The 72,089-nt window shown below is 41.5% G+C and overlaps 3 protein-coding genes across 5 annotated transcripts in view; 2 read left to right on the forward strand and 1 right to left on the reverse strand.

The window, feature by feature from the left end:
- Positions 1-3,445: 3,445 nt before the first annotated feature.
- Positions 3,446-37,152, forward strand: kirrel3l (kirre like nephrin family adhesion molecule 3, like). Of its 3 annotated transcripts, none has more exons than XM_067601845.1 (15): positions 3,446-4,109; positions 24,246-24,398; positions 25,041-25,190; positions 27,268-27,425; positions 30,098-30,248; positions 30,496-30,601; positions 30,939-31,087; positions 31,200-31,327; positions 32,483-32,609; positions 32,804-32,904; positions 33,622-33,820; positions 35,427-35,546; positions 35,670-35,779; positions 35,942-36,031; positions 36,158-37,152. In XM_067601845.1, the coding sequence occupies exons 1-15, from the start codon at positions 4,070-4,072 to the stop codon at positions 36,647-36,649; spliced, it is 2,274 nt and encodes a 757-aa protein (XP_067457946.1). In that variant the 5' UTR covers positions 3,446-4,069; the 3' UTR covers positions 36,650-37,152. The 3 variants fall into 3 exon arrangements, with proteins under 3 accessions (XP_067457946.1, XP_067457945.1, XP_067457947.1); XM_067601844.1 differs by having other exon boundaries at positions 3,447-4,109; positions 24,243-24,398; XM_067601846.1 differs by having other exon boundaries at positions 3,447-4,109; positions 24,243-24,398; positions 35,427-35,534.
- Positions 37,153-38,867: 1,715 nt separating this feature from the next.
- st14 (ST14 transmembrane serine protease matriptase) lies at positions 38,868-63,478 on the reverse strand. The gene is made up of 19 exons (XM_067601872.1): positions 63,238-63,478; positions 55,635-55,782; positions 54,828-54,988; positions 53,511-53,581; positions 52,854-53,026; positions 52,101-52,136; positions 51,371-51,599; positions 49,825-49,964; positions 49,563-49,666; positions 49,023-49,132; positions 48,238-48,368; positions 47,674-47,778; positions 46,729-46,836; positions 46,250-46,363; positions 45,600-45,719; positions 44,933-45,113; positions 41,643-41,911; positions 40,938-41,074; positions 38,868-40,800 (listed from the first exon to the last, which is right to left on the reverse strand). The coding sequence occupies exons 1-19, from the start codon at positions 63,262-63,264 to the stop codon at positions 40,639-40,641; spliced, it is 2,526 nt and encodes an 841-aa protein (XP_067457973.1). The 5' UTR covers positions 63,265-63,478; the 3' UTR covers positions 38,868-40,638.
- Positions 63,479-65,593: 2,115 nt separating this feature from the next.
- Positions 65,594-72,089, forward strand: part of aplp1 (amyloid beta (A4) precursor-like protein 1) — a 39,535-nt gene continuing 33,039 nt past the window's right edge. Inside the window, exon 1 of the mRNA XM_067601956.1 lies at positions 65,594-65,873. Coding sequence (XP_067458057.1) covers positions 65,808-65,873 — 66 coding nt within the window. The 5' untranslated portion in view covers positions 65,594-65,807. The remainder of the gene's footprint in view (positions 65,874-72,089) is intronic.

Consider the following 72,089-nt stretch of genomic DNA (forward strand, 5'->3'; position numbering starts at 1 on the left):
GCCAGAGTCATATTCTGATATTAGGGCAGAGGACATGGATTTGATATGAGCCTGGAAATAGTTCTATAGACTGCAGAGTGAGCCCCGAGTCCTTGTTGAGCTTTAATGGTCCTCCTCCTGCTCGTCAATCACACATAAAGAAAATGCTTAATTGCAGATTTCTAACCAGTGCAGCAGACTGACGTCATATTATTGGAATGGGAGAGAGGAGACAGGTTTTGAATTGCTTGCGAGTTGGGCAGATGGATACCACTGCCTAGCAAAGGTATATGTCCTTATGAGTTATGAGCTTGTAGCGGCATTTAGAGTTATGGTTGACACAGATCAGCTCAACATTCAATATCACAATTACAGTAAAAGCTGGTGTAATGTTTCTCATATGGATAGCAGCATAAACCTTAGACCCCTAGAGGAACCCAGACACTGCAAAATGGACATACACAACAGTATATAGAGCAGGATGTTAATATTCATCAATCTAGCAGGCTGTAATTCATATCCCAAGACTAAGCTTATTAATTATGATACAGATTCAATTAGGGGAAAATGATTAGTGTTTGTTTCCACAACAAAAGAGGATTATTTCATATGCTTCCTGTATGTAAATGTTATATCATGTATGTACAATGTGTATTTTCATTCAAAACAACATAGAGTTTTCCCATAACATTAGGTAGTTTTGAAACTAAACAAAAGTCACATTCCTCAACTTCTGGCCCATGTTATACATAAGTTTACTTTTGAGAGAAAAATGTCTTCTTTTCTCGTGGTGGATAATGAGGTTGATTTTATTCAGTTTAATATTCATTCAAACTAAACACATGGTTTGTGTCAGTATGAATACATTTCCCTCCACTTGAATGTTAGATCTGCTTTCCAGCCATACAAAAGAGAACGCAAGCAATTGTAATTTTAAGACCCAGCATGCCACTCACCACGACAGACATCTCTTTTTTAATTGACCCCAGGTCAAATAGGGACTGGGATAATATTTTGTTAAATTATTCTCATTTCCCTGTGAATCACATTTCCATATATCTCCACTTCATGCCTTATTTATTACCTCCTTACAATTACCATGCAAACGACGTCTTAACTGTCACCCCTTTCTCCCTCTGAACAGTTTAGTAAATATCAAACCATATTTATTATTAATAAACCCACAACTGAAAACCCCCTTTTTATTTATAAATTATTCAAACACTCAAAAGCTTGGGGAGTATGGGCGCCCTCCATTTGATGCCATGGAGGCCAGCATAATTAAGACTATTGGCTGAAACTGATGCAAGTGCGTGTATCATCTGTTTTGCTCTCATCTATCTATCCATCTGTGCGAGCCATAGGAGATCATACATTTCAATCACAGCATCATGCCCGGTGACAGACTTTGCACAATAGATGTTGATTTTATTATCACAGCACAACTGGTGGAGGCACCCTGCTGTTTTACTGCTCACCCAAGCCCCTGCCTTCAGTCATTGATGGTTTCACACATGCACACTCAGGTCTGCAAACACACACACACACACACTAAAAGAAAACAGTTTCTTTTGATTACCCTCTATCTCTTACATTCAAGAACCTACACATAACCTAGATCACACTCTGACATATGTAAAAAATAAACAACAAACAGGAATGTATTCCTGCATGCACACACACACACACACATGCAGACACACTCATTTACCCATGTGCTCACTCACACTAACCTGGGTTGGCTTCCCAGCTGTGCAAGCTGTTTCTTCCATCAACATGTGTTTACTGGCAGGGGACCCTTATGTTTGCATTACAGGGAGGCAATAAACAGGAAGGCCAGCCCTGGGGTTTGAAAACTACTGTTTGGGGGGAACCCTCATGAGGAGTAAGTCCTAATCATTGTGTTGTTCAGCCTTTTAATTAAAGGCAGCGCGAAATGTCAAAAAGAAAGACCCTTGTTTTTGAAGATGATGTTTTCTGGAATCCACACATGCTGTAGTCCTCAGTGTCCAAATCTACGCACTTAAAAGAATTTTTCACAGTCTTATGGAGCACTAACCACCTGGTTGAGTTAACAGGGCGCATGTGTGCATATCTTTGTGTGGTTGTGTGTGTGTGTGAAGGGGGGGAGGGGGGAGGGCTGTTAACATTAAATTAAGTTGTTGCTTGGTACAATATACAAGTGAAAGACTGATTAACCAGATGACTGCAAGGCCTATTATTTTGGTTAATCAATAGATCCTTGAATAACTAATGAACAACATCAAAGAACAAGCCTTTAAACAGCCACAGGCAAGTGATAGACTGCACTGTTTTCATCTCTTTATAAAAGTCTTAGCTTTTGTTGAAAGATAATGATTTTGTTCTCTTTGGTTCATTTTAGCACCCACTGTAAAAAAAAAAAAAAAAAAAAAAAAGTGTGTTTTCAGTCTTACTTCAAAGGAAATAATTTGCAATAATTCTAAATAAACCTATATGAACTTGCACTGCATACATTGCAGAGATATTTCAGTTTAAAAACTGCATTAAAAATACATTGTTAGGTCAAATAACATTAGTTATTTAAAACTGGATGAACAAAAGACAATATGGTCATCAATAGATGTCCAGTGATGTTGACAGTGTTACTATTTTGATCTAGTTATTGATTATTTATTTTTTAACAACCTTTGAGTCAAGTGATTGTTACACCATTTGGCAAAACATCTGCAGCTGATTATGCACTAATGCAACTGCCTACACATAATTCACCTTAATTAATTTGTGAAATCTGTGGACTAATGGAGGGCAGGGATTGAACCGGATACGAATTTCAATAGTTAATTTTCTCTTGAATCAGAAATTGACCCATGATTCACCAAAGAAGAAGAGTGTTCTGTATCTTCATTCAGGAGAAGTTTTTGTAGCGTTACAGAGAAATCAATGCTGCTAAGTCTGTTAATAATATAATTTCTTAAATCTCAGGACGATCAGGTTAGTGCCTGATTTCGAAAACATCACTTCAACTTATATATAAGTCACAACATGGATTCATGACTAAATCATGAAGCTGTGATGATATGGTGAAATTAAGACACATGGAAGTTAAGGTTTTATCTTGAGCTTTTCGCAAAGATGGTGGTGTGTCACCTGTCACTATACTGTACTATTCATATAAGACATTATAGGTAATTCCTCTAAAAACAATCTTTGGATTCCAACAGTGGGCTACATTTTCCTGTACAAAACATAAACCGCATTGACTGCACATTTCATTCTACAGATGAATATAATTCAAGTCTGGGCTACTCCACCCAAAAATGCTTGGTAGGGCACACATTTAACTCGGAATAAGTGTTTTACCCTCCCCGTGACGCCCGCTAAGCCAATAGCGGGCCCCTGGGGGCGGGGGCCGCTGGGCCCCCCCTGGCAGGCATCTGAGGCAGAGGGGCTCCTCCGACTCAGCTCTTGCCAGATTTGGTGTACCCCCCACCAGATGACTGTCAATGCGCATTTCCCATTGGCAAGAGCGAGTGAGAAGTAAACAGAGGAGACCGACAGGGGAAGAGTGTGTGTATGAGAGAGAGAGGGAGAGATAGAGAGAGAGAGAGAAGGAGTGAGTGTGTTACAGTGAGAGCAGAGTAAGACACTCTCGCGGAGGGGGCGCAAGGCAACTTTACCGGGGTTTATCACTGCGCACTGTCGAGGAGGAGAGATCGCTTTCGAGCGCAGCATGCACAGGCAGATTAAAAAGTGGACTGTGGATCAACATACAGACTGAAACGCCTGATTCACTAATGGACTGTTAGGGAGCACAGTGAGAGGTAAAAGCTGTGCCAGCGTGACACGGAGCGGACACTGGGAAAAAAAGAAGAAGCTGATGCAGTGGAGAAAGTTACCAACTATGGAGATGCATTGTTGACTGAGACTTTACGAAGTGTCCGGACCATTCAGAGTCATTTATTTAAAGTGGATGATATTATAGACGAATCCCAGTACGCTTGTCTGTCCGGTGATATTCCGGTGCCGCGGTGGACCTTAACCAGCTCAGTCGCATAGACGGAACGAGTAATCCTTCCACGCAACACAATCAGCGGCCAGAACAACTAAAATGTCTGCGCTATACCTTATCTTTTGCCTTATGGTCACAGGTAAGACATGCTTTTGTTTGGTATTATTTGGCATGTAGGTCTTTAGTGATGGAGAGGATGGACCGCGCTGCGTCAAGTCATCCAGCGCGCTGGTGTAGGGGCTTCTGATATGCTGCAGTGCTACAATTCAAGGCTGTTAATTGCCAGTAAATGTTTAATTAGTTTTGAAAGAGTGATCACATCAGGAGGTTTCCCTGTCTGAAAGCCGACCTGGAGCACCGGTGAATAATGGCACTGCGTAACTCGGGCTTGCAGTGATTGTCTCTGTTCTTGTTCAGATTTCGTGTGAGTGAGGGAGACGTTCTTATGATGAGCATTAGGTTACTGATGCAGGGCGCACGGACGGAAAGTTTATTAGTTGATTTTGAAACCCGGGGGACTCGGACTGCAATGTGTGTGTGTGCACGCTGTGTGAGCGTATGGTCGAGGCTGTGTCCATCCACAATAACATCTCTAGTGTTTGAAAATGAGAATGAAATCTAAGCAGGTGGAGATAATAGAGCTGAGAAATGTGGCAGCGCCGTGCAGAGCACCGCATCTCTTTTTTCCCCCGAAGTTAGTCAATGGTCCCCAGATTGATTTCCATTAAACAATAAAACAGGAAAAAGCGAGAGGTTAAGCTTGATGAAATGACGTGGGAATTGGGGTTTTTCTACTCTCTACTGTTATGGTCGGGTCAAAAGTTTTTCTCTTTGAGTCGTAATCTAACATATTCGTGGTCGCTGTGCACAGTGCGTGAACAGATAAAGGGGTGCGTATACTGCGTGGGCTATCATGGGTGAGCACAGTCTGGCGGGTATATGCGTTTGTGATGGAGCAAGGCAGATAGATAGAGGGATAGAGAAAGAGAGAGTGAATGTGTGTGAGTGAGAAAAAAAAAGAGAGAGAGCATTTGTTTTTTTCCAGACAGGCAGAGACATAACGCACCTGTCTCCCCCCCACACACACCCTCACCTCCTGCTGCTTTTTGTTTGCTGAATAGAGTTGCCCTGTTGTTTTTGACTCATTATGACAAAATGCTTATACTCAAACTACCCAGTATCAATGTAAACCAGATTAGAAGCGTGTTTTAAGAAAAAAAAGTGACACAAATTAGCTTTTCGAAAAACAAATTCATTTGTGTTTAAATTGATGCTTGTCTGCCTTAGAGAGATATTATATCCACATTTATGTAGAAGCTGTGCATCATATCGAACTAATTATGAAAGTCATCCAAAAATAGAATTAATAGAGACAGAGAAAAAAAAACATCTATGTTTCTTCAGTATAAATATAATCATCGAGAACAGGCAGACTCTCTGAGCAGCTGGTATAATTTACTCTAATAATTTAGTGCTGCAAAGGTCCTGATGCAAAAAAAAAAAAAGCTTTCAGCAATTAACACTGAGAAACTGTTGACTTATCAGCGTTTTTCAGAGTCGTTGATAAACTAGTGTAATTGTATTCACTTTGAGAAAAAATAATGAAATTTAAATGTAAGAGAATGCACAACATCCCCACACTGACATAGATCTTCTTTGGGAGGGAAGAAAGATAGAATAATTAAATATTCTTTTATATCCTTTTAGCTCTTTGCCTCGACCAGAAGCAATGCTTGACTAAAGCTTCCAGCCTGAATCACATGCGGTTTGATAAATGCTTTCAAGATCACCAATGGCAAAGCATGCTTAATAGCCATTTGTTGTGAGTACATCTTTACCTTTCAGCCCCCATTCCACATGGTTTTGTCATTATTCAGAGCTCGGGGGAGGGATATGACACCAGTTAGACCTCCGCTCTCTGACAGACTAGCAACAGCTGGATGAGAAGGGGAGGTAGCCAGACAGTGGCATATTTTCCCTAACCCCCCCAACACCAATACACATTCACACACAAATCCCCTCTCTCCTTCACTCACTCACTCTCCCTCTCTCCCTCACACACACACACACACACACACACACACGCACACACACGCACGCACAAATAATGAAAATGGTAACAGCTGCCCTAATTAGAACCTAAGAGACCCTAGACCTCATTTATTGTGCCAGTCTTACACAGAGTCACCGATGCTCAAAATTGGTTACACTCAAATGTATTTGTGGTATCAAAATTTAACCACAGCACATGACTTTACTTTGAAATTTGTGCATGGCATATATAGCATGCATTTTTGCATGTATGTAGTCTTGCACAACACTGATAATTTACTTTCTCGGAAAGTCCCCTTGGCTCCCAGGGGAATTGGATTCCACACTGCATCAGTATTCTGAGTAATCTTCAGTGAGCTCTTCTTTGGAACCTTTTTGCTTTGGGTCGCTTGCGTCTCATCGGGCCAAGTTCAAAGGCTGTGAGCTGAGATTACAAGTTTCTCTCCCTTCCTCTTAAGTCGTGTCGCCACTCATGTCTCACTATAGTGTAACGCTGTGGAAATTTTCCACCTTGCTCCTTCTCACAACTCTTTTTTTTCCTGGTTGCAGAATGTGTGACTATGGGACATGGGGACATGATAGCATATCTGCTTAATGGGCCAGAGGTTGCTGGCAGGCTTTCAACATAGATAGAAAGCCTGTTCACACGCATACACACATGCCTCATACATGCGCATATATACCAAAATAAGAACAGAAATCTAGCCCAGGAAGCGATAAGCCTTGGCCAAGCCTTCTGCTCCCCACCTCATCATCCCTTCCCTTCCCCATTACCAGAGATTTGTCTTTTCCTCATGCAGCGCAGTTATGTTTCTGGACGCTGTGGCAGTGTGGCCCCAGAGGTTGGTTTTAGGGAAGTGTGCATATTTCATGAGCTGCCATTCTGCAGCTCTTTGAATTCTTGTGGAGGGGGTCATTCTTGAATTCTTGTAGAGGGAGGGCAATCTTGTTGCAGGGATAAGACTCATGTCACCAGAGTCCTGATGATTAAGCTCACAAGCATCGGGAAAACACTGAGCATCGTTAACCTGTTACTCATGTCACTCTCACTCTGTCACACAAACAAACCCATGCTCTCTCATCTCTCCTCTTATTTATCCATTTTCTCTCCCTCTCTCAATTTCATTCCATTTGAATGCCTCTGTGATACAAAGAGATTGAGGATAAAGTAAGTAAGTGGTAGAAAGTTTGGAGACAAGAATCTCAGCCAGCTGGTGAGGAGTGTACGAGGTGCACAATAGTGCAGACACAGCAGAATCTGAACACAGCTGACTCTTGAACAGAAGTGTCTTGCATTATTTAGGAGACATAGTCATAGCAAAGATATAGATGAATTTTGGCCTACTTTGATTTCCTGTCTATGTGAGGTCTGTGTAATGGTTTTGCTGATGGTGTGAACATTGGATTTAAATTTTCTAGATTCACTTGTGGCTACAAATTAAATGTAAAGATCTATACATTTGATGTAGCTATAGCTATATTTTAATCTATATCCAAGAGCCCCCAGATATGTGTTTTTATTCTCCCAAGAACTCTAACCTGAAAATGTTTGAATGTTGAAAGCTTCTAAATGTTCACTTTCATAAATCATTTGCTCATTCAGGCACACACGCAAACAGACAGTAATGAATGATCAAGATCTTAAACAATGGCCTGCTGTTTCTTCTCATCCTGAAGACATGTCATGCACACATGCCATTGTCTTACTGCCCTTCTTCATAAACAGATATCCTCCCACCCCCTCTTCCCGCACACACGCTTGCTACGTGTATGGAAGGAGAAACTGGAAGGAGAAAGGAAACAATGGGGCTTCATAATGTTGCCTGTCTCTAATCAGCTTTGCCATGCGGGTAAACACAGATAAAGAACTTGGCAGTATGTCCTGAGGCTTTGTTATCTGCTGTTAGCAACTTAACTGGATATGTACGCTGGTATGGCTCAGCACAGGAAGCCAAAGTAGCCAGGTAGCAAACTGTTGATGGCACTTGACCTCTTCCAGTTTTATTTTTACTTCTGCCTGCCCATCCTCTTTTTGTCTACGCTTTCTCCTTGTGTGCACATCCTCACCTTGTCTTCCTCTGGGGCAGTCGGAGGATCCGGGGAGGAAATGACAGGGAATAGGACAATAGAGGGGCCGTGTCAGCTTCCTGCCTTTGCCTGGAGTCTTCTTCCCCAGCTACGGCACCTCAGGCTGTATCATCAGCATACAGACTGGTGGGGACAGCGCAAACTTGTTTACTCTTTTATTCTTCTTTGCAAACATGGTAATGGAAAGAATAGAGAGAGGGAGAAACCGGGATTAATTCTGTGTATGTCATTAAAACAGCCCCCCAAGGGAAACAGTCACGTTTATACAGTAGCAGCTATTTTAAGAAAGACTTGGATTGCATTTATCTCCCCCTAAAACCGCAAGTGTCACTTCCTTCTTGAGAGATGTATCACCATTTCCCAAGTCCCTAAGCCCAGACACCAACATACAACAGAAAAATCGCAGACATACTAGACCACACATTCATTTCTATTTTCCAATCAATTCCTGCCCTGCAAGACAAGAATTTCATATCTCCTGCCGAGACACAGAAACCAACAGCAAATTGAAATTTATCTTCTGCGTAGCAGCAATATCTGTTCCTGTGTTATCTTCACCAGCCGTGTTCCTTAACCTTGTATTAAAGATAGCTCTGTTGGAGAAGGATTCTGGCAGCTGAGAAGGGGCTCGGGAAACAGAAAAGTTCAGTTAGGAATACTACCAGACAACATTTATTTAACCATAGATTCTGATTTAGTTTACTCATCCTGTATTAAATTTTGATTGTCACTGTGTGGCACTTACTTAATAGAAGATCTGAAATATTTAGCAGGGTGTTCTGGGCTTATGGCATATGCAGAAATGACTCATGATGAGCTCACAGAAGCAACACCCTTAATGCGCACTCACAGAGGTCAAGGGCACACACTGGGGCAGAGGATGATAAGCTGAGATGAGTGTTTGGCATCTTCAGGGCTGTTTGCCCTTTCTGGAGCGGTTAGTCAAAGTCCAACTGTCTAATTAATGATGCTCCAGCTCTCAGGACATGTCATCTCCTTAACCAACCAGAGGTAAAAACACATTGAAGGAAACAAGAGATTGCTTGCCTGCTGCTCACTTTATTAGTGATGGAAACAGTACATACCCTTGAGGGACTAAATACTCCAGCCCCCCTACTTCTTCTTCTTCTTTTTTTCTATCCTTCCTATCAGTTCAAACTGCCTGGAAAAGCCAGGGCTAATATTGTGTTAGTGACTCAACAATTAACCAAAATAGTGGCTTGGCTGCGGCTCAGTCTCTTCTTCCTCTGCACAATGAAAAACTGCTCTTGTGTTGTTGTAGGAGGCTGTGTGAGAGGTTGGAGAAAGTGTAGCAATGTCTTTTATTTCACATTTTTCCTACGGGGAATTTTGGACAGGGCTGAGAAACCCGCCTTGGGAGGTCTGTGATTGGAGGAAGCCAATTTGCTATCAACTGAGGGATGTCAATCAAAGCTTATTGATCGAGCTTATAACTGCATCTCCCTCAATGGCAAAACATGTTAATGTTATTGAGCTGCATGGAGACTTGAGGAACGGTGAAGCATGTGGGTGATGTAGGTGGGTGGTGGTTGAACCGGTAGGAGGGTAAGGTGTGTCTCTCTCCTGCTGTCTGTTTGGCCAAAGAAAGCCAATACAGAGATGGCAATGGGCTCAGCATGAGAACAAGGGGGTGGGAGAGGGAGAGAAAGAAAGAAAGGAAGAAAGGGAAGGCAGAGGGGTCAAAGGGATTTACTGCCAGGAGCATAGCATTTCAGGTAATGGATATGCTTGTATTGGTGTAAACCAAACCTGCTGTTTTTCTTCCAGCATGGCAGAGGTGAAAAAACAACAAAGGTGTAACTGACTGCAAGTCTGAGGGGGATTAATAGAAAGTTGATATTGCAACACCTCGGGCTAAACTAGGTCTCAGGTGTACACATGGACATGCAGAAAGCAGTTGTGTGCACGCATGCGTGTATGTGTCAGTGTGGATGCATGCATGAGGTTGATTGAGGGAAGGTGCATTGTGGGAGGCATTTTTGCCTCTGCCACATTCCTGTGAAGCTGCAGCAAGGAGGGCAAGAACACATGGCTAAGTGCTTCCCAAGCTGGCTGAGGTGAACCTAACACCCCTCCTGGAGGAGGCAGTCCAACCATTGTTCCAGCACATTGCACCCGTCTGACTGAGGCATCCTAGTGCTGTGCTTGATCCCAGGGGGCTGGAAAGAGAACGAGGCAGAGGAGGAGAGGGACTGATTGTTCCCTGCTCAGACTATCCACAGATGGGGCTACAGCACAGGATGCTGGCTGTTTGCTTTAGAAAGTCCCAGGCGTTTGCTTTGCAGCCGTGGTGTATAGAATGCTCAGGGGGATACAGGAGAAGAGAGTGCCAGTGGAGACAACAGCAGGGGAAGGGTAAGAGAGAGTAGAGCAGAGAGGGGAAAGAGAAAGAAAGGGGTAGAAAAAGGACCTTGCCTGTGATGTCAGTGTGAATATAGTGTCAGTGCCAAGAAGGGAAGACAGATGATACAGCCATACAATGATAGGGTAGTTGGGCGAGAGAGTGCTCAAGTCCTCCCCTGTTTCCAAACAGAGACATATAGAGCTGGAGATAATGGAGAAGGGAGGGAGAGTAAAAAGAGTAAGCGAGGAAGGGAAAAGGGAAGGGATGAGATGCAGGGAACTCAGGCTGCATCCATCATGTGGTTTGGTGCAGAAGCCATTTGTACCTATTGTTCTCCATAATTTGTTTTCTCAGAGCCTGCAACAGGAGGGGTAAAGGGGAGAGACAAAGCTACGGCAGCCATTTATTTTTGTGCTAATTACATAAGTGAGACAGCATAATTAGACGTATAGCTAAATAGACAATAGGCTGAGAGAGAGATGCACAGAGGGAGATAGACAGGGAGGTGTAGATGAATTCAAATAGATAAGAGGGATGGCCCGCTCCATTTCACATTCAAAAGTGCGAGGGAACATGTTAAAAGGAGTAAAGGGGATGGAAAAGGATAAATGGAAAGGAAAAGGGAGAGTAAAGAAGATGGGGCGATGGAAGGGATAAAAGAGGGAATGAGAGAAAAGCCCTCTTCACAGACTGCACTTTGAGGTGCAGCCCAACGCTGCCGGAATAGTCACCTCATTTAATACACCTGCTCAGCAGGAGGGGAAAGAGAGATATAAGGAGATGTCATAAAGAAAAAGAGAGAAAGGGCAAAGAAGAGGAGAGGAAAAGGGAGACAGAGCTCATTTCTGCTTCTTCACATCAAAGGCAGAGAGTGGCTACAGAAAGCTGTTTGTTGTGGCTTGTTTGGGAGGGTCTCTGTTTGTGTGAGGTCATGGGCTGACCCGGCCTGCTATTTTGTTCAGGTGGTATTACATTTCAGCACAGCCACATGGCAAACCCTCGAAGGAATCACAGGCTACAAGCTCAGGACGTTTTTTTCTCTGGCAATATTCAGAGGTGTTGAGGCCGCAGGAGGGCTGACGAGGAGATGTAGGTTGTCTGGTGAAGGAAAAAACAGAAGTTTGTTAAAACCAAAAAGTGTAATATCTTTTCAACCAAGTGAAAAGGACCCTGTTCTTAGCTTGTCGATGCTGTGCTGCTGAATGTTCTGCGTGTGCTAATGCAGTTGTGCATCTGCTCAGGTTCATGTGTAGGCGATGTGTGGGTGTGTTGAGCTTGTCACTAGTCTTTCAGGACTGTGATACAGGGAAAGATAAATAGGCCCTTAATGAAGCCACTCAATCACTAGCCAGTTAAAACAGCTGACCAAAGATTGAGGGGCAGTCAGGCCTGATTGGAGACCCATTGAAGCCGGTCAGGGGAAGCTCTTGAGCCGTCACACTTTAGATTAGCCATTCACTGCACTATAGACCTCGGCCTAACTACCCTTCTTTCTCTAAACAGCCCTCTGACACAGTAGCTCAAGTCAACTCCCTGATTGTGCTGGGGAGTTCTTTAAAAGCCAATTTAAACTCAGTCCTTTGTTTAACTCCCCTGGAACTCAAGCTGGGACATATTGTATTGGTTGTGTGTGTGTGTGTGTTTAGGGTTTGTGTGAGCTTTCTTTGAGTGTGTGAGGTTTTGTTAAAAGAACTGGGTGTATCTCGGAACTGGCACAGACTAGTTATTTTGGGTGAAAGAGAGTGTGCATGAGAGAAATCAATGGCTCAATTCAACCTATTACAGCCATGACTGTTGCTGTAATGGTGTGGAAATGGACAGTGGTCATGTGGATCTCTTTTATACCTTCAGGCTTGGATCACAACTGAAGCTACGATTCATTTCTACCCAGCTTTGATTAAAAAAAAAAGAGAAGCACTCTGAGGATTTCAAAGACTCTCACATGATGATGACGAGAAAAGAGATCCTTCTGTTTTGTGAAACAGATGAAACCTCCATTCTGCCAGGTTTGCCAAAGGACAAACATAACACTGAGCTGCAATTTTCCTCGACAAATAATGACTCCTCTAGTCCTCTCTCCTTCCAGCCTTTGCCTCTTTGATCCCAGGTAATGTGTTAACAAGCAACGGGTTCATGGAATACCCATAACATTAGTATGTGTATTTGCGTTGAGGTGTGAGAGTGTGTGTGTGGTTTTATGTGTGTGTGTTTTCACACCAATTAATGAATTGCTTTATATGCCTGCTGAGGTGACGATGGCCTGTCTCTAGCGGGGCGTTGGTTTTTTTCCCTTCTGTGTCAGCCTCAACCCATGATGGCCGGGGCCCTCTCTCACACTAACACATTAATGAGACCAGTCTAATTAGTGCTTGTGGTTCTATACAGGGGACTCAGGACCATTGTGAGAGGGCCTAATCAGGGGACCACTCAAAGATAGAGGACCCACTGCACCAGTGAGAAAGTTCACACATATAGAGAGACCTGCTTGGACTCACACTCAAATTAGTGCACTGGTTAATTGGGATAAGAGAACAAAAAAAAAAAAGAAGTAGAAAGAAAAGAACTGGTCGTATTTTCAGATTTGTGGCCACTGAGGTTCAGGCTCCTCGCTCTTTCCCGTTTAGCTCCCTCACTCCCTCCAGTAGTGCTTCTCCCGGGGGCGATGCAGAAAAATGATTTTGCTCTCCTTCATCCCTCTCCCTCACTCCAGATAATTCAATCTGTTCAATATCAAATAATCTCTCCCAATTTTTCAGCCTATTCTAACCTTATCGCTCAAACAGCTACCTCTGGGGGATGAGTCTTGTTCCACCCTGTTAAAAAAAGAGGGGGAGAAAGAAAGGGAGAGGTAGCCCTAGAAAGAGGGATGGCAAATAGCTCTCTGAGGAGTGCTTTTAAAAGCCTCTGTTTGCCATTCTCATGGGCCATATGTGAAACAGCGGGCAAATAGATTGCAAGAGAGAAGAATAGTAAAGGATAGAGAGATACAGAAGGAGATAAAGACGATCTACAAGAAAGGAGGGGAGTGTAGGTGATGTGAGTTGTGGTACTTGAGGTCTGGGGCTCTAACTTGTGTCCCACAGCACTTAACATGCCCCTAGCCATCTCTCCTGGCAGTTAATTAGAATCCAATAAGGTTGCCGCCTGTTGGTCATTGTTCCTCCAGTGTGTTTACCCTTTCCAAAGGCTCCATTCGCTGCTTAATCTGCCGAGAAGCTGAATGTCAATAGGTCAGGCCAAGACTCCAGAGCCTTGAGAGAGAGGGAGAGACAGAGCGAAGGGGAAAGGAGAGAGGATCAGGGGGGATGAAGGAAAGGGGTCATTTCTCTCTCTCCTCTCAATATTTTTCTCTGCCGTTCCATTCTCGTTGTTGTTCCCCCCCCCCCCCTCCCTCTTGCTTCTCCTCTCCTCTTCTTTTCTTCTCACTTCTAATCCGTCCTCTTGATTGTTCTAAGCTGCTTTCAGCCAGCCCCTGGGAGGGTGAGGGGTTTTGGAGTCTGTTTTAATTAAGATTTAAAAGACGACTCCCTCAAGAAGGGAGATTTAAGAGCAGGATGGACGTAGCAGAGTAAATGAGTGAAGGTAGGACAGATTGTTGAGAGGGCTCAACAAATATCAGAAATCAGTAAAAAGGAGAAAGTTAAAAGACTATTATTTAACACACATGCAGGCACACATTGCATACACCCACACATTCACACAAACACAGCCAGACTCTGAGGCATTCGAGTGGCTAAGCCAAATGGGATTTTTTTTTCATTTGTAATCAAGCGGCACAATCTATATAGATTGATCTCAACTTCCTGTGATTCATACCATATCCTGCGAGGGTGATATGGGATCAGTGGTAGCCACCAGGCAAGCTGAGGGAGTTATCGCCACACTCTGTCTAATGATCGATCATCTCGCCAGATGGGTTTAAGAGCCTGTAACGCTCCACTTGTTTATCAGAGCCCCAAACCTGAGGCCTCTCAGTAGATGTGACCTGCAAAGAAAGTCTTGCTTTGCAGACAGAGAACGCATGAAAGAGAGAAAAGACCTAAGAGACATGTTTAAAGTTAAAAGTTTGCTTGTCTTTGTAGTGAGGCTAGACAATGCGGGTAGAAAGTGAACTCATTTCCTTGTTTGGGTGGCAATGTCACCGTAGTGGACACTCTGGTAGACACTTAATTAACAGGCTTATCGCACCAGGACAAAAGGCGATTTCTGTGAAGAAGTCTGGCCATCGAAGATATAGGCACCGTTACCATCTAGTGTTTCTTTACTTCTACCGTACAAACATAGCGTGTGACACAGATAAAATGCGTGTCCATCTGTGTGTGTCGCCGCAGCCTGACAAAAGGCGTGTGCTCTGTGTTTGGTAAAACAGTCACATAGCACACATCTGCCCCTACTGAAAACCGTACATTCTTCATCCAAAGTAAACCCCAAAGAAAACGCTCCCCAAAACAGAGCGCACAATGAAGTGTTTAAGTTCATCAACCCACAGACTTTGGTGCAGCCGGCAAGGTGTTAAAGGCCATGCGAGGGTCAAGAGCCCCACCCACGGCATTCTCTGGCATGATACATCCCAACACACAGCCACCATATGTCCAGGGTTTCACAGTCAATGAGCCAACCCACCCAGCGTGACAAAGACCTATTCACACCCAGTTGACTCTGAGGAAATCTGCAATGCCATGGTATGATTAGGACAGAATGCAGCAGTAGTCCAGCCAGTGGCCATTTGAGAAAAACAATAGGCGAGAAGGTACGGAGAAGTAAAAAGGGGTATGAGGGAAAGGCGTCCATAGACAAAGAACTTCACAAACTACTTTGAACGGGTAAACGTAAGCACGATCTTGCCATCAGCTTGCTGCAGCTCCGTCACTTGCCTCCATCAAAGCCCCCTGAGACTCTCCCAGCACACTCTGCCTCCGTCACTCACAACTCTGTTAATAAGGCCAGCAGTAAACGCCAGGAAAGATATGCAGGGATGAAAGATACTTCCCTCATGTTCTCGCTTTGAGGATGTGTTTCCGGGTGTCAGGGGGGAGGTGGGGAAAATGCAGCTTTATAGAGTAATGCCGCATTTTAATAGAAACAATAAACCCATCCGCTTATAAAATAATATTTTGCGTCCCATTTCCTGTTGTGGAGTAGCTCTAGGGACTTTTTGGCAGACATTAAAAAGCCCCCCACCTCTATTAAGCTAAAGGTATAGAGGGAGCCCATGCCAGAGAATAAAGTGTGTGGAGTTCCTGGGGGAGGGATATATCACACATATATTCTTTCACTGCAGCGATTAATATCCGGGAAAAAAAGGTCAAACTTGACTTGAAACGGTCCAGTATATCACAGTTAAATTCGGAGCCTACATTTAATACATCAATCCCTGCTGTGATGTCTCATCAGCCTGGTCACACAGGAGAGACCCACACTGCACATTATCAAAGATTGATGGGATGTCCTAGTTAAAGACAGGGGGAGGAGAGAGGACTGGTCGGAGAAGGGAACTTTGCATTACCCCTCACCCTTTTCAGAGGTGTTGACTGCAGGTCGCGTGGCCTCTTACAGCTCAGTGCAAACATCATCACCGTGGCTGGCAAATGTCATACCGGGCTTCATTCCTGCGTAACCCGGAGACCTGACCCCGAGATATACAGGGGAACTTGCAAATGCAGCATTTTGAGGTCAGTGCTCTCACTCAAGACGGTGCTGGCTGACTCAGGAAGCTCAAGACAAGGGCTGAGCCTTCCATCTCCTCCCATCCGCCCTCTTCCTCATCCTTCCCTGTAACGGAAGACAAAACAAACTGACAGAACAAACAGGCAGATTATCCTAAATCCTTTTTTCTCGAACACACAACCTAACCATCTCTTATATCCACTGTTCACCGTCATCCTACCCATTTCTTGTTCAGAGTGCTTGCTTAATAATTAATTGATTAATTAGTTCGCTCATTAATCATTTATTCATTAATCATGGCCTGATTTTTCTAGAGGAAGCGGCGCAATCTGAAAAAACCCTGACTTCACATTTCACTCTAATTATGCTCCTTTACTAATCAACGCTTAAGAAATGGAGTTTCAGGAAATTAGTTTTCCCCTTCCCTTCTTTTTCTCAGCACAAAGCAGGATGTATTGAGGTCGGCAGGTAACTTTTTCTTCCCTCCCTTTCTTGTGTTCTGGAAGCTCTTAGTCATCAGTAATTTTAAAGGAATGTTTCAAGTTACAGGAAATCTGATGAACAGAATGAAAATTTGATGTTAAATTAAAACTCGCCTTTCCTCCGCCTCTTGATGAAAAGGGAACAGAAATTCTGGTCACAGACTAACCACAGACATTGATTAATAAATGGCAATTTGAAGGCCGTTTGTAAGAACAGAGAGGTGGCAGCATTGCGAATCACACACTTATTGTTTTCACTGGATCCATGGCTGCCCTGGGAAAGGAGGTAATTTGTTTAATCGCTTTGAGTTATGTTCTTTGGATGGAGAGATGGGAAGATACGGTAGTTCAGAAATATCTTCTATAATGTGGAGTGAGCATGAGGTGGAAAGGGAGGAGAAATATTTGAAACAGGTTTAATTAGAAGTGTTTTTGTGCTTTTGTATTCCTGTTGGATGCAGAGTTCACCACACAGCTCAGCTGCTTTCTCTGAAGAGGCTCTTGTCAGCTGCTGACAAAAAAGAATTATGCATCAAATTAAAGAGAGCTCCAGTGAAATGGAGGCAAGTCGGGCATTAACCTCTAAGCTTTAAAAAGCACACATATTAAGCAACACTAATGAGACTCTCATTGAGCTAGCTGTGTTTTATATTCAAACACACACAAAAGCTCAGCTTTGACTTCAATGTGCCATTGCAGCTTCTGAATGAGGTTGTCTCTCTTATTCATCTCACCAGCAGCAAACACTGCAGACGTGAACAATAGCATAGATGGCCCTTTTACTCTAATGAGATGCATACATTTACAACATTACCACCCTCATTAAAAAATAATAATAATAAAGGGAAAAAAAAGTATTAATTATGAAACGCACTACTTCCTATCGTGAAGAGCCAAGGGGGTCTCCGTTGGGCTCAATTAGGAAGAGTAGGCCGCAAATCCCTAGACTAAATTAATTGACACCCCAGGGCATTAGGCCCAGAGTCCCAGTACAGAATCTATGTAGAGAATTCCTTTGTTTTCATTTCCACCGCCTTTTAGAAAAAGCAAGAGACTGAGGCAATTTTAACATTATCGCTTCAGTGTTTTATGGATTTTTGATCTATTATTTATTTATATATTTTATTTGTTTTGTTTATACAGTTGTCATGTCTGTAGCCAGCAATGAAAAGGTTTGCTTTTTTTTTTTTTTTATTCCTGTCTCATCTTTGAGCAGCCTTTCCATCACATGTTGCATACCATTGCTGTTTTATCCACAATGTCAGCTGTTACACGCACACCACCGCTTTTGCAAACAGCACAAGAAGTTAATGATTTAAAAGCACAGTAAATTATACTGAAAGCCCTTCCATCTAAACAGTAGTGAAAGAGGTGGGTTAGTCAGAGAGGAAAATTGGGATACAGAGACAGAAAGAGAGAAACAGGGTGGACAGAAAAGGGCTGGAACTGTGACACAGATCCAGCCAGCAGCTGTCTTGCAGTGAAAACACCAGGGGGTAAGCAGGAACGAAATGACAAGACTAGCTCAATCAACATCTTGTCAACACTACTGGCTGATGTGTACAGACAATTTCATACCGCCACCACTGACTCCCTCCCCTTTTCTCTCTTTTTTACATGGCTTTTTATTTCCTGTCCTCCTGCCAGCCAGCCAGTCACTTGCTATCTGTCTACATGGAGTCAGTTCTCAGCTCTTTGGCTCTTGGCTTCAGAGTGGGGGAGCTGTTTAAAAGCTGTGCTAGAATTATACTCAGAGAGATGTTTCTGCCCACTGGAAACCCTAAAGATATGGGACTGTGACAGTGAGTGTGCATCTACAGTATGTGCGTGTGTGTGTGTGTGTGTGTGTGTGTGTGTGCAGAAAGAGTGAGAGGACAGTATATGAATGAGTGTATTTATGGCACATTGTTGAGCACTGCAGCACAGTGACTGCATGAACCATTCACATACGCTTACACATTGACTATGTCACATCAGCACTCTTGGTCTCTCCCCTGGCCTCCCCCTCTTTTTCCTTCCCTTCTTCCTCTCCTTGTATGCATACCACTCTATTACTCTATCCACTGCATCTATTGTAGCAGGTACCAAGGGAGAAACTGCTGCTGCTCGCCCATGCGATCAGCCTCACCGCTGCCCTGATGTATGCAGCGCCCTATTCCAGCAGAGAAAATCTCGTGGTGACAACCTTGGAGACACACTGATTACAGCGTTCCATCAATCCCTTCTCAGGCCCACTCCTTTGCAATCGGATGCTGACAGAAGCCCACCTTTTCCATTTTTACCTTACCTCAGTTTTCCCAGCCTTTCTAACATGTAGTGGTTCTTTTTTTTTTCCTGTTGTTCCTTCTGCCCCGCTTTCTTGAGTGTTGCGTTGACAAGCTGACACAAACCCCTGTGATTTTCACACCGGGGATGCAGAGAGCGAGAGAAAGGGACAGGGGATACAGGATAGAGGAGATGAAGAGAAGGGGAGCGAAAGAGCAAGGGAGAGGCTGGAAAGAGATGACAGCTGACACAGAGTCTGGAAAAACAGAGTGATGGCAAAAAGAGCCATGGAGAAAGCAAATCAACAATTAGTAACACCTTATGTAACTCTCAAAGGTGACCTAGATGGCATTGATTTCAGGAATCATGACTGTAGACGTACCAGCGATAAACAGACAAACAACAGGACAGGGCTTGATTGTGGAAGGATGTTGGAATGGCAGAGAATGCCCCGGGTGGGGGTATCAGCAGAGCAGCAGCAGGGGGAGGGGGAGGCTGGGTGGATGAGCGGGTCCACTCTCTAAAAAGGGTCTAGGTCTGAGCCAAGATTTTCACAATGGAATAAAGGCTGAAAGGGGATGCTAGGAGGATTAAACTCCAGCAAAACAGCTCTTAAAAAGCGGTTAAACTGCAATTTGGGCACAAAAATGCAGAATGGGAGAAAAGATAGTGAGAGTGGGTGGGTGGGAGTGCAGCTGTAATGCATGGTGGGAGAGAAAGGATTCAGACAGGCCGGGCCGCATTAAGGTATGAGAGAGGAGGCCATCTGCAGAGACACAAGCTGGAGCTGTTTGCAACGGGCCAAGTCAAAGGAAAACACAGAGGTGCTCACACATGTAGAGCATGTGTTGGGTACCACACCACCACGAGTTGGTGGGTGGTATCTGTTGTTAGCCCCCTTCAAGCCCTTAGAAGTGCTGTAGGAGTCATGGTAATGAGCTTAGTAGCCAGATCAAACATGAGATGGGTGCAGGGTCCCCTTTGGGACATACTCTTTGGTTCAGCTACCTCAGCACCACTTTCTGTTTGTATACACACATACACCCAAGCACACACACAGCAAGAGGAAGACAAAAGAGCCTGACTCAAAACAAAGGGATAATAATTCCATACAGAGAGAAATGGAGCTTGCATTTTCCAGCCCGATTTAGAAGCCTTATCTAGACAAGGCACAATGGATGGCATTTGGGGAAAGGGGTTGTTTATTCCAAGCTTGACACTTTTTTGCCAATTGCCTTGTTTTGTGTTGGGGTTTTTTGTCTGTTTTTCCTCCTCATTTTCTCTGCTCTGGCTCTTATTGTGGAAAACTCACACCAGCTGGGTGCAGGATTGTGTCTCCACCATTGGGGCAAAAATGCAAGTAGATATAGGTGCTATTTTTTAACATTTTGAATTATTACTGCACTGAGCAAATTGTCCAGTCAAGTTGAGAGCACTTATATTTATAGACCCCACAGGACTGGATGTTGCACTCTTTGCAGTGGATGGGAATGAGGACATGGAATGAAATCAGGACTAAAATAGGGACTCTCTGCGAACGCAGCTCAGAGCCTCTTAGAGTGAATGAACATATATGGTTAAGTGTCATTATAAAAACACGGCAAAATGGACAGAGTGCATTGCCTGTGCTGTTACAAACAAGAGGGTCTGATGTTTTATTTGAAGGACCTGACTTTTTGAATGCTGGGTTAAATGGATTTACGGTCTGAAATGCTGTTTTTCGTTTTGTTAGATTACCAAAATGGTGTAACAGATTATGATTGTGAGAACTTGGTAGTAAATGTGCTCTACTGTGTTTGTTAGATCCATATTTTATCTAAAGGTCATCTGCAGTGCCATTATCTTTCACAGTCTTTAGCTTCATGGCCAGCTCTTACACACGCACACACACACACACACACACACACACACACACACATATACACATACATGCACAGAGTGACTGGTTCAATCTAATTCTATCAAGGCAGATGTCCAGTGGTGGACGGATCATTGCTGACATCTGTCCATCTCTTCCTGATCCTTCCTGATGTGAATGTACCCCTATCAGTTCAGATGAAGGAGAGAGAGTGCAGGCGGTGCCAGGGTCGACGCAAAGCTCTTTAATAGGTTGTGTCCAAGCCGGAAAGGCTGTTTTGCACTTAACTCCGACCATGTGACAGCAACAGCAAAGTCACTGTGTCAAAGTAACTGCTAAATGTGCCCTCCGGTGCCTGACAAGTTGCTTTCCCTATTAACACTGCCCCACCCTCCACCCCCGTTCACACATTCAGATGCACACACACACATACACACAGGCGTAAACACACATGGCACATTTTCAGACAGGCACACACACTGAGCTCACATAGTCGGCAAGAAATGCACACACATATAAACTCAGCCCCATGTGCATCCAGCGGCGTGAAATGATATTCCATTTTGAGAAATCCGGATTAAAATGTATCAGGCCAAATGTGTTTTGACCTTGTTACTCGGCGATGGAAAAGCACACACATACACACACACACACACACACACACACACACACACACACACACACACGCTCCTACATACACACACATATCCACACAGAGAGAGCAAGGTAAGAAATAGAGTAAATGTTGTATTTTTTGTGATGAGGACTTGTAAATGTAAATTTTATCTGCTTTTAAAATAACATTAAGCACACCAACCAGTACAACTAATCTATACTGTACATATTTACCTACGTACATTCAAGACGACATGGTAAATAAACTTGCATCCACTGCTGAGATGTTGGGATTTCAAGGGGATTCAAAATCTTTCTTTTCGAATGTGATTCAATTGCAGCCAATAGACAAGCTCCTCATTTTGAGTCTGTTGTAAACACTGAAAGCAACGGTGTGTGTGTGTGTGTGTGCATTTGTGTACATGCATGTGTGTACGTGACACTGCAGCACACCAAGAACAAGCCTCTTCACACCCACAGCTCCCTACTTCTTCTGACTGCCTCTCCTCCACTGTTTCTTTGTCTGGTTCTGTTCCTCCCTCTCTCTCCCGTCAGAAATGTATTCATGTAATTAAGCTGCTAATACACCGTCAAAGAATTGTCTAATTCAGCAAGGAGGAATTAAAGGAATCTGGCATGAGTCATTAGCCAGTCGAGATGTTCTGTTGAGCATTTTCAATAAGGGATCCGGAGAGCAATGAATCACTCATATGGTGTGAAGACATTTGCCACAGCACATACTCTGTACTCTATATTTGTATGGCTGCATATGTACGTGTGTGCGTGTGCCGTTAATTGCCATATGTGAGCATGTGAAATTGTATGTGGGTGACGTAAAGAGAAACAATTCAATGCATGTAATCCATCTAAACAATCAACCAGTGCAGTGAATTATTACCCATTGTAAACATTTAGATACTCTGGGCAAGATACTTAATTGCAATCAATGTTTGTTCTGTTGCAAGTACAAAGAGGAAAATCCCTAACCCGCTCTGCAAGGGGAGGCATATGAAAACGTTCAATAGCTCATAAAGGCAGAATGTTAGGGACAGGCAGGCAGACTGTAAAAACAGCATTTTTGAAGGTATGTCGGGAAAATGCCAGCCTTCGCTAAATGCCTAATAGCCTGAGCTAGAAGATGTTTCACTTCTCATTGACGCTCTCAAATTGGCCTCTTTTGATCCACAGTGCGTGACACACATACAGTCTACCTGTTTGTAGCCACAGCTCAATAAGCTTTTCAAACTCTTTGGTAAAATGATGTACAGGGAGACGTTATTGGTGCGTTAACATGCATTGTTCTCTGATCTTTTTCTCTGTTCAACTATCTATTATCATCTCTTTTGGCCCAGATGGAGAGCAAGAGAGAACGGGGACATGTGAAAACGGGTTTTATGGGCAGTTGTCGAGAACCACAATGGTCTGAGCCGTGGAGAACTCACGTTCCTGATGAACTCTCTGTTTGGCGGCTTTAATTGTGCTGTTGGGTGACAGAGACAGGAGGGTGCAAAGGGAGAGGGGAGGCGAGGGGCACGGTTCAGTCCATGGTGCACCCTGAGATGAAGTGGATAATTGAGTGCGGAATAAACACTGCCAACAACCTCGGAAGTCCCCCTTTCAAAAAGAAAGAAAAACTAGAGAGAATGGAGTGAGAGAGAGGGGGAAGAGAAAAGGGTGAGGGAGAGAGAAAATCCCAGCTACCCTCTGGGGGGAAAGCTGCTATTGAAAAGCTATTAAACTTGCATTTAGCAGGATTGATTGGAAATGAAGAGGCCTATTAAAAGAGAGGGACAAGGGGACAATAGCGCGTCTCTGGCCGCCGTATGTTGCCCTCCTTTCAGCAGCTTTCTTCGCCGGGAGGGGGGGGGCAACCCTGTCTGTTTAAGCGCTCCCACCAAGAGAAGCAGTTCAGGGGGGGCTTAGCACTGCCTGAATAGAGCCCTCTTTATCTTCCTCTGTCCCCCTTCCCTTCCATTCTCTACTGAGCAACAAAGAGAGAAGAAGAATGAGGGAAGGTTTTTTTTTTTTTTAAGTCCTCCCAACTCACACAGACACCCCACTTAGATAACCAACCAACTGCCTCTCTCCCTCTCCTACCTTCCCCTACGGATTAGTTACCTCTGGAGTGTTGCCATCTTCTTCTGCCAGTAGGGTTTGTAATACTCAATCTTTAGCATAGTGGCACAAACAGTTGGAACCGTGGATCCGTATTCATGCTGTGTTTCTGTATGCATCTGAAGGCAGGCCAGCCAATCCAGCGAGACTGTGTGCCATACTTAAACACAGCAGCGGAACGGCGGCAGGTGTCTCCGTTGACTTTCAGCAGGCTCAAACGGATGGGTCCCTAGGGAACTTTAATGGAATTTTGATTGTTTAACATCCATTTTTACAAAAAGCACACTGAAAGAGTGGCATATTTTTCTTCCCAGAAGTGTGTTTGCTTCATGTCAGCAAGCACATAACCATATGGTCTTGGGAAAGAGTTAAATAAGTTATGAGGCGCAGCTGACTCTTCCTCTTAGAAGCCACATTTATAGGGAAAAAAATAATACTTTCACACATACCAGCCTTGTCCACCCTCTCAGCAAATGCCATGAAAACAAGAGAGCGAGAAGACCAGTTCACTGGAGCCTGGTCTCTTAATGCTTACCTCTTTCACAGCCTTTACAATGCAAGTTTCACTTTTTCTCATGCTACATCTCTGCTGGCACTGCAGAAACGTACTTCCATTCTCTGAAATGCCATTAGCAGTATTCTGCGCACCTATATATTTAATATCCATTTGGTGACTTTCAGTATGAATTTGTCCAACTACCTTCATTAAAATGTGGATTCTAAGGGATATTATATTCACATTAGGCTTTCTCTCTTTTCTTTCAGCAGCCACAAAAGCAGCCTACTTCTCCCAGCAGCCCCAGGACCAGGTGGTTGTAGCGGGCCAGTCAGTGACTCTACCCTGTGTCATTGTGGGTTACCGGGGAATGGTGCAGTGGACCAAAGATGGCCTGGCATTGGGCGGAGAGAGAGACCTACCAGGTATTATCACTGACCTCTTATTTATGTCTATCTGTCTCTCTCTTCTTTTCCTCTACTGCTTTCAGTGTGTTTATTGCTCTCTCTGTCTCTGTCTGTCTTGCTGAGATCAATGCCAGGTCTCATTAGAAACCAAGTCTCTCTCTGTCAACCGTTGGGGTTTTACACAAATGAATGGTGAGAGAAGAATGTACTGCAGATATGTCAGCTTCTGCTGCACACACCGAACTTTAATTTGTTGTTTAGCATTTAAGGGTCTTGTAGGAAGGTGGATAATCAATTGGCTTTTGTCACGCACTGACATTTAAATGTGTGGCGGACTAGGCGGAGAGAAGGTGGAGAGGCTTCCTCTTGACCTTAGCCACCACATCTTTATTGTGTCTGTGTTTAAAGGACAGACTCCTCATGCAGCAGCTTTCTCACGTGTTGCATTTCCAGCCTCACGCTGCTCTGCTAACACAACGGCTCAATCCTTGGCCCAGTGAGGTGCTGCTTGCTTTCATTTCTGTCTTAAAGAGCCTTGCCACGTTTCTCTCGCCTTTGTTTGAGGCACAAGTCTGTTCATTTTATAGTCCTTTCATTATGTGTTTGTTGTTGGTTGGTTTGTTTGTCTCTGACTCTATTCTCTGTGCTGGCTTCACGCAGGCTGGACGCGCTATTCCTTAATGGGCGACCCGCTATCAGGCGAACACAGCTTGCTGATCGATTCGGCAGAGTTGGCGGATGACGCAGTGTATGAGTGTCAGGCTACACAGGCGGCACTGCGCTCCCACCGTGCCAAGCTCACTGTACTAGGTAAGATACACAGCTCATGCATGAGCCTCACAGGCAGCCCTTGTGCCAAGGCCTGTAGGCTGGCAGCGCTTGGGAACAATCAGGGGAGTGTCTTCATCACAAAACACAGAAGTACATAGACAAATATACAAATAACACATGTACAATACACAAAAAATAATCATATCCATAACACAGCTAGACATAGAAAAATTAAAAAAAAAAACATGACAGCACTCTTCAAGTGCTTTGCCATTAATAAAATAATCTCTTATCACCACTTAAAGATAACCCTGTTGTAAATCTAGTTTCTTGATGGAAATCATGTCCTGAAAGTGTTATTCAACCAGGGAAGGCTCAGCCACAAGAGATAGAAAGCTAGAAAAAAAAAGGAAACCCCTCTGCTCTCAGTAGCGATAATCAAGACTGTGGACGTCTTGGATAATGTGATTGCTGCAGTCACAAATGACTTGCGTAGTCGCTTGAAAGTCAGGGTCTGCACAGTTAGCACATTTTACAGTGAGCCACAACATTTGTCAACCGCAAGGCGTTTTTTACATTAACATGATGTGAGTGATCTACTTCTTCACACAGACGTTCAGAGGTGGAGGGGGTTGGTGGGGGTGGTGGGGTGAGGTTGAGGTGGGGGAAGAGGAGGAGGCCAGGTCTTGTGGGAATTGGAATAAGCAAAGCACTGCTGGCATCTGGTGGCATGCAAAGGAATATCACTCTATTAATTAGTCCTTTGTCCATATTTTCACCTAAAAGCAGATATTATACAGAAAGAGTGGAAAACTCAGAGGGAACAATTATACAGATGTGATCCTGCAGCTTAAGCCACAACACAATGCTAAGCTTTCACCACAGAGCCTGTTGTCCTTGAATCTATCTGTTGCCATTAAGGTGTGTTTTTAGAGTCCATTGAAGCTGGGTGATGAGCAGTACAGACAAGGTTGCCATGGAAAGGCAAGCGGAGTGAGATCACAAGCAGTATATAGAATCTTTTCATTTTGTCTAAATGAATAGATTCAGAAAGTTCGCCCATGCTCATCAGCCTACATTTCTGTCTGTTTCTCTCATCTAGTGTCACTGTCAAAGCTGTACAGAGCAGCACAAAGCAGTGTGGTCATCTCATCACATGCCCACACACAGCCATAAAGATGCCCATGTGGAGGCAGAAAAGGAAGTTGATAAAAATGCCACTTCTACATCATATTTACTCTGAAAGACCAAAGCTGGTGGTTCATGAGCATTATATGCATTTCATAAACATATAAATGCATCACTCAGGAACCTGGGATTTATGTTTACATGTATGTGTGGACATAAGGGGTGTTAAAGAGAGAAGGGGGCTTTTCGTGTTTGTATATTCGTATGCACAAGACTGTGTGTGTGTGTGTGTGTGTGTGTGTGTGCAAATCAATGTGGCCAGATGAGACCAAAGCAATCCTGCACAGTCAAAGGAGTCAACGGTGGGAGTGCAGTCAGGGGAATCGGCATGGAAATTAAAATCACCTAGCACTCGGATTCCATTAGTGTCCGTGCCGCGGCAGCGGAAGGACCTCTGACAATTCAGATACACACAGTGAAATTGGTTCGGTGGAGGGAGCGAGAAAGGCCAGCACAAACCCCATGTTTACGCCTTCTCTTATTGGTTGGGGAGATAGACGCCTTCATCAGGGGTGGCACGCTTGGCTTGCCAGTGGTGCGTGCGAAACCATGCAAATAAATGAACAAATAAGCAATTCAGTTGAAACATCACTCTGCAACAGTAAGAGCAAATAGAGTAATAATGATAGTCCCCAGAAAGGAAATAAATAAGGTTGAGTCTGTTTTTTCTCCAAATGACAACTGTTCTTGGTCTTTTCCCCTGTCTGAAACTACACCTTGTTAAACAGACACATGGCCATAAGAAGATATCGTTTGTCTCGTTTGCTGTTGCGATATATTGACGCTGCGCTAAGAGCAACAGCGAGCTCAATATCAGTATGACTTCTATGTGGCTCTGTGCCTGGCCTGGAGCTGTAATGAGTTTTTTTGTTGTTGTTGTTGTTGTTGTTGTTGCTGTTTTGAGTGCTATGTTTGTTCTGCTTTACAGTTCCTCCTTCAGACCCCGTGGTGGAGGGCGGCCCTGTTGTACGTCTTAAGGCCCACACACCACACAACCTCACCTGCAGAGCCTCAGGAGCCAAACCTGCTGCTGAGATCACTTGGTACAGAGATGGAGAGGTCATGGAGACTGCAATTTATTCCAAGGTACAGTGAGAACAGATCTATGCCTAGCATTATCATTCAATCACTAACACCCACACAATATTACAAAACGTAACAGCAGGCAGGAATAAATGCAAAGCTATTCAAAACAGAAATATTTTCTCTTAGGGTATAATACTCCCTCCCTTTTTATTCCATTTCTCTTTTTATTTTTCTCATCTTTCTTCCATGGTCTCTCACTGTTTTTTTTCTATCGCCACCCTTCTCTCACAAGATTTGTTCGCTCACTCTCTGCAGTCCCCCTCCCATTTTCACTCATGCCTGACCCCCCTCTCCCACCTCTCCTCCTCTGCCTCCCCCACACTGCCTAACCCCCTCCACCCCCCTTTGCTCGCTAATGCAGCGACACTACAGCATAACTGGAGCATGCCAAAGCTCAGACAGGCATGAGTGTTTCATACAGTAGAGTTTCTGCAGAGAAGAAATCACCCACAACAATGCAGAAACACAATGGGGATGCGCCGGAGCGTAAGCCAGCCACGGCTGGGAAAGTGTCACATTTTTCATGCTCTCTGACCACGCTAAACGACGCTAAACGCCACATTTAAGGAGGCGAGAGCCTGCAGTGAGAAGGGAGGGAAGAGGAGAGGAGAGGAGAGGGGAGGGGAAGGGATGAGAGGAGAGGAGAGGAAAGGGGAGGAGAGAAGAGGAGAGGAGAGGAGAGGAGAGGAGAGGAGAGGAGAGGAGAGGAGGAACACCGGGGAAAGAAACAATATAGTGAACTGGTGAGATTACTTTGTGGAAAAACAGAGAGAATTTCCTAACATTAAGAAGTGATGCTGGGGGTAGAGAATGCTTTGTCTGAGTGAGTTGTGGTGACAGGTGATATGATTTGATCTAGCAGAAAAATGCTTTTTGTGTGTCTGGCTGGGCCTGGTCCATTGATTTGGCTGTCCAGGGAAAAGGCTCAGCTTGCCCTTGCTCTTTTCCAAAAATGTGTGACACTTTTTCTTCACTGTCACCACCCAAAAAACACACACACACACACAGGCACCTTTATGTGTAGAAATATGTGTCACTAGAAACTGAATTTGAATCATTCATATATGAATATGAATCGTTCAACTTGAATGATTACATTAAAAAACTGAATTTGAATCACATAATTTGAATTTGTGTTGATTAACTTGAATAATTGCATTGAAAAACGGAATCTGAATAGTATAATTTGAAGTTGAATTTATTAGTTTGGAGCTGAATTCCAAGAAACTTGAAACTGAATATTATGAAATTTAATTCAGTTGCTCTGAAAGTTGATCCCACTGGAAATTCAACTCTATATACTTCTACATTCAGTTCTCACAATTCAAATTCAGTTCTTGCAATTCAATTTGAGTTTACTGAGACACACATCCAGTCGTTGAGGAAGCGCAATTGAGTGCAGATTCACAGAGCTCCTTTTCACGTACTATAATGACTATTTTCTCTCAACGATATCGACAACCAATGAGAGCTAGATATTTTTAAAGCCTGAAAGTGTTTTAAAAGCCTTTTAAAGTGTTTTCTCTATTATATGTAAAAACTGTAGTTTTATGTCTTGCCTTTCTTTTAATTTTTTGCCCGATCTGTCGCCATGGAAACATTTTGGCCTGAATGGGCTTCTGTTATTGTATCATAAATGGATCAAGTTCATTTTTGAAATTTTTCTCTGTACATGATACTCCGAGCTGAATGCCATCAGTTTTCAGCATGTTGAAGCATGATCAAAGGCTCGATTCACAGGTTTTTATAAAGGTATTATGTATATGAATCTGTGAATATGCATTCAATTGCTTTTCCTCAATGACCAGATATGCGTCTCAGTGAACTGAAATTGAATTGCAAGAACTAAATTTGAACTGCGAGAACTGAACTAAAAATGTTGAGAACTGAATGTGGAAGTATATAGAGTTGAATTTTCATATAGTTTAAGAGCAACTGAATTCAAGTTTATTGCATTGCAGTTCCAAACTAATTAATTCAATTTCAAATTATGCTGTTCAGATTCCGTTTTTCAATGCAATTATTCGAGTTAAACAATACAAATTTAAATTATGTGATTCAAATGCAGTTTTTGAATGCAATTATTCAAGTGGAGCAATTGAAATTCAAATATAAATGATTCAAATTCAATAAAAATTCAAATTCAGTTTCTAGTGACACATATTTCTGTCCATACACCTTGGCCAATACAGTATTTTCCTTGTGTTTGTGTATGTGTGTATGTGTGTGTGTGTGTGTGTGTGTATGCAGGAGAGAGCAGTCAGCCTTATCCTCAGAATCTACACCTTTCCTCACTTAGGCGTATTGATTTCTGTGAGCAGTAAATAGATTTAGAAGATGATGACAAACAAGGAGCGCTGACGGGGAACACTCTCAGAAATGTGTGAACAGCACAATATCCCCTGCTGCATCATAAAATATATGATTTAACTGCCATGCCAAAGAACAGGATGGCAATTTTAATGCCTCAGACATGAGAAATAAGACTTTCTGGGTGTCATAGAGATATTCCTAAGAATATGCCCACAGAAATGGCAAGTGACTTGCTGGTGCCACACTGAGCAGATTTTCAGTTTTATTCGAATGTAATGGAGTCTCTCTCTCTAAAGTATAACGTATAAATTGTTGCTCGGACTTTCAGCAACATCTAACAGTTACTCTGAATTCTGTAGACACCGATGGAGGATGGGAAGAGAGAGACGGCTGTCAGTATGCTTCCAATCGTCCCAGAGGACAGTGACTCTGGACGCACCTACACCTGCAGGGTTCTTAACCCAGCTGCCCCTGCTGGACGACAGACATCCATCACTATCAATGTCCAGCGTGAGTATCCCAGCATCAGCTTGTCTCTAAAGACCACCAAAATACCTATCAGTACTGTAGCAGAGTTCAACTATATAAAACTGTAAAGTACATTCAATTTTGCCCATAATTCTGTTGGAATGGTGCCAATTATATTGCTAAGTCCACTGATGTTTTCAGTCCACTGGTGCAATTTAAGAGCTTTAGTTTAATAAAAATGGTGCCTATTACATTCATATAAGTAACATAAAGGTTTTCCGTCTCACAGACCCTCCTTCAGTGACTCTATCAGTCCAACCACAGACTGTGACCGAGGGTGCCAAGGTTCTATTCATCTGCTCTGCTTCAGCCCACCCAGAAATCACTGGATACAGGTATCCATCCTTCTTTTTAATCTCAGTTGTTTACTTTGTTCCTCCTTCCCTGTACAGAGAGCCAGTGCACATTAATGTCTATGATTGTGATACAGTACAATCATATTCCAGCATAGGGTATGCTGCAAACAAGCCACCCAGAGCAAACAGCAAGAAAAACAGCGCAAGGATGTCAAGTGTTTAGTAGATTCATCAGGTTAAATGGGCTGCTTGATTGGCAGCGTTTGATTGTGATTGGCACAAGCCATGAATCAGCTAATAGCCACTTTGATACGCATGGCTAAGTACCTTCCCTGAACTAATGCGACTGTATAATGTGATTATTCTTCTGTCCCAGGTGGTCGAAAGGAGGAGTTCCCATCTCCGAAGCAAATGGGGACAGCCTTGAGGTGACAGTGGACTACTCCTACTTCACAGACCCCGTCTCCTGCGAGGTGTCCAACTCTGTGGGCAGCACTAATGTCAGCACACTGGTTGATGTCCAATGTGAGTTTAACTGCAGGAAAACTTTGTATTTTGAGCTTTTTTAGAGGTATGTGTTATTCTAGAAACAGTCTCTTATTGATTTTAACTGGCTTTCTGTGTTGCTTCACCCTAGTTGGCCCCAGACTGCTGTCAGAGCCTAAGCCAATGACAGTGGATATTGGGATGGATGCTGCCTTTACTTGTGCATGGACTGGAAATCCTCCTTTGACCCTGGCCTGGACCAAGCAGGGCTCGAGCGTGGTAAGGCAACAAACACTAGTCACCACCTTATCTTGGTGATAAAGCTTCAGCACCTCCCCTCAACACCATCCCTCCAGGGAGAAACATTCACACATGGCCTTGAGGCACGAATCCTTCACACTTTTCCCCCACACATTATTTTTCAGGCTTAATCTTCAACACCTGCTCTCACTATGCTCCCTGAGGGCTAAAGCCTCTGGCAGAAAACTGTCTGTCCACTGACAAATTCATACAGCATCATCAGGGCACATGACATGCTGTCTTAACACTAACTCAATCAATCGATCAATCAACCGATCAGTCAACCAGTCAGCTAAGGCAGGGTTCAAACTAACAGAATTACATAATCTACAGCAGCATTAAAAAAAAGCCCAACTGCACGTAGGTGGAAAAAATGGGACATCTCCACCTTCACTTTACATCATCCTGGTAAAAGTCTTTCAGCACACACCATCAGTGGGGACATCCCATAGGAGCTTCTCTCCTGGCAACTAATATAATTTCTGAGGTGATGCTGGAGAAAACACCCCTAGTAAAGAATGCTCCAGGTTTGGCGTAAGCAATGCTCTTATCTCAAAGAGTGAATGCTTTCAGCCCCTCTGAGGGAAAAGCGTAGGCATTTTTCTAATCCACCCACTGCCACTGTCCCTCACACAGCCACGAGTAATGGATTAATTGGGTTACTCCATAAGTGTGTTGAAATAAAAAATTGGAGAGAGCAAGAAGAGGGGGTGTGGAAAGGGAGGGAGCGTGCACGACGGAGCAGGGGTAAATGGATTAATCACAGCTTGATGGAATGACAGGATCAATGAGCTAAGGAGTGAGTGAGTGTAGCAGCTCCAAAGGCTAAAGCCCACTCACACCATAGTACGCTCCGTTCTGTCCCTACTGTTTAATTACAACAATGTCCCCAGCAGCACGGTCACTCAGCGGTGGCTGGAGTGTTTAATGCTGTGATTAAAGCTCTTCACAATGAAATTAAACTCAAACCACCAGCATTTGTTACAATGGCCAGCCCACCTCTGTGCTGCCTCCACAATGAGCGTGCCACTGATAAAGGTCCTGCAGTCTCCTTTTGTCTGCCTCCTTTCCCCACCACCTCACTCTTTCTTGCTCTAACACACTTTTCACTTGTCTCTCTGGATATCTCGCTAGGTGCTCAGTAATGGTAACACCTTGCAGCTTAAGGCTGTTACCCAGGAGGATGCTGGAACATACACCTGCAAGGCCATTGTACCTCGGATTGGAGTTGCAGAAAGGGATGTCACTCTTACTGTAAATGGTGAGTGCCTTCCTTTCAGAGGTTGCACAGTTGCTTGTAATGTTTAGACTGATTTGTTAAATAAGTAGCATCAAATTTATATCTGATGATTTGGTGTTGGTCAATATTTCAAATTATTTTATATTATAATTATATTGATTTTTCTTTTTTTTTCATTTCTCTGCTTTGCTGTCTTTCTTTCTTCTTCACACCAGGCCCACCTATCATCACAGCGGAGGCCACACAGCATGCTGTCAAGCACTCCAAGGGCAAGCTGGAGTGCCGGGTGGGAAGCAGCCCTTCGCCTGATAAAATTGTAAGTGAACCTCTTGTTTTTGCTTTGCGTCACTCACTTATGTTGGGGAGCTTACTTTCACCGTGTTCCTCCTAGTCACACCCACATGAGAGCGATCACTCAGTGTGGCTTTACCCCTGACCTCGCCTTCACACCTATGCACCAGCACATTTCCACCTCACTTGCTAATAGATACATACACACACACACACACACACATATTCACAACTGTAATTGCATAGACATTGACTGGAGAGATAGTAGAGTTGGGGGAACTGCGGGAGACTGGCTTCCTGCAGGTTTCAGCCAAACTGCATTCAATTAGCGGCCCAAGAGGCATCACTCGGCTGACCCTGTTGAACTGCTGAAGGTACGCTGGGCTGAGAGAAGATAATTAGGGTGTGAGGAGGAGTGAGAGACAGGTGCCCTGCTAGCCCTCTGCTAGAGACAGTAGAGAGGAGCCTTATTTCATAGTGCAGCTACCTAACCTCCTTAGGCTTCACCTGCAGGGCAGACGTAGGAGGCAGCTTAAACATGAGCCTGTGAGCTGTGTCAGCCTCGGAGCACCTTAGAGGTCGACGGAGAGAAAGCAGAACAAGAGAGAAAAACCAGTGTTCAGTCAGCGGCTGGCAGGGATCTAAGGATAAACAGCCATTCAGGCCTCTGCTTTGCTCGCCAGTGAGGAATTCTACATAGAAATGTTTCTTACTCTCTTGTTTCCCTTGCTCCTTTTCACAGGTGTGGACTTTTGGAGACATGAGTCTTTCCTCTGGTTCTTCCGGCCGTTACTCAGTGCAGACAGTAACCAGCGACCATGGTGTCGTGTCTTCTCTGGTGCTGTCTGAGACTCTGGCACAGGATTTCCAGCTGCGCTACAACTGCACTGCTTGGAACCGCTTCGGCACTGGCACCGCCCTGGTCACACTGAAGGAGCAAGGTACAAACTGACAGTAGTAATAATCCCCACCAGAGCCCTCTTCAGAAGTTGTAGTGATACTCTCAATCCTTGTTGGGAGGAGGAACAGTTTAGGTGAAAGCAGTGCTCCTGTCGTGTGCTTATCTTAATTATACTCTTCTAATCAATATGATTTAATCAGCAGATGGTTCCCTTAATGAATATGTTTGCCCCCATAACATAGATATTGATTGGGGACAAAAGTCAATGGGCCTCATTCACAAACAGTGTGTATGCACAAATCTGTGCTTAAACTGTGCATATGAACGTTTTAAGCACAAATCCGCGATTCATCAATATGTTCTTACCTGAATTTGTTCTCAGTCTGCAAACAAAAAAAATGATATAGTCAATATTTATTCAATGTAAACAGTATATCAGAACCACAATTATTTAAAAAGAAATATTGGGCCTAAATATACAACATTTAAAAGTGTGAAATTGCTAATAATACACAATTTATTTACTAATTATAGAATCAATAGCCAAGATGTTGCAATCCATAAATCATCATTATAAATGTAATGAAATTATTAATTTATTAAAATTGTCCTGTTCCCACTTTTAGATGACAATAGCAGTAGAGATTTATTTAGCTCAGTTCCACAGATCTACACGTTTACCAACCTTTTATTTTGTTAAGGATATACAATCTGTCTGGCTTCTACCTTTGAAACTATTGTTTGCATTTCACTTGCAGTAAAGGTTTTTTTTTTACATTTTTACCCTCATGGCCCTCTTTGCAGTGAATGACAGCTCTCGCCACTGCTGCACCACTCCAACACAACTTTCCTTATATAGAGAAACAGGGGCGTGTTAGTATGCTAATTTCCGATAGCAGGCATGCGCCTGTCAATCTAGAATGATTCTGATTGACTAAGATATACACGGTGGTAAGAACAAAAAATGGCCGGTGCGCACGTGTCATGAATCCGACAGTTATTTTGCATGCACACTTATTTTGTGTGCAAAGTAAGAACATTTCTACACACATATTAGTGAATGAGGCCCAATGACAGGAAGCCACATGTTTTTGCGGTTGGGCTCATAAGTTCTATCACTGTTTCAGACCTACAGGCCTTTAAGTGATCTTAAATTTAGACACTAGTACTACTACACTGGTGCTAGTGGAAGCCTTTGTTGCAGCAGACACCAAAAATAAGGTCCTCGCCAGTAATTTACATCAACGTAGCAGAGTGGGGTCTCCAGAGAAATGGGCAGCGGTATCTCCTGGAATCTCTAATTAGATTACTGTCTATTGCTTCATTGCATGTCAGGCCTTGTTACCCTTCTTTCAGAGAGATTAGAGACAATAGGCAGGCTGTGGGATGCCAGATTGCCCGCATGAGCATACGCTAGCTGTGAGAAGACCAGGGCTTACTGCAGATGAATTTTTATAGACGATGACGTTTCTCGGATTAGCAAGACAAATTAATGGATCTCTTTCTTTCTTTTGCTCTGATTTGCACGTTCTTGACACTGACAGTTATGCTCTACCATCTCTCATTTCATCCCTCCCCTTCTCTCGACAACCATCTACCCCCACCCCCTATGCCACACTTTTCTTCTATTACTGTTCTTGTTACAGAAGCCCTGCCTATGTTGATAATTGTTGGTGGAGCAGTTGGTGGAGGCTGTGTGCTGCTCATCTGTGTCATTACTCTGGTCTCCCTCTGCTGCAGGCACACAGGCAAAGGTGAGCTCAACGGTTAGTATGGGCAAGAGGGTCAACAGCCAATTTTTCAAATCAAACACACAGAAGTCTTTCTTCATTTGTGAGCTGAAAATTCAATTTTGTGTCAAGTAAAACACTTCTTTTAAATCCCCTTAGGTAAGAGGTGCACCCGCCTGTCCAAGAGTGACATCAGAGTTCAGATTGTTCATAGTGATCACAACGCTACACGTGGCAATGATGACGAGGAGGATGTCAAAGAGCCCATGGTAAATACTTATTTGAACCGCCTATGTATGCCAGATACATCTGTTAATGGTTAGAGAAAATTCACATTAACAGTGTAATGTAATGCTGAGACTTTTGTTCTTATTCCGAGTGAGGTCTTGTTCATCCTAGTAATTCTTCAAAAATGCTCGGTCTTCCCTCAGGCTCCGAACAGCAGCGAGTCTCCTGGGACATCTCGCACAGAACACAGCGACCTCCTAGAAGAGGAGGAGGATGAAAGATCGGACATCAAGGTAAAACTGAAAATACTCATTTGAAGAAACACACAGAATAGCAAGTATGCATCATTTTCATCCACAATACAAATTTCTGCGCTATGCAAAATGTTAATGATGTACTATTCTCTGTGTCCATCGTAGGACCCCACCAATGGGTACTATAATGTCCGTGGCCATGAAGACCGCCATATCCGCAGCAGTGGATTCTCTGAATATGTGCCCAACTCTCGGCCTGTTTACACACCATCGCAGCTGCCTTCCCCCAGCCCTGTTTATGGTCAGCATGGCACCCAGCAGCGTATCTACGACTTCTCCCACCGATACGCAACCACCACAGTGACCCCATCCTCATATGAACAGCAGCAAGCTGCCCAGCAGCAGCCCGCACAGTCAGTCAGCATTTATCCCACTGACCCCCTCTACAGTGGCTCTGCTTATCTGCCTGCTACCTATAGCCGCGCCTTCACTAGCTACGTTAAGCCCGCCTCTTATGAGAAGGTGGATGCATATGACCAATCGGATCAGGCCAGCAAGGTGTCCAGCTCATCCCGCTTCTCTTATGCCTCCTCACAAGTGTCCTCCCAGCAGTCTGACTATGGCCGGCCCTCACAACGTATGCAGACTCATGTCTGATTGGACAAAAAATATTGGAGAAAAGATGAGTATGGGAGCAGTGAGTAGATAACCATTGTCACCTCCACATACATGTGTGGCTGGACTAACATGAACAGAGACTTTCTTTACTTGGACGGTCCTTCAAGGGCATGTTTGGACAGTATTTGGAGGGAGTCATGTGATTTAGGTTATGGGATAACCAACCTTTGTTTGTTGTGGCGAATGGCGGGATCTACAAAAATGCTAACTGTAGAGCTCCTGAGCTGGAGAATTCAGCTGATTGTGATGTTCAAGTCAAACTTATAATTACAGTGTGATACCTCACCGGGTTATCTCTACATGATGACCACCCAAACAAGGGCCAACTAGAAAACAAACAAAATGCATCTCCTGAATTTGGGTGGCCAAAACAACTGGGTTAGCTGTTTACCTGCATTCCAGAGTTTACTTTGTGTCAACACTAAATATCAAACAACTCTGAAAGAAGATATTAAAAGTTAAGACACATTTGACGAAAAAAACAGATATGAACAACCTATTGTTGTCTGTCATTTGGTGTTTTGTTGGCATGCGAAAGGAATTCTAAGCACATTTGTGTCTCTATCATCAACAAAAGACTGAGCTATCCACAGAGACAGACATAAACTATTCTGCACAACAGGCTAGTTGTAGGCTACTGTATGAAGAGTTAATTCAGCGGTGGAATACTTTTGGCCTGAGCCGTATTCCTGGAGCTTCGTCTGATAACAACCCTAACATGTTGGACTTAGCGGTGTTGCTTTCCGGTGGATAAAAGAAGGAGATATGAAGAGAATGTGTATTTTAGCCTTCATTTTAATGGAAGACTATGTGTTAACTGTGTTGTACCAAGATGGACAAGGAAAGGCCATGAAAACCCAAAGATGGTGATAATTGTATAGGGTAAAGGGGGGGCAGAGGTGGAGACTGAATACTGCATTCCTACCCCTGGTACTGTTCTCTACTGTGTTTACTGATCGTGGAATGAAGAGTAGGGTATTACCAGAACAATCAAATGTGGTGGTTTGGAAAATGGTGGCAATCTTGAACTTGAAATAAACTTGAATGCAACGTCAACTTCAGCAGGCTCAGTTGGGCTAAGACGTGTAAGGCAGTCCTACATTGGACCATATGCTCTCAAGTTTTGCAACTCAATCAAATTGTCTCAATATGTTTACAAGAAACAGTACTACCCTGAAACACTAAATATCTGTACAAATGGCTGAGCCCATACTTTCTCTCTGTTGCATGCAAATGATGTGTCTAGTGAAAATCTTCAGCGTTTATATTCATGTCCATTTCATGTTTGAGACATTGGTTTCTGCACCTGGCCCAGTTGCATTCCACTTCCTGGATGTTTCAGTATGGACGCCTGTACTGCCATTTGTCTAAAAAGCTGTTTCCAGGCAGCCTGATGAGAGAACAAATGACCCTTAAAGTGAGGAAGCAAACATCATCGCTTGTCTTTATTTTTATATTTTATATAAGCCTTAATGTACAGCTTGTAAGCTGCTCTATTGTAAAGTACTTTATATACATATGTATCTATCTTGGTTGATTTATTTGGATCCACAGATTTTCTTCTCTAAGTTGTTCATCAATCACTGAATGCTTTTTATGCTTTTTGGAACACAACTAATTGCCATTTGTTTGTTCATTCTTTTAATAATGTATTAAGAATTTTATTTGCTAAAAATGAGCTATCGTACCTTTGTACACATATTTATATTTAAATAAAACCATTTCCGATAAAGAACTGGCTGGTGTGAATCCTGAGAGTTAATCAGCCCAGTGAGTAGCTTCATTGGGCATGGGGAGCAGTGACAAACAAAGCTTCCCATGTAGCAACAATGATGAATACATAAATTAGCGGCACTGTCTATGTTGATTTTCCTATTCCCCCAGTGGTGTGCTGCTTTTAATGAAGACAGATGAGATAGTAGAACCCCCACTGTATGTGTAACTGCCTCCCAGAGCCGACGTGCCCATCTTGGAGGGTAATAAGATAGAGCTGTGACAAAGGTAGGCATTATTTGACAATATGAGTTAATCTTGTCACCTCTGTTCCCCAGGTAGGTACGCTGCTCGCGACGGGGAGGAGAGGTACATGCTCATTACAATTCTACAGTGAGAAGGGACAAGGTCTCACAAGACACACATTTGTTATGCACAACATAAAACGAGACAAGATCCACTCAAAGACAAATAAAACAGGTAATGTAATTAGGTACTGAGGAATCAGATAAAAGATGTTTATTACCATGATTCTTTCATATAAAAACATACACAAACAAACAAAGAAAGGATATAAAGTGTGTCAATAATTCAAATCAGAGTCACAATGTACAATGAAATCTATCTAAAACTTGGCCTATAATTTCTGAAAAATACACATTTAGACTTGCAATGTTTAACTGTAAGGCTCTATGGAATTAATATAAAAGGCCCACAGAGCAATACCCTCATTAATTTTTTTCCCCTTCAATAAATAATACTAATCTTTGGTTTGCTTATCCGGGATATAATATTTCCAGGATAAGTCAGAGATGAAGGCAAATGGTGTAAAAGAAGCCATCCAGTCAAATCTTAGATTAAAAAGTTGATTGAGGTGATCATGGCCGAAGAGAAGAGACACTCACTGGGATAAGAGCTCATTGCATTGCTCTGGCAACCAGTGAAAACCCCTTGGATTTGCTTCAGCTCTCAGGTGTGTGTGACTGAAGACCCCAATCACCCTGAGCTTAACTGGAGACCTGTGCAAAAGCCAACTGGATCTAATCCTCATCCTCCGCCCCGCTTTTGAATATAACATTTTGGCAAATCATTCACAGACCTGGCAAGGCCAGTAAGCATTTGTAAATATAAAACAGAAATACTCAGAACCCCTGTTAAGATCAACAATAACTTAAAACAACTTAAGCATCCCTCCGGTCTCAGATCAGCATTCTTCAAGGATCATGCTGCTGTTTTTGCTGTTTTTTTTTAGCCCACTAACTACAAGTCTGGTATACTTAACATCACTGCTGGCAATTTTCCAAAGCAAACCATGGGCTTTTAGATTGATTAATGCATTTTATACCTTACAGGCAGCTACTGCTTTTCATTCATTTAAGTATAATATGAAAATGCACCTTCAGAGTTTTAAGCATTTTTGTTTTTTGTCAAACTTGCATTATCATCACATGGTAATGCGGTTGTCTCGGCAAGTTGAAATTTATACTTTACTGATAAAAACTGAAACTAATGGCTGTCTAGCAGATAAGTAGATAAAAAGCTTTAATCAACCTAAAAACCTATGCTATGCTTTGGAAAATGGTTGGCAGTAATGTGTGAGTGCCTTGTAGCAAACGACTAAAACTAGCATTATGTTCCTTTAAGATACTTGATAAATAAAACCCCAAATTTAAAGCTATCTACAGCATGAGCTACTGACAAAGTGCAAAATTAACTGCCGCCCAAAAAGATGAAGACATCTTACCTTTTTAGAAATACATAACACTTGGTCTTGAAGAATTTTACTTTTTCTTGGAGAGATATTGTATTTAGAAACACTGTAAAAAAAAAAAAAAACCCAAAAAAGTTCATATTCTGCCTCCAACTTAAAAAGTATATATATATATATATATATATATAAAATTACTCTTAACAAGTGAAACATGACATGATTGATGTGGGTAAAAGACACTGCACTGATTTACGCCCTTAAAAACTATACAAAATGTAAGTCGATGTGGTTTATATGTATGTGTGTGTACAGTGAGTGTGTGAGAGGGAGGACAGGGGAAAAAGGGGTTTGGCAACCACATAAAGTGCTTTAAGTCATTCATCAAGGTCCGTGCAACAGTCTCCTCAGTGTGAGTCTGCTGCTAAATGAATACATCTTGGAGAGACTTGTCCTTAATCAGACTCAAATGTTCCATCTTCATATTTTTTTCAGCACTATGACGTTGTTCCCCGCTCTGCATCCCTCCCTGTTCCTCACAACATCCTCAAATCCCTGTCTCCTTCTTGATCCACTCTCTGAGTTTGGTGACGCGGGAGTAGACACCGGGCTTGTTCCGACGAGCACAGCCCTCACCCCAGCTCACTATGCCGGCCTGGAACCACTTCCCACTCTCCTCGAAACACACCAGGGGACCACCGGAGTCTCCCTGGTGAACACGGTCAGGGAAATGGTTATTAGATTGGGTTTGGATGTGAGAGTGTGATAATTATATGGGTGTGAAAATCTATCTATAAACCCTTTGTCCTTTTATTCTTCTATTGAGAATATGTTGCATGTTCTCACCTGGCATGCGTCAACTCCTCCAGCCAAGAATCCGCTGCAGAGCATCCTTGAGGTGACTTGGCCCTCCGTGACCACATTACACACCGTGTCATTGATGATTTTCACCGAAGCCTTCTGCAGAAGTTGTGCCTTTTGACCTGAAGGAACAAGACAAAGGGGTCAGCGCTCTGCCACGTGACCTCTGTGTTCGTCACTAACATCAAAGGTGTTAATGGGCTGGATTAGTGTTCACTAATGAAGGTTTAAAAGGCTTCCCAGGAGAGCCGACGTCTGTCTTGATATACGGATATGGAAAAAGGCTTAATGGAATAGAGCAGATTAGAAAAAGATGAAAGAAAAGGGATGGAGGGTTGAGCGGAAGAGAAGTATGTCATGATGGTAGAGATAAAGAAATGGGAGGGACATTAAAGGAAAGGAAGAAGACAGGATGAAATGAGAAAGATGAAGGGAAGAAGAAGGAAGCAGGCAGGGAATGAAGATGAAGGACAGAGATGAACAGCTCATTGTGAGGAGGATGGGGGAGGAGTGGGACGTCTTAATTTTGATGCAAGTTGGATATGCAAAGAGGAAAAACACGATTATAGAGTGGGTCAACCATAATTGAGGAATAACAGTATAAATATTCAGAATTAGTGTAATAATCAGTTACAATAACAACAAAAAATGACTACAGTTCTACCAGAATCATGAATTCATGCATAATACCTCCTTCTCGGAGCGCGCCCCAGCCCGTGACCCAGCAGGACATGCCTGCAGGGAAGACGTGGGAGGAAGAGGGTAGGCAGATGGGTTGGATGGTATTCTCGAACTTTAACGGCTCGGTGAGCTCCAGCAGTGCAATGTCATAGTCAAAGGTCATCTGGTTGTAATCCGGGTGGCTGATGATCCTCTTTACTGGGCGGCGCTGTACGCCATCCTGCTTGTACTGGTCCTGCATGCCACTGTATGTTTGCCAGTTGGCTGCAATATGGTTCCTGTGGTAGCATATATAGCATCAGGGGGTGAAGGTTAAGTTTTTTTTTACATGCATGAACCACAATGGAGGGATGAAATATCATAAACACTTATGCTAATATAATCCAAACACAATAGCCCTGCAACATTTGCTTCTTTCAAGGCCATAACGTTAATATTTTTGTTGAAACTGTGTCAGAAAGGTGTTGATTCAACAAAGAAACACATCTCAATATAAAGGAATTTAATTTAAAAAAAAACAAAAAAACACTACAAACTACATCCTCAAAAATACTACACCTTTTTAACAGTCTCGAAAAAACTGAACATTATAATCACAAAGGTAGCTACACTGTTGAAGATTTTTCTGTCAGAAAACAGAACTGGCAGCAAAATTGCCATTAATTTACTGTAAAATTAACAGTGTCTTGCTGTTTCTGAAATTAACAGTTTGTTGTTGATTTTATAAATATAGCATAAAACTGTTATTTTCTACTTTTACAGAAAAATATTGCCAAAAGGATTGCAGTTTATCACTGGTCATTTGCACCTTTTTCACAAGAGGTTTACAACAGATTTTTACTGTAAACTGCAATATGTATGACATATCAACACACCATTGTGTAACTGACTACTAGCAGTGAGGACTACACCTAGTTTTGTTAAATTTTTAAAATATATTTTTTCCAAACCTTGTGACTTGATATTGATAATTACTCATTGACAGTATGTACAACAGTTAATTAGCTAAAAGTGTTTGACAAATGATACAACTTCAAGGTTTTTTTTCGAACCATGTCTCATTTAATTAATGTTTTAAATGAAGATGCTAAACATTTGTAAAAAAAAATTGAAATTAAAAGAAAAAAATAAGCATGGAGCTCACTCAGGTAATTTAATTTCAGTCATTTAAAGGGTAAATATTTAAACAAGCAGTGCAGTCTGTCTGAACATTGTACACATATAAAGACAAATGAAAATATTAACATGCTCCTCTAATGCAAACTGTAACCAAACTGTCCAAGTTAAATGTGTATTTATAAGGGTTTGTAGTGAGTGAGTGAGTGACTGACTGAATGAGTGAGTGAGCTGGTTAGTGAATATCTGTGAATGAGTGAGTGAGTGAGTGAGTGAAGTGAGTGAGTGTCAAAAATGACTTAGTGAGTACTTGAAAAGTGTGGCTAAGAGACTGATTGTGTGGGTGCATGAGAGGGTTCACTGACTTCTATGAGTATATGTACACTCAAAAGTCCATTGGTTTCTTCATTAGACTCAACACACAAAGGTTAATGGATATAGTCTATTTCTGGGTGACTTTCTGTTTTCTGTGACAGGACTTTGTCCCGTCCTGCCTGGGTGCCTCTCTTAGTTTATCCTTACGAACCACCTAAAAGAAAAAAAGTGTGTTCAGAGAGGGTGTGAAAAAATGTCTTATTTATTAAGATGATAATAATAGTGGTAATAATAATAATAATAATAATAATAATAATAATAATAATAATAAATACTCACATCCATTCTTCAGTGTTGCATCCATCCAGGGATGCTACACTGAAGGACTAAGTTACGGATATTGTTGTAAATTGCTGATGTGTTTCATATATTAAATCCACTAGTACTTAAGCATGAAAGACAACAATTCATCAGTTAAAGTGGTACACGCTACTACGCAGACAGCAAGGGGACATTATCTAAATAAAATTAAGTTGTTTGGAGACATTAACATATAAAACAAAGTAAAATGAAACTCAACGTGTAATTTGGAGCAGCATTAGAATCACAAGTCCAACTCCACTCTCAGAAATGTTGACTTACCACTGCGACAAGAGATTATTTTAGCAACAGTACAGATGTATCTAGTTAGCAAGACCCTGATTTCAAAACTTCATTAAAGTCCAATGCTCTTCATATTTCATCAGAATAAAATTCACTTCAAGAAAACAATTTGAACAAAAACTCCAAAACATCAAATTTGGTTAATAACCCAGAAAGAATATCAAAGAATAGATCTCAGGCTTGATGAAAATACTCATAAAATAGCTTATTTTGTTTGATGCTGTGATCAGATGGCAAAGTGCCAAATCATTGTCATGACAGAAGTAAGGGCATATAGCACAATTCAAACTGAATGGAAAAATGTATTTTGCCTATGCTACCAAGAAAAGCAAAAAGGAACTCACCTATTGATTTGCTGGATGAAGAAGTTGATGAATGAAAAATCATATTCCAATGTCCAGGCAGACATGTGCCAACTCTCTACCGTTGTTTGTGTTCCCAAAATGCAATGTAAAATCCTATAATTTACTGTTTTCTTACCTCCAAGCAATCAATACTGTATCATATCATTATCTTTTGTCTGAGCCATTTCATCAACCCAAATTAACAGTAATGTGCTGCATTTAAAGTTAACAGGATTATATTATTAACATTTTGCTGTAAAATAACAGCAATTTCTAGTATTTGCATTCATTATATTGTCTCTGCCCCTTGTACAAGAATAAGAAAATTACATACTAGGTATAATGATGTATTTTAAAGTTGCTTCCATTATAGTCAGGAAAAAGCTTACATATTAAATAATGGCATTTTATATAGCAAATATCACCACCGACTGTGAATCTGTAAAAATGAACACACTTCCTGCTCAATCACAATAGGATTGTTTCAGGTTAAACAACATGGTTAGTGCTCCACCTACAGGGCGCTCTGATAAATACAGCTCTACACATTCATGGATGAGATGCAAATTTTGCCCCCCCCCTCCAAGGTAGTTCTGAATTAACTGTATCATGACTTTGAAATGTGTATATACAGTAGATGGTCCCCTGTTGTGCACAGTTCTATTTTTTCTCCAGCAAAATGTGAATCTTGCATAACGAGATCTAATAAAATGTTAAATAATATGATGAATAATAAAAGGGAGACAATAACAGTTTACACACCAAAATACATGAGAGGGTATCTGTTCCATATCATATATAGCCCTGCTATGCACATGTGTATGAGTGCTATGCATCTTTATGCTGTAAAGATAGACTCACGCTGGGTCGTGGGTGACAAAGCAGTGGGACGCCGAAAGGAGCCACTTTTCCGAGAGGATTGAGGCACCACAAACATGTCCATATGTCAGGAAGTGAAGGCTGACCTGCCAGGGCCATTCCCCGAGCTCAGCATTCTGCCCTCCTACAATGCGGTTCAGCTTATAGGGCCTGGTGCCACAATCTGTCATTTAACAAAGAATGTAATGAGAGAAGAGGGGGGTTAGATGGCAAGTGCAAAATACTAGGTGAGACTGGCATGAACGATCAGAGGGAAAAAAAAATCAGAAAATTAGATTAAGTTGACTTTAAGTCAGCATGGCGCCAGCCTTGGCTGTGAATGCTACAATGACTATTTGGAATCCTAATAAAGCACACTGGCATATTAGCTGATCAAAAAAAGGAGAAAAAAAACACAACACAGACACACCCTGAGGCTTAACAACAAAAACTTCAGAGATGACAAGAGCTGTTTTCAAAGAAGAGTGAAATAAATAAAGCAGTCAAGGCCTGGGGGTTTTTTCTGACAGACAAACCAACACACAGCTCAACCCAGCTCTTCTATAATCTAGTTTGAATGGCACTGAAGAGATTAGATCCACTCTCAGCTGGTTTAAATTTTTTAAAAAGCCGATTTTTTACAAGGGGAAAGGAGATAAACATTTCTTACTGCAGTTGGCCTCATCTGAGTTGTCAGAGCAGTCATTGACGCGGTCACATTCGGCGTTCACCTTGTTGACACAGTCACCGTTGTTACACTTGAAGCTGAAGTCAGAGCAGATGCCCGGAGCTACAGTGGGGTGGAGACAGGTCCCAAAAATCAAAACATATACCGTATTTCAATCAAAGCATTAGAGCATTGCTAAGTTTAACCAGTAAAACACTATGCAATCAGCAAGGCTTCAAAGTGAGGCTTGAATGCACAATACATAGTGATTGAGGAGCAGATTGCATTGATTGGGTGTATTGATTGGGGTTGAGGTCTAATATCCCTCTTTATTCACAGAAGTGAAAATCAAAAGGAAATGCACGAGTACCTTCTGTGTGTATGTGTGTGACTGAGTAAGTGAAAGGGACATTGATAAAAAGTGAAGTAGTGAGTAGGAGGAAATAAAAGAAAGAACAAACAGAATGTGCACAATGAAAAATGTGTTGAATGGAGCCTTCAGTGCAGCATCTTTGTAAAGACTAAACCTCTACTCTGCTGTGGATGAAGGTTAATTGCTTAATGGTTTGTGTAACATGCTTATAAATCATTCTGGTGGGGATTTTGCACCAAATGCATGACTGACTGGCAAGAGAATAAGCGCTGCCACTTACAGGTTTTACAAGAGGCCTCGTCGCTTCCATCTTCACAGTCCTTCTTATTGTTACACACAACATCCTGAGGCAGACAAACCCCGTTCCCACAGCGCCACTCATTCTCCTCACAACCTGGAAAACAGAGGAACACAAAGATTAAGAAATAATAAGAAAACAAAGATGAAAAGTTGAGTAAGGTGCAGACAGGCCAATAAGCTTCAGAGGGACATTAGTGGTGCAGCCATGGTGGACATTACCATCTGTCTCCATTCTCGTGCGTGTATTACACATGATTAAGCATTTGGACGGTTGTTGAGCAAATTGGGCAAGGCTTCAAACAAACTCCTCCATTACTGATAAAATAATGACTGCACACAGCGCAGGAGTCAGTGGCCACAGCATTAGCAGTGATGTGCCTCTAATGTTAGCACAATTAGCATAGCACTAGATAGAGTTTGTTTCCCCTAAAGAGGGCTTTAAGAGCGGGGCATACTTACTGCACCGTTTCTCATCGCTGCCATCTCCGCAGTCATTGACGCGATCACACACCCAGAGTTTCGGTTTGCACAACCCATTCCCGCAAGAAAACTGGTCCTTCCCACAATCTGAAAGAGAAATGGCATGTATTTAACAATGTAACTGAAGATGTAAATATGAGTGGTATGAAAAGGGATGGAAAAGTAATGGCTCAAGCCTTAAAGAAATAATGAAACATTTTGGGAAATACACTTATTCACTTTCCTGTCGAGAAATAGATGAGAACACCACTCTAAGGTCTGTATGATAAATATGAAGCTACAGCCAACAGCCAGTTGGCTTATCTTAGCACAAGACTGGAAACAGCTGGAAAACAGCTTGTCTGGCTCTGTCCAAATTTAACAAAATCTGCCTACAAGCACCTCTAAAGCTCACTAATTACATGCTATATCTCATTTGTTTGATTTGTACAAAACCCAAGGGGTAAAAATGACAAGTTGTGGTTTTACAGGGGTTATGTACTGGACTATTTCTTGGCTGGGTGCAGTGTCATCACCATGAAATTACCACCCACCCAGACTCCAGGAAGTTATTGTACCCAGACAAGATATAGTCCCCCACATAACTCCCTGCAAAAACCACAACTTTTTATTTTTATATTTTGGTTTTTGTACAAATTAGACAAAGATATAATGGTTGGTGGACTTTGTTACCTTTGGACACAATCAGACAAGCTCCTCTGTTTCTAGTCTTTATGCTAAACGAAGCTAACCAGCTGCTGGCCATAGCCTTACATTTAAGAGGCAGATATCGATCAGTGGTTTTGAACAATCAGTAAGAAAACAATTATCGCAATTCCAAAAAAGTCTAATTATTTCTATAAAAGCCTGCATGGAGGATATAGGAAAGAGATAAAGAAATGAGGAGAGACAGGAAAAGTGTGGTTGGGTCGAGGGGGAACTTACGACACTTCATCTCGTCGCTCATGTCACCGCAGTCATTCCAGCCATCACACTGCAGTTCTTTCCCGATGCAGATGCCAGAGTTGCAGGCAAACATGTTGGGACAAGCTGCTTACAGAACAGACAAAAGAGGGAAGGAGCAGAAAAACAGAGAAAATGACGATGATGATAAATTAAGCGAGAGCAACTGACAGTGTATATTCACAACATCCGTCGTGGTGCCAGTGCTTGTCCCACTTGATCAGAGCAATTATAAATCCATTTCTGTCAAACTGGGAGACAATATAAAGAGCGGAGGGTATTGAAAGTGGAGTGCTCCTGAGTGACAGTGGCAAATAAAATGGACCCAATAAACAAGCTCTCTGGTGATTAGTCTAGCTCTTGAGTTTCACTGCTGCAGTTTCTAAGCCTTTATCACAAAACAGGTCTATTCAACTGTCAGTCAGCCACCATCTCTCAACACCACTTTATAATGGGAGGCTATGAGTGTCACTGTCTCATCTCAACATTTCACCCATCTTGCCAAGTGTCGTGTAAATGTGGGGTGCAAGACAGAGTTTAACTCACGGTTTGCGGGATCATAGGCGCTGTACTCAGCACTGAAGCCTTTGTCAGTGTAGGACTCATCGGAGTGGAAGGTCACATCTAGAACATTGGTCTCACTGATCAAAGCCAAAGAGGACAGCTCCCCACAATACCTGGTACACAAAACTAATGTTTAAAGGAAAATTCTGGTTTATTACAACTTGGGTCTTATTTTTGTAGTTTTGGCCATCAACTATGGGTTACAATAACAATTTCCTCAATAAAGTTACTACTGAGATCTGGAAACATTGCAATGGACAGAGAACCAGATCAACAGCTTTGGCAGATAATTTATCCACTGTATCTGGAGGTAAACTGAAAATGAGCATACCCAAAAAGTCAGTATCATAATCCCTCATTGCATAAGAAAACTGTGTGTGCACAACTATAGCCAGTACAGTCAGTGAAAGTTGAACTAGGAAGTCGGTTTGTAAACTGTGATGTACTGTATATTTATGACAGACAGTTAAGGAATCATTTTACCATTCTCCCTTGTTTCTCTTCCAGATAACTTTGGCCAGCCTGAGGTTTTGTTTTAAAACTGTGTGACTGCTTGTCAAACTGCTCCTGTTTCTTGCCCAGTCAGACATCTTTTTAGCTTTGTAACCTGCTGAGAGCGGTGGCATTATTTACTGATGATAGGAATGATGCCAAAACTTTGGAAAATCAGTCCCAGGATGTATGAAACTGGAATTATCCCATAATGCTCACATTCACGGACAAGTAAAATAAACAAAACATGTCATATAAATGAATTAAAATCTTACTTGACGCCCATAACCTCCACATAGTCTTTGTGACACACACGGATATCCACCTGAGGCTCTTTCATGCGGAACATGGTGAACTTCACCCGTACCTTTTTGCCAGCAGGGACCTACAGCGCAGAGGCAGAGGTGATTGGTTTATTACAACCTTATTTACCATGCATGTCACTCCTCCACCTACACACACACAAGCACATACACACAAAGACATTTAATATGTATCCCTTGTAAATGCAAGCATACAAGCTGCAACACACCAAAAAAGACAGTGTGCACACACACATACACTCCATACAACGCACCAGCAAACAAAACCAACACACAACACACAAAACACTGCAGCTCAGCTATAGCTGCAGCAGCAACAGCCATCTGACAGATGAAGATAGAAGAGGTACTGAACAGCTTGGCTTCGATAGTGCTGCCTCAGCATTCCTCTCATGGCAGGCTAAGGGTGGTGGAGGGGGAGGGGAGGGTGGGGGTGGGGGGGGGGGGGTTCAGGTAAAGGAGGGGGCCTGGGAGAGGAGCAGTGTAGCAAACCTTAATGGTCCACTTGCAGTCCATGGCAGGGGGATAGAAGCTGGGGTGAAGTGGGGAAGTGAAGACTCCTGTGCTTTCAGCGAGGACGCCACCGCAGTTTTTAACTGAAAATAATGTGTCATATTAACAACAACATAATACATTTGTAATGGGATTGAGTACAAATATTGCTGAACAAATGTAGGCAAACTGGTGTAGATATAGTCCAGAATGCTGCAGGTAAATGGATGATATAAAGTGCAGTGAATGTAAACTTGATTACCTTTAGATATTGGGATGGCTTTATACTTGGCCTGAAAGCCAGGCCGTTGGACGTCACTGTCAGTAATCATGTTGATGAGCATGATGTTTCCAGATGACACCACCTCCAGAGGGTTGGAGGGGGGCCTCTGACCACACTTCCTGTGAGAGGAGAAGTAGTAGCAAGATCATGCTCACTGAATCAGAAGAAGGTGTTTCAAAGAACTATCTGTGTCTGTGTGTATGTGTGTGTGTGTGTGTGTGTGCATGTGTAGCAGACACAACCATGAAGCATAAGCTGAATGTCTGATGCATTTACTGATGTATTCACTCTTCTAATCAAAACACTTTAGGATGTGCAACACTTAGGAAACTTACATGCAGCTGTAATGCTTTTTACTCGAAATCACTAAAACATCAATGCAGCAAACAAGTTTAAAATGCTTTGGGAAAAAAATAATTTGAAAAGAAATCAATAGATAAGCAGTGAGAGGTAGGGAAGGAGATAAATAAGGAGAGATATGCCAACAGTAGATAGAAATTGCTTAGGCAGAGTTTCAAAGTCAAACATTAGGTACATTAGCAAGAAGTTTCAGCACTGCTGGCAGCACAGCCATAGAGGTGTGAATGACACTGTGAGAGCAGCAATACATCTACCTCTAGTAGAATAATGTCATTATAGAGTATTATATTATAGCTCTCATAAACCCCATGTCACCTTGGATAAAGCTGATCGCTCAATAGCATTATAAAAATTTTATGCATCACTTGGTAACACATATTTGTTTGGCAATGGTTTCTGAGTTTGAAATTGCCTGCAGCTACAACTGATGTTGCATTCAGGAGCCTGCAGTTTCAGAATCATACCCTTCCTCCATAGACAAAGTGCAATTACACACAGTGGTGTAGCAGGATTCAGGTTGGCACCCTTGATAGATTTGAAAGGAGAGGTCTTTTTGAGCCAACTCAATCTCACTGAGGTCTCAAAAGTTAACAATAAAATGGGACATGCAGCACTAAAGGCTTCAGGGCCAAAAAGAAAAAAAAGTTGTAATCACAAATCCAGTGAAAGGAACGGAGTAGAACATGTTTTCCACCACATCAAAACCGTTTTTACTCCTAAATCCCTCTGCAACATTTCAGTCAAATACAAAGTGATTCCTAGTGGTTGTCCCCTGGGAATCATGCAGAAATATATTTCCCCTCTCTCTGATTTTCAAGGCTAAATAAATGAGACAAATGTTGGTTGGACCCTATCAAACAAACCCTTCTACCAAGGTTTAAGGCAAAATGAGAATGTGATTTGTGTCACAATTTGAAGTACTGTAAGAGCAAAAATGAGTCAATTTAATCATTTTCTTTTAAATAAAATTCCTCTTGGAGGAGGCATTATTGCACACAATACTGCACTGCATACCACTAGTAAACTAGAAGCTAGTATAATGGCAAAACTTGATCCATCAAAGATATAACTCTAAAAAGAGCACCAGTATGACCTTGTACCACAGCCAACACATTTCCCATCAGTGCCCTTGAGCCCTTTGAACATTCCCAGCTATGTGACTTACTCTGTGATGGCCTGAGAATCATCTGGACTCAAAGAATCATAGATGAAGACAAAGTCATCAGAGCAGTCATCCTCGATGTGGAAGAAAGGGAAACTGACAGAAATGGCGTGGTTCTTTGAGGCTCGGATTTGCCACTGACACCGGGACCTTGGGGGGTAGCTGGTGGGGTAACCTGGAGATGAAAATTCTTTCGCCGCTTCTCCAGCCTCCAGATGATGAAAACACCCCACTGGGAATAACAACATTGGTCATATCATATCCAACAGTAATTTATAGCTGGTAAATTAAGATCTGATCATCATCATGCACTATATCTTAAGAAATATTGACAGTAAATATTGTATCTTTTTTGTTTTTTCTTGGGAACAATTTACAATTATGCAAATAACAAATTTGAACACTATGTGATCACAGGTGCTTCCATCCTTTATGTTACAAGATGTACGTAAAGACAGATTAATGTAAGGATGATACAGCTGCTGTACTAATGGAATGTAATGTAGTCTAATCATCTCAAAGATATAAATCACCAGACAGTGTCAAAAAGAAGTGTCGGACATAGTGACTGACTAGCTCTGGCCTGATGCAGGGTTCTCAATCTCTGACTAGAGCAGCACATGTACAGTACACGCCAGGCCAGCCATTCGTTACAGACTGGCAGGAGGGTGAGCATCTAGCCAGCTGGAAAATTACAGCTGCGAGTGATTGAAATGGGACACGCTGTACTCACCGGCTCTGGGGTCCCTGGCCATGCGAGGATCTGTGACTGGAGACAGAGAGAGGGGAAGAGAGAGTGGCAGAGAAACAGGAGGCAAGGTAAGAATGGGTCACCAAAGTTGGGAGGCTGATAGAATTTGATGCATGAGCCTAAAATATTTGGGTTGCACATTTTCTGTTCCATTTCCCTGCGGTTAAGGGAACTGGTGATGGTGTGTAGCTCTTTCTGCTCCATCTCACCTTGCCCTACAGCAGCAACCCATACATCTTTGTCTAACTATCTGGGACAGCAACATCAAATCATACCCACAGAAATCATTTTAAAGAGGACCAAAAACCACTGAGTCACAGGGCCAGCCCCTGGCTGGTGGCCAGGTTGTGGACAAATGCAATGTGAATGCTGAGAAGACAGAAGGAAGAAAAATGGCTGTCTCAAGCCAGGCCAGGGCCCAGCTAATATCATTAGAGGATCCAAACAGCATAAAATGTGCAATCTCAGATGCAGCACAAGCAGAGAGGTCTGGCTTATCTGTTATCATCTTATCAGCACAACTCAGAGTGAGCTCCTATAATACAAATAGAAAGCATACAGAATACCAATGCTGATAGGAGATGACAATGACCTTATTCAAATCTACATTCACAGTACTTTCTCTTTGCTGATTGTTAAATGTCATAATCTGGAGCCAGCAGCGGCAAAGACCCAGTAGTCCCCTTTCTTTTGCCCCTTGGTGTGACCCCTTCATCTGGTCCTGGTGGTACCTACGTGAGGCAGTGACTTTGCTGATCTTGATATTTTTGGTGCTCCTCATGCTGCGCTGCCCCTTAATGCCATTCTCCAGTGTCTCTAACACCCGCTCTTCAGAGAACTCCGGCACGATCTCCAGGTCATCAACTGGAATATCAAACTGAGACCAATAGTAGGCTATCACACCCTCACTAGGGCAAGCAGAGATGAGGAATGGAGAGGGAGGGTAGGAAGGAAGGGTAAAGAGAGACCATTCAGTAACATGCTTTAACATTCAAGAAGAAACAAAGATTAGTGGAACATGGATGATATATATCTACTGTAAATTGCAAGCCAAATTAAATCAAAAATGAAATCAATCAGTGAAATCCTGCTGATGCTGCCATCTAGCAGTGGCTGCATGCTCTGATCACTGTGTGTGTAATACAGTATGACTATACAGAGTGTAGACAGTAGTATTGTACTATTACTACATCACAGCTGGGTGTGGTAACAAGTCAACAGACCACACCAAACCCTGATTTTGTTTGTTGTCATAAATGCAACAGACTTGAAACTCCACAGAGGTCAGTGCAACAAAGTCTTTCCTTCATACAAGACGTAGTGTGGGTTTTAAGTTTTCACAAGCATTAGAGCAGTGTACAAAAAAATCAGATGTCAAGATCCTAAAGGTACCTGAATGCAGTGATGACAGACTTAGCGTAGTATTCTCCAAGAAATGGATCTGTCTTGAAGATTTCCCCCAGCTGTGTAGAGAAAATGTATTTTTTACTGAACAGATCATGTACAGGATTTCTTGCTTGTCTGCCTAAAGACAAAGTACAAATTAGCATGTTAACATAAAAACTGCCTTCCATGAAAAGCATACAACAATGTGATTCTCATTAACTGTCTTGCCTTCAGCTGCAGTGAGTGGCAAACTGTGTCAGGCAAGGCTGCAGCCACTCTTTGAGGTCTTAAATGCGTGCCACCACTATATATTATGCATGTACAGCGTTAGCTAACCTCAGAGCAAGCCCTCTTTGTGAAAAGAAAAACTGCAAAGGCTGTAGTGTTTAGACTGCTAAGAGAGAGTGGGAGCATCTGAGTGCTGCTTGTGTCCCTCAAGGTAACATCACAAAGGAGAAAGAACCAGGTTTCATAAAAGCAGAGAGTGATACAGAGGAAGAAAAGAGGGTTGTTCACAGGATAAATTGGTAAATTATTGTAAAATAAAATATCAAGACTAGGTAAAAAAATTACAGTTTAAGTCAGCAACATCAGATATGAACCCATTGCCATTTTCCTACCCCATCTAAAGGAGATAAAATACAGTTATACAATTTTCAAGGACTCTACAGACAAGTAGTGCTAGAGACGTATTAGTGTAAAACTGTGGGACAACTGGTTTAACATGATGAACTCTAAGGCGCTCACTGACAGCTTTGGCCCAAAATTCTTTACTTGAATCAACACAAGTTGTACCTATCATGGTAAACATCAACCTAGATCTGAAATTATTCTTTACAAGTTGACATTTTTGTTGTATGTAAGTGCAAACCTAGAACATCATAAAGCTTTTCCTCCAGTCATCTATTCATCTTATATTGCAGTCGACCATTAACACTCCAATCCTCACCCAACACCCTCACTTCACTGAGCTTTTGAGAGAGAAAGCGAGCACTTGAATGGGTTTGAGCGGGGTTCTTTGCTATCAGCATTCGACTAAGTGGTGCTACAAACATCTCCACTGCCTCCAATAATAGGAGATACTGTTGAGGGAATTACTAAGGAATTTTATTCCACCCAGGCAAATATGCCTTCAGCAGTTTCTATGCACTGGAGGGGGCATAGTTAAAGCGCATTTCCACGATGCCAAACAACATCCGCAACTAATCCTTAGAGAAGAGAATTGATTGTAATGCTTTGCTCAAAATAGTTCACAATAAACAATGTAAACCATAGAAAGGGAACACAAGTAGAAAAGCCATCTTTTTTGGGTGTCAAACTCACTGTTGCCTGCAGGTTTTCTGCCAAATCCTTGAATTCCTTGCTGTTGGTGTCCTCCAGCTTCTGGTCATATGGCACATCAACCAGCTCCATATGCCCACTGAACACCTGTACTGATGGGCGGAGCTTCTTACTGATGGTGGCTTCTGAATTTGCATCTTTAACTTGGAGGAGAGAGGCAAAGGAGAGTTAAGTGTTTGATCAACGAAAAGCTATAAAATAGCTGCCTCTGATGAAAGCGGAGACTTGAAGTTTTTAAAAAAGCCTTGAAACACAATTTTGAAGTCATACAGCGCAATCACATATTGAGAAGACAGTTTGGCTCTCAGAGCAATTAAAACAGCCAGTTGAATCAAGAGGCTGTTTATCAAGACTTCAGAGGCCTTTTTGTCAGACCCTGTGTGTGTAAATGACAAGAAAGCTGTGCCATGGACTCTGTGACATTTTTCCTCCTTTGCATTATTAAAGGAGCAAGTCAGAGCTGTCAAGTAGGCTAACACTAATGGGAAATTAAAAAGTCCAAACAAGCCACTCTTACAGGCTTATATCAAAGAACTGTGCCTTCACAGCAAGTGTAAATGATCCACTTTACAGTTTCTGATGTTATGCCTGTCTTGCCAGTGACTGATGTTAGCAATGTAAACACTCCAAATATCTCATTTAATTATATGAAGAATAACTTTGATTTATGCAGGAGATTTTTTTTCTTACTTTTTAATTTACCCAAACATATAAAAGCATGGTACTGTACTCCAAGTCTCTCTACTGGATGATAAAATGCAGGAAAGCTTTCAACTACAGCACACTCACAGACAAACAGCCAGATGAGGACCGCTGCAACAGCCGCGAGGATGAGAAGCGCCACTAGAACCCCGATCAGGATGCCAACCTTCCGCTTTGATGATACTTTCTCTTTGCTGGTTAAGAAGTCGATCCGTTCGTGGTTGTCATTGCGTCCCTGATGCAGAAAAAACACATATAAACAACAAACATAGTGAAAATCATTTTAATTTCATTTTCGTTTACTTTGATTTAGCCGGGTACAGGTAGAGGTGTTTTCCTGCATGGCATATTGCTTCTTAGCATGTGGATATCAAATGCAGTTTTACCAAAAGCTTAAGATTGGATCCCAAAATTATCCTGGTTCATCTAGGTTATCAACAACAGTTTGACTGTTTCTGTGCAAACTATTTTATCCCCATTCCATGCAAATAAATGCTGCTGGGTAGTTTAGTTGTTTACTTATATAAGTCTATGCATTATACATAAATAAATTAGCTGTGAATGGCAGGATAATGATGTATGAATGAACTACATGAGGTCCTAACTGAGCATTTATATGAAATTTTGGAGTAGGAGGAGAGTTGGGATTTCCTTTAACAACCTGTAAATACACTGATCCCTTAACAGAAATTATATATCACTATTGCTCACACTCACAATGTGTGTGCTTGTTTAAAGTTTAGTAGGGAAAAATCCAATAACAGGCTAACAAAGAAACTAATTCAGCATAATCAAGGAAGACAGGCAAGTTTGTACTCGAGGAAAAGAAAATGGGGTAAAACAGAGTCAAACATAAACAAGAATAGCTTTACTTCTCAATATTTAAAGACTACACAATATCAAGAAAAACGTCATGAGAAACACCTTAAAGTGCTTTCCGAGAGTGACTAGTTCAAACAAGCATGTTTGCAGAACTGGAGAAACCTGTTTAGTAATGTGCTAGATATCCCACACTCGTATTCAGACGTTGCATAATAAATAAGGGATACCTTGTAGAGATTATGGACAGGATGCTTTAGGCTGTATGTGTGTGTGTGTGTGTGTTGTTGAGCTATCTCAAGTGGGCGGACTGAGAGAAAGGTTTCAGGCCGGTTAGTAATCAACATACAATGAATTCAGTGCCTGTGGCCCATGAGTGAAGAAGCCCGAGTGTCATTAGGGATGGAGAATCACTTTGGTATTAAATCAATTTGTCAGATGTGCTGCCCCTTAAGATGGGGGCTCAATTACATGAGTCTAGATGATAACTCACGGCAATTAAGGCCTATTCTTACCCGGCTCGGGCTTCCACACATGCTTCCTAATTGGACTCTCTAACAGCAATCATGGGCCAGAATGAGGGGAATCATTAGAGATGGGGTCAGCAAGCGCTCGGGGGTTTCTCTCTATCAGTCACCCTGATCACAGCCTAATAAAACCATTACATGCTCTTCATCATATCCCACTCTTCACTACTAGAAAGAAATACTGTTCCATTTTTTAACTATGTGTAGAACTTTTTTAAAACACCATTTCAGTGCACTATGCCATTATTAAACAGGAAGGGGTAGTGCGGATTTCAACATTGAACCCGAGATGCTGATGCACACTGAAAGAAGCATTAATGTTTGACAAGAAAACACTCTGCAAAATAGACGTCAAGTTTGGTGTGGTCACATAAAAGTGAGTGATGATTCTGTGGTGGGTTGCTTAAGAGTACTATATTTCTGAGTAGTCTAACCAGTCTGACAGGTGGAAACAAGTTGACACTGCTGAGAGGTGTGGTTTTAAAAAAAAAAAAAAAAGCAGCTCACCCACAAGCTTAGCAGTTACCGTTTAATTTAGTGCTACACTTTATTAACAACAATTTCTCTTGCTAATCCAGATATCTTTCTTGGGTAAAGCAGAAATATAAAGTACTGTTCATAAGCATAACTTTAAGGTACTGGCACTTAACTTGATTATTTCTGTTTACTTGACTGTGTAATATTTGTCTGGTGACTCAATTTACTAGTACATGCACAACAGACAACAGGGTACAACATTCTTTCGGGTTAAAGCTTCAAAAATTGTCTCAGTTTTACATTAACTCAGGTGAGGGATAGATGTACCTTTTCTGCCAATGATTCATACACATTCTCCATGTTGACCTCAAGTTTCAATGCTCAATAAATCAATCATCAATATATAATGCTACAGGGCCAAAACAATATTCCTAATGTGGATTATTTTCAGCCTCAGTTTTCAGTTTACCCACATTAGAGGGTCAGAGGAAGACATAACAAACAGGAAGTAATAAAGATTAAATGAGTGTGTATGAAATTACATTGTAAAGTGTGTTTTTAGGCCAACATTCAGTACCAGTTAAATATTATTATATACACTGTAATTTAGCAATGCAACATTTCATGTTATGATGTGCTGGGTAACAGTGTCCTTAAACTGTCGCAGTTAAATAATGTCCTTACTCTGGTGATTGCAAACCAGATTTGTCTCAACAGATACTACAGAGGACAAAACATCCCACACACAGTGTCAGTGTGAGTCAGTTCATTTCTATTCCCAAAACTATTCTGTGTATGACTAAACGTGACACTTTTTTTCCTTTATCTTTGCCTTATTATCTCCCAAACTGTCTCTGCTTCTGTTGACTTGGGGAGGTTATAGACAAGTGCCTCTTAAGACTTGTGGGCGTCTTGTTTTATTTTAGCCACCTGTGAACCCTCTATTTTTTTATCTTCTCTTTTCTAAATTCTTTGAAGGAGATCATCCATAACTCATCTCTCTCATGCACCAAATGTTACCCCTAACCATGACTGAGGCAGTTGACAGTTTACCTGCAGTCAAACTGACTGGGTGAACTTTTCTTTTTTTACAGAAGACATTTTGACATATCACAGCAGTAAAAGGCATGTGTCACAGGTGTGAATAATAAAAATTAATGATGGAAGAATGATGAATTCCATTCAAGCATTAGGTTGGTATTGTTCATGCTGACTCACTGTCACACTGCCATGACTTGTTGGGACACTTGCACAGAACAGAGCTGTCAATGTCATTAGTAACATCTCTCCCTACTATGATAAACCAAAATGTCTGCATTAAAAAGGACCATGTGGTTTTCAGGCTTTTATTTCCCCCATTTAAGGGCAACAACAACACCACTATTGATTCCCTGACACCTAGTCGTAACTGGATGTAAACTAGGGCTGCAACTAACAATTATTTTCATTATCAATTAATCACTTTGTCTTTAAAATGTCCATCATAATTTTTTAGAGCTCATGGTGCCGTCTTCAAATGTCTTGTTTTATCTGATCCACAGTCCAAAATCTAAAGATATTCAGTTTACTATCACATATGACACAGAAAAGCTTCAAATCCTCACATTCAAGAAGCTGCAACCAGCATTTTGTTTGCATTTTTGCTTTAAAAAATAAGTAAAACAATTATTCGACGATCTAAACAGTTGCCAACTTATTTTCTGTCGATTAATCAAATAATTATTGCAGCTCTAATGTGAACAGCATATTAACCTGCAACCATTTTTTCAAGACCTCCTTGTCTGTTCACACATACACATTATGTTGTTATCAGTTTGAAAAATATGCATGTATGTAATTGACACTGTAAAACAATTCAAGGCCAAGGTACAGTAGTAATGGCAGACCTAAATAAATGTTTATGAGAGCAACTTCGGTGCTAGCTTGTTTTCCATTTAACTAAGTTTCACAATATATTGAATTCCTTGGAGCTACCTAGGTAGTTTGTCAACATACTTGGAACACTGTCCAGGAGCCAAAAAGTAGCCACATACTGCGGTCGCAGTGTAACTGTTTTTCCGTGACACACAGGAACCTATCAGAGGCAAAGCAATCAGCTCTCTTGTGCCTTCTCTGCACACCCAAGCACTTATCTGTCCTATCGGGGCAGATCAGGCCATGAGAGACTCCCTAACAAGGCCAATCACATAAGATGGTCAGTTCATGCCATTTAGGCTTCAGTGTGCCCTAACACTTACACACACCTCTTACCTGACAGTAGCCTTAAGCAGACATCTAACAGTTAGTCTCTTACACTGCAGCATCAGCCAGGTGGTTGTGTATGATGAAGAGTGGTGCTATAGCCTTGTGACCTGCTACCACCTTGCTGCTCAAGAGGACATAGGCAGAAATTTGGGAGCAAATCAGTCGACAAAATCACCCCTTACTCTGTCTTTTTTGCTACATAAATGAGAAGTAATACTGCTGCTGCCCTTGTACGGCAGAGGCCTCCATCAGATTGAGTACACTCCTTGAAATTGGATAATTTTACGCAAATTCTGCACCCATGGACACAGACAGTGGCTAACAGCTGGAGAGCCCTGATAAAGACCAAAGCCTGAGTGGAACAGAACACAACTAAACACAGTTTGCACACTGTTAAAGATTAAACTTGTCCCCCTGTTTTGTCAATTGTGCATTTTAATGTATCATCCCAAAGAGTCAATAATAACAGAAGTGACATTAACACCACATTCACGTCACTTCTACTGCTCATTTTTAACACGACTGCCCTTGAAATGTAGGCCGAAATGCAAGAGAAAAGGAAAATAGCCTTGACTGAAGAATTATTTACTGACTACTCCACTGAGTCACCACATAAACAGAGAACAGACGGACTACATTAATCACAATATTCCCATCTGATCTAATATCTAAGACTGACCTCATTGTTTGTGAGTAATCAAACATTAAAAAAGGACAACGTGGTCATTTATTGAGCTTCACTTGGTGCCACTTTTGCAATTTAAAACAAGTACCTTTCTCAGCCTTCAGAGTCAAAAAAAGTCAAAGTGTGGCATGACAAGTTTGGTACCGAAAGTATGTTTATATTAACATTTGGTAAGTAATTTGATGACTGTTAAGTTACATTTAAATTAGTTTTGTGTTGTGTCAGTGTACATTGAAAATATTTGATGTTAAATACTAATAGGGCTGCAACTAACAATTATTTTCATTATTGATTGATCTGTTGATTATTTCTCTAATAATTGATTAGTTGTTTGGTCTATAAAATGTCAGAAAATGGTGAAAAATGTTGATCATTGTTTCCCAGAGCCCAAGGTGACCTCTTCAAATGTCTTTGTTTGTCCACAACCCAAAGATATTCAGTTTACTATCATAGAAGACTAAAGAAACCAGAACATATTCACATTTTAGAAAATGGAACCATTTAAAAAAAAAAATGACTCAATTATCAGAATAGTTGGCGATTAATTTAACAGTCAGCAACTAATTGTTGCAGCTCTATATACTAATATATCCATATCTTGCTGTCTTAGAGTATGTGCAGTTGTCACTGAGCTATTAAGTTACTTAGGTTAGGTAGTTTATCACAGTATACCACACAGAAAATATGCAATTAAACTTTTATAGCACATTAAATAGAAATTGAAATTGTTCCAGTAATAAACTGTGGTGAATTCAGTGCAGGTAAGAGAGATTTTGGAGGTTACCTGTTGCACCTGCTGCACAGATATGAATTAATTTGAGAGACAGATATATAAATCATGATTTCATACTGTGTAAGACAGTTTGCTAACACAGTCACAGTCAAGCTACAATACATGCCACAAGACTGAGCTACAACAACACTGCAGCACTAACAGGCCTCCTTTTTGCTTCACCATCATGAAGTCAGACACATACTGATTCATTCACCTACATCAACTTCTCTTGCACAAGAGACAGGACTTTTAGAGTTTTGTAATTCATGTTCATACGCAGTTCATCATTTCCTTGGGAAATCTGACACACATCTTCAAAAAAAATTTGTTTGTTTCTTTTACTACAGAACAGAAATATGGTGGTCGAGTAAGAACATGCTTTGCAATCCATGTGTCTAAAAAACATCACAGTGTGGGCAGCCCACATCTCTGAGATAAGAAATGGCACTTAAAGAAAGGATATTTTGATAATATGCTGCACACACACAAACACCCAGTCTGACATTAACGAGGAGTTAATGTCAGACTATATTAAGAGAGAAAAAACATTTCTTTCACCTGAATCCTGTTACTGTTAGGTCACATTCTTAGCAGTACACATACTGGTCCACCACAGTGTGTATTTCCCCAGAGGTCATGACTGTTTTCATGAAGCTGTCAAATGAAGGTTCTAGAGAGCTGGTGGATTTGAGCAGCAGTAGCCAAAGCCTTGTTAATTAATTAATGAGTCCCTTTGCAAAGAAAAGTTCACCTTTAGCCAACTGTCACTATTTTCTGCCCACATCTGGTATTCCATCGAGTTTTGTTCTGCTATCAGACAGACCCAGAATACTGAAGTCTCAAACTGAATTATGTCATAATAAGAAATGTATGGATACTAACATAATGTATGCATGCTCCAGGATAATTTGACTTATAGTTTATGCAAAATAAGCTTTTGGCAGTTTTCATATTCTGTTATAAGTTAAAATGCAATTCTGCTCAAATATTACATTACACAACGGCATGGTTTATTGTAGATTTGAAACAGGTGAAATGCTGTCTTGGTTAAAATCACTATAAATCACTGTGGCAACTTGCTTATGGCCTTTATTTCTATTTCAATGACCTGAGTGTGACTACCTGCCAGCAGGTGTAGCACTCATACAACAACAAACCTTTGTGAATGGGGCCAATTGAAACCACTGATACATGAATAGTTTCTGAACGTGACTCAGCTGAACTGTGGAATGAAAAGGAACTTTACACTTTATATTTTAGAGTTTACTTTTAAAAAAAAATATTTTGTAGTGAGGTGGAAGCATTTAAGTTTTTAGCCGTGTTTTTAAATATATTGAGAAAAATTAAAGCTGTATTAATTAATTTTTATATCTTATCTCTAATCATCTCAAAGCCTGTGATTTGGATCTGGTTAGATATTGTACTAATAGTTGTTCTCTCATGCAGGAGGCGAGGCCTACAAAGCCTCACACAAGCTTTCTGTGTCAGTAGTAGTAGTTAGTGTTGTTACACCTGGTTTTGTTTGTTTCCATTTACTTTAGTAAACATCAATATGAAGTCAGCTAATAAAAGCGTCCATGTCTAGTTTTTGTTTTTTCTTTTCTATTTTATCTGTCTTCATATAACAGCTGGTGTGATTGCAAGAAATGACTTTGTTTTACAGAATAATGAATGACATAAATGAATGGAGTGTGATAAAAAGATTTTGTACAATGTGTAATTATATCACTCAAAGCTTGAGACACTTATCTTTTTCATAACAAAGTTCGCTTTCCTCACTCATGGTGACAGCAAATTCAAAAACTTTTAAAGGCCTTATTTGTTGAAATTAAAGAACTTACATCCATGACATCCCAACCAACATGAGAACACCACAGAGGACTCATTTCTAACACTAGTCAAGAGATCTTAGAATAATCATTCATTCAAATATCAATTAAGAACAATATGATTTTAGGGAAACCTCCATCCTCCACTCGTGGAAAATTATATTCTTTAATGTAGAAAGGCCCGATTAATGCTCAAATAAAGACGTTAGGCACAATAGTCAGACTAATTGTCAGCTATAAAACAAACTTTGAATTTGTAGTAAAAACTTTATCTGTTTGTGGGTGATAACATAACTAACATAAAAGCAGCTGTGTGAAACTTAACCAAACTTACGTCGTATTCATATCTGGCGGAATACATCTCCAGAAACTCTCCAGCAGGAGTCCAACAGGATCCCAAACAATTCTGTACCTTGTTTCTTTCTTCCCCTTTACAGTTTTATAAAGTTACAAACCCTCAATCTGTAACTTAGTGTTTGGAAGCGATAAAAAATATTTGCAGTCGTTGAGGTTAGATACAAGTGTCTCTTCCTGTGTCCTCGCGGGCTTGGAATACCGTAACCACCTGAAACGGACGTCTTCCTGGCACACCTATGGTGCAAACCACGCCCCCAAATACCTGCAGTAGCTGCATGGTAGCTATTAGTGTGTAAACGCCACGCTGCTTCATCATATACTGTTGTACTCTAAGCTCAAACACTCACATAAAATAATGTCCATGTATCATACAGGGTAACGTTTTATAACAACTCCTCCTTCTCAGGGTTGTTATTCTTCTTCCTCTGTGAGGTTTTACGGCAGTTGCCATCCATGATGTTACATTATTGCCACCGTCAGATTTTATTCTCCCTGTGTCCATTCATTTTATGTTTAGCTCTTTCCAGTCCTATCGTCCTCAAAAAACTAAATAACCATTTCCTCCCTTCAAGCTGTCTCTACGCTTTAACATACTTTTATACATACTTTTCCTCTACCCGCCTTATTTTCCGTAATTGTGTTATCAATTCTTGTCCTTCATGCGTAAATTTACTGTATGTAAATGTATGTATGTATGTAAATTTACTGTATATCCAGTTGGATGTTTTTCTATGATGAAAGCTGCATACTCCTAAAGTTGCTTTGCCCAATTCTCAGCCTGCTTATCATTTCTTCCTCTTTCCTTTGTTCCCCTACCTCTTAACATACTCTGTTTTGGCTGAGTGTAAATGTCTGCATTTCATTGTGTTGTCCCAATGCTGTTGCCACTGTTGATTTACCTTTCTCCACACTAAGCCTTTCCCCTCTGTCTTTCCGTTTGGGTTTTAACTGCAAGCCTGCACTAATGAGGAAGTTTATTTCTTCATTTTCATACCATGTGTTCCCCCTGCTGACTATTTGTGGATGTTGCTTCCAAACATGCTGAAAAACTCGCTTTATATTATCATGTGAAATGCAGTTTGAAATGTGAACAAACAAGTTAAATGGAGAAAAAATGCGCTAGCTGTAGCCTCTCATGAAGTCTCTTGTCATTATTGACCTAATTTGTGTGGACTTCATTGTTTAGAAACCATATAAATTGAAGATTTGCAAGAACTGCAAACCCCAGGCTCTAAGTATAAAATGTAGGCTACACAGTGATTTTGTTTAGTTTAGTCTCTATACTGCACATTATATATAACCTACTGTAACAACAATACCAAAGTACAGACTAAAAATTTGAGTTGAGTCAACACCTCTCTATTTTATATTCAGGGAGCTTCTCTATTTTTATTAAGGTAGTATTTATTGAGGGACAGTATTTGAGGAAGAGGAGGAGAACAAGAGCTTTTAAAAAAAATCATTCACTCTATGTGTATATTAGTTCATCTGCTTTTCCAGTGGTTCTAAACCTTTTTAAAGAAGCACAGAGAAAGTTCATCTACTGCTTATAAAATAATCTCCTCATCAGGCAATGGCCTTAGTGTGGACTTGTGTTTTGCTCAGGTAAACCAAAGAGGGATTTTATCCATAATGCAATACCACAAGGGATGATCAGTGATCAGTGATCTGATCAGTCCCAAATTCATTCTTAAGCATGACAAAGACCCCAAAAATACAGCCAGAATCATAAAGAACGATCTTCAGCAACAAGAAGAACAAGGAGTCCCACAACAGATGGTTTGGCCCTCACAGAGCCCTGATCTCAACATCACAAGTCAGTCTGGGATTACATGAAGAGAGAATCCAAGTCCCCTTTTAGATTTATGGTGGGGGATTGACCCCCAGGTTAGGAACCACTTTGCTATTCCAATGGTTTGGATGCGCCAGTTTACAAACACTTAGAATGATTTTAACTGATAATGTCATAAGTGATACTTTGTGGAGTTGGACCACTGTCTCTGAATTTGTGAGTGATTCAATGGCGATTCAATATTTGAGATATTACATCCAAATGTGTATCTGAATGCTGTGAGTCAGAAACTGTCCATCATACAGTCAGTCTGCTCACTGTTCAGCAGCCTCTTTACATGTCCAAGTTAAAACTGAATAAATAATGTGAATTCTATTTTTGGGGTGGATTCTCCCTTTAAACTGACGCATGAAAATCAGCGGGCGAGCCCTGTCGTGTCGTATTTCCAACCCATCACCACCAGATGTCTCTCTTTACTAAGCCAAGGTGAGGACACCATGAGTAAAGCCCGTGATAAACACCCGCAGAAACAGGGCTTGGTTCTGTCAGACTTCATCCACATAAAAGCCCAGGCTGCCATTGGAGAGTCCGTTGGAAAGAGCGAACAAGACGCAGACGCAGGAGATATCGCAGGAAGGCGCCGACGAAACGCAGTGTCCATCACTTCAGCTGATGTAACCAGACAGCTTATGTTGGAGTTAGTTATTTTACAATAGCAACTTGGTCAAAAAAAAGACACAAAAGAAGGAGAAAAAATGGGACATTCCGCAATACCTATATTGATGGCTGTATTGTCCTACTGCGTTTGGGAGAACGTCGAGGTAAGAACAAGACAATCTGAATCATATATGATGGCGCATTGAAAATTTGTATGTTTTGCTGGATTAAATGCTGTATTTTTCTTAATGTCGACATTATACATACATGCCACGCATGCAGTTGCTCGTATCTTCATATTGCTGACACGCACCCTTATCTAGGGCAGGTTTAATTTGTAAATGCGTCCCTGAGCACCGTCCTATGTCAACAAGAGTAATGGCACACAACGTCCACAAAAAATGCAGTGATGGTGAAAGGATTTGAAATGCAAATGCTGTAATAAGACATGAATGGAAGTCCACACTCTGGACATAAATATAACTGGCTTCATACATAGGTGGTTTGCAGTATATGTGGTTGGCTGCGTCAAGCCTGGGCCTGTATCTGACATGGAAAAAAAATGTTATATAGGCCTTTTGCTGAGTGGAAGGATGGAGATCAAATCCCATCTCCTTCCATCCCATCTGGCCTTGTCAGAGAAAGAAATCAGCTCCAATCCATCCTTCAGAGGAGTGGTGCAGCTCTTGAGCAGGATGGACTCATGCATATTCAATTACTGTTCTGTGTTACATTTGGTCTTCATGAAAGAACTCTGAATAGATTAAAAAACTCCCAGTTGAATCTTACAGCGAGGAGCAGTAAGTAAAGGCAGTGTGGCGCATGAAGCGTTGTCAGGTTTTCAGTGGAACATCTTGATGAATTTCAACATGCATGTGAATAAACTGTTAAAATCTGCCTGACACATCCGGGAGGGGGGGAGGTGACTTTGATGTATCATTGGACATACAGTCGGTGTGTGTGATACATTATAGTAATGAGAGATCTGGGGTCATCCTATTGGCATCTGTCTCCATCAATGCGTAGCAAAGAGATAGTGAAAGTCTCTTGTACAGAACTACAGATCAATGGGGCCACCAGCTGCTCCCACCTCCCTCCTGTATCATCACAAATTACAGCAGGCCCACAGTTTGATGGGCTCGACCTTTATTTCTCAATAATGATTTAGTCACCCATCATCTCCCCCTGTAATAGAACTGAAACGTGCATTCAGGTTTGCCCTCGTGTGCGGGAGCTGGGTGGTATTGGAGGTGCCTGTGAAGGTGGGGGGGAGGAGGAGGGGAGAAGGATGAGTCATGATGTCCCAGCTGGAGCTGAGGTTCAGGTCAATCCTCTTTTTTCACCTGGAAATGATGAGTGAATGAAGCCAATCTTGAATGCTGTTTGATAGAAAAAAAATAAAAAGATTGCTGGCTGGTTCAGAGTCTCCCCAAGTTACCTAAGAGGATTTGTGAGATGTTTATTTATTAGCCATCTTCCACACTGAGTCTGTAATAGTCATAAAGCCTCTCCTTTCATTCTTAAATAATTTCACTTCTGTAAGAGCCTTAGTGGGATTACTGCTATGCTGAGGAGCAGACTTTAGCTTCATACAAGGAGACCTGCCCATGAAGGTTTACGCTGAAGATTATGACACTGTGAGAGGGTTGGCTGGCTGGATTACACTGTGGTATTAGTCCTAATAAAACTGTCAGCTTCCCTTAATTTACTCAACTGCAATTCAGTTGAAATGTGTGAATTGGGCAAATTTGTTTTGATCTCTCTTTTATAGTGTAATATTTTAATCTGTTAGTGCATCTGGATAAAGTCTAATCATCACACTCGCAAATTAAATTTCCAGACAGTGTTAATTAGTAAATCAGTAAAGGAATAGTAAAGCCTAAATACATGTCCTTTTAAAAATGTTCCTGCTGAAATAAACATTCAACATCATGGTGTGTTGTTACTATGATTGGACAAACACTTTGTGGCCAAGCTGTCATATATGTCAAGTTCAGTAATGGCTTCCCAGGTATGTCAGCTGTAATAGCACTTCTAGTATCTGTCACGGGATCCAAAGCATTTAGCTAATTGACATGCTGAGCTGTGCTCATCCTGACATGAAAGGTCACACATGAAAAGATGACAAAATCAGCCACCTTGGGCAGCCTGTAAACGTGTATAGTAGTCTGACAGTAATGAAAAATATAAGAAACCAACATTGAATTGAATTTGTCGTCAGTAGTCATTATGTGGGTAAGATGTGCTCTTTGAAGTCCCATTCTTAATACCAGTGAGTGATATGGTTAACATTTAGTAAATCACATATGTCATTGTGATACAGGTCATGATATAAGGATGGGGGATATGATGGTACATATATACTGTGGGACAATATACATTTGTCAGCTGATTGTGTCAGATTTTGCCATACCATTTATATCATTTATACCATGGTAGCTGTCCCTTCAACATCTTTGAACATAGTAGGTCAATGTTGCACATCGATGAGCAGGACTGATTTATGGCAGTATTAGATATTGATATGATTTTTACAGATATTTGATTATTTACTTGGATTTGACGCCTAGAACTGGCTGAATTAGCCAAAAACAGACATTCTTGGTTATTTTATCTATTAGCAATCTTTCTCTCTCTCTCTCTCTCTCTCTCTCTCTCTCTCTCTCTCTCTCTCTCTCTCTCTCTCTCAAGATAGATAGATAGATATTCTGTGGGAAAATAATTTAATCTACATTGCCCACCTCTATCATGATATAATACATTTTCTAGAAATTTCTATCCAGGAAATAAAACCTGACAAATCAAGGGGTTTTATCACAAATTATACTAATATATATAAATCAAATATTGCCATAAAACAATCTTGATCATTCATTTGCAACATTGCTTACAATGGTCCAATACAACCAAAGGAGGGCTGATTATAGTTTGTTTTTATTAACCATTTTGCTGAATATTTTCTCCATTCATGTGATTGCTGTATCCATTGTTTGAACTACAAAATGTTAGAACATTCACAATTTATCACAATCATAATTTTGTAAAGCCTAATGTGACGTCTTCAAATTGCCTTGTTTTGTCTGAACAGCAGTCTAAAACCTTAAGACATTCAGTTTACAATGATATAATATGTAGAAAAGCAGCAAACTCTCATATTGGAGAAGCTGCAACCAGAGAATATTTGGCATTTTTGAAAAATCATTTAAAGATTGATTAATAGTCAAAATAGATGCCAATGATTTTTCTTTCGACTGACTAATTGATTAATCGACAAGTCGTGTCAACTCAACAACTAGAAAGACAGTTGTTACAGTTGACATATTGTTGTATTACCCAACTGTCCTCCTTATAATTGTGTGGGAGCTGCAAAGCAAAACACAATTATGTTATCTTCGCTGTTATCTTCACTCTTTATTATTATTATTATATACTTATTTCGCCGTTTTTCGGCGTCTAACTAGTCCTACACGATTTATCAACTTCATTTCAATGTCAAATTGTACATCCCCATAAGGAGATGTATGCTATTACTTTTCGCATCTCTAGCATATTCTGTTGATTTTATATAAAATTGTATAAAATTAAAATTTATAATGGAAGGTCAATGGGAGCAATGTTTGAAAGCTCATATCTCAAAAACTAAAAGTGCTAAAGTATTCAAACTTGATTGACAGGTGGCCTATGTGGAAATGCTTAACATATTTTAAAATGGGACCTATACCACCATGTGGTCAGTTATTACGTGTTTTACGTTTTTATGTTTTGGTTTATAACTCATGAACCGTGAGGCCTATCCAAACAATTTTGGCACAGTGTATTCCTTGGATGGTACCAAGTAGACTGATATAGGCCACGCCCATTTGCGCCCGAAAATCTTTCCGCCATTTTGAATTTTTTCAAAAACACATTTTTTGCTTCTTTTGGCACATTTTTCTTCCAATCTTCACCAAACTTGGCACATACCATATTTAGATGATCCTGAACAGAGCTTTTATCTTCATTTTTTGGTATCACTTACCGTTTGTCTGTAATTGGTTACCAAACTTTTGAAGGCGTGGCCGGATGCATTTAACGAACCATAATGCTTCAATGCTGATTCAGATCGACACCAAATTTGAGAATCTTGTACATATAATGAGAGTGCACCATTATGTAAAATTTGATACAATTCTACCCACAGGGGGCGCTACTGTAATATTATAACATGATATTTCTACAGTTCTGCTGTCTTCAGTGAAATTAAACTTGGTACACAAGTTCTCCATGTCAATGTGCGTGATCTAGTGAGACATGGTGCCAATAGCTCCACCTTGTGGCCATTAGTGAAATACCACCATACTACTTATTAACTTAAATATCTCTTAAATTCAACATTCCATGGTGACCAAATTCAGCAAAATTATACAGATAGGGATGTTTAACAAGTGTGTGGTATTTGATACAATTTCACCTGTAGGTGGCGCTAACAAAATTTGAATGTTAACTGCTGAAGCAGAAATTTGCAGCAACAGTAGCAATAACAGCAGTGGCAGCGGCTGCGTCTGGCGGTTTGCAGCTCCCACACGCAATTTCTTTAGAAATTGCAGAATTTTCTAGTTACAAATGTGTTGTTCATACTCACTCTTCAACAGGGGTGTACTGGGAAAGAAATTCAGCCCTGGACTTATGTGCTGGGATCAGTCCATTGTGGTGATAGTGGTGGTGGTGGTGGTGCTGGTGTCAGTGAGGGTTGATCACATATGGACAATATTTCACTTGTTTAGAGCTAGTTGGTTGTGATTGGCCAGTCCCGGAACACACACGCAGCACGCTCTCACACACAGTGGCACACAGTGAGTTAAAAACTTTATGGATGTTTTGACGGTCCACCAGCCCACTGGGATTTGTCCCTGTATGCCCGATGACCAGTATGCCACTGCTCATCAACAAGCACAAAGCCAGACTGCATCCAGTGAGCTCAGTTTCTGCTACAACAAAACCCTTACACAGGAAAATGTGATTTAAAGACAACATTTTAATGATCACCGTAGGGACTACAGGTATGCTCAGCTTTAGTCAACAAGGCCTGTATTTATCAAGATAAATGACTGCAGTATGAACCTCAGAGGAACAGTAGTGGCAGACCCAAAACCCAGAAACAAACCTATCTACAGGTTTCAGGAAATAAAGGGAGCCTGGGAAAGCATTAAAACATAAAGGGAGGAAAGAGGGAGAAAACAGGGATTTTTATGAGGGGAAGTGAAGAGTAGAGGGAGAGGAAGTACATTGTAGAATGGCTGCAGATTAAATAAAAATGAGTGAGTCACAAAGTTAAAGTGTAGTCTGCCACCACCCCTCACCCACCACCCACCCCTACCCCCTCTACCACCACATCACCACAAGCAGCAATTTCAGGCTTTGTGCTGGAATACAGCCACACAGATTCATGCACCTCCCACCCCCATCTGCCATTCAATGCAGTAACACAAGAGGATTTGTTAAAAAAAAGAAGGAAAAAAGATAAGGACGACCAGATCTCTCTCTCCCTCTCTCTTTCCCTCTCTCTCTTACACACACACATACATGCACACTCTGCCCTACACTCACTTAATTAATTTTAGAGCCAAGAGATAATCGGGTTCCGCTAATGGATTCCCGTGTGCTCGCTATTCTCTACTATATCCGTGTGCCAGTGGGCATAAAATGTACCATTTTATTGTATCACATGTTTTCTCCCCCTGTTCTCTGTGTATCTGGCTTCCTTTCCAAGTTTTTGAAGTGCGGCACACACAGTACCTTGATTAAATCCTGCAGAGTCATTGTGAAATGAGAGCAACACCATACTGGAGGAAAGGAGCGCTGTAAATGTGTCGTAGCAGTTTAGCTGTTACCAGAGGTGACAAACTAATGAATGCCATTAATGAACCCTTTGGCCATGCTTGCAATCGACAACACTGAAACAGTGCCTTGTTTCGTCTGGTTCAGAAGGGTTATTGGGGGTTTTCATTTCTGTTGTCGTCTAGTCGAGTCTGGGGTGGAACTAAAGAAAGTATACATTTGTGTTTGTGTCTCCAAGCGTAGACTTCATCCAGCTATTCGGCAGAAAATTAGTTGACATTAATTGCACATTTACACAGCATCTTCCCGATAGATTTAAGGAAACTCTGCCAAATCCTAGTTTAGATTACTTAATCTTGTCTCCTGGCCTTTTTGAAATATTTCAAATTATAGGTCCCAGTTGGAAAGGGGAGTAATTCCCAATTCAGAGTTTAATAATGTTTGCTTGCAAGGCTCATCACTTTATGTTGTCTCTATAACCTGTCATGCATAAACTGATCTGATTGCTGCATTTGATGAGTTAATTTCTTCAACTTTCTCAGTCTGCATGGCTGTTTCTAGGT

Source organism: Thunnus thynnus, chromosome 10 (genome assembly GCF_963924715.1).
Source record: "Thunnus thynnus chromosome 10, fThuThy2.1, whole genome shotgun sequence".
Classification (NCBI taxonomy): domain Eukaryota; kingdom Metazoa; phylum Chordata; class Actinopteri; order Scombriformes; family Scombridae; genus Thunnus; species Thunnus thynnus.

What these genes read in the sequence shown, in the direction of transcription:
- kirrel3l (XM_067601844.1), top strand. Translation starts at nt 4,070, where the DNA reads ATGTCTGCGCTATACCTTATCTTTTGCCTTATGGTCACAG. An exon ending in CATCACTATCAATGTCCAGC is followed by an intron (nt 30,249 to 30,495) that starts GTGAGTATCCCA and finishes TCCGTCTCACAG; the next exon opens with ACCCTCCTTCAGTGACTCTA. An exon ending in CACACTGGTTGATGTCCAAT is followed by an intron (nt 31,088 to 31,199) that starts GTGAGTTTAACT and finishes GCTTCACCCTAG; the next exon opens with TTGGCCCCAGACTGCTGTCA.
- st14 (XM_067601872.1), bottom strand. Translation starts at nt 63,264, where the DNA reads ATGTATTCCGCCAGATATGAATACGAC. An exon ending in GAGCGACGAGATGAAGTGTC is followed by an intron (nt 46,837 to 47,673) that starts GTAAGTTCCCCC and finishes TTTCTCTTTCAG; the next exon opens with ATTGTGGGAAGGACCAGTTT. An exon ending in CTCAGATGAGGCCAACTGCA is followed by an intron (nt 45,114 to 45,599) that starts GTAAGAAATGTT and finishes GTTAAATGACAG; the next exon opens with ATTGTGGCACCAGGCCCTAT.